Source organism: Manis javanica, chromosome 4 (genome assembly GCF_040802235.1).
Source record: "Manis javanica isolate MJ-LG chromosome 4, MJ_LKY, whole genome shotgun sequence".
Classification (NCBI taxonomy): domain Eukaryota; kingdom Metazoa; phylum Chordata; class Mammalia; order Pholidota; family Manidae; genus Manis; species Manis javanica.
In genome coordinates this window covers 144,821,190-144,892,896 of record NC_133159.1, presented here as the reverse complement: position 1 = coordinate 144,892,896, position 71,707 = coordinate 144,821,190, and the positions used below count along the sequence as shown (strand labels likewise).

The window sequence follows — 71,707 nt, the reverse complement described above, 5'->3', positions numbered from 1 at the left end:
GGGGACCTGGCAGCAGAAAGGGGAGCAGGGGAGAGAGATTGTTCCCTTGAAATCTCAGGGCTTTTTGCACTGCCAGGCAGGGCTGGGGAAGTGTTAGAACCCCTCTGGCCTTTTAAAATAAAGTGTTTGTTTTCCCTGGTGGGTGAAGAGGGTGCAGAGGGAAGGAGTAGAGAAGAGGCAGAAGGATTGGAAACTTGGAGAAACTGAGACAAGGAGACAGAAGCAAGGAGAGAAGGGAAGAGATGAGGAGACCCAGCTGCAGCCTGACCCAGAGTTGCAGACCTGCCCCAACAGGAGAGGCAGAGCTCGCGTCTCTGGACTGGTGGCAGGCGCCAGGGTGTTTCTGTTGGGGAAGAATTTGGACAGCTCTGCACAGAGAGAAGGGCCAGCTTCCTGTCGACTCCCTCTGGGGGCCAGAGGAAGCCAGGGGGTGCTCTCCAGGCCAGGACCCCTCCCCTTCTTTCACTAAGATCCAGGGGCTCTCACTCCTCACCCAGCCGCGTCCTCCCTCTGGCTCTGGACCTGGGAGAAGCAGCCAGTTCCTAGAACATGATTCCCAGGAACTAGGCTTCAGCCTCAGGACTCCCTCGTCTCACAGATGGAACCGTCGCCCTGGCCCGGGCTTGGCTCCAGTTGAGGAGATGAAGCTGGGCTCATAAGTGAGCCACATTCCAGAGCAGGGCACAGTCTGGAGTGCACTGATGCCCTGCTGAGTCTTGGCTGGGTTTTGGTATCCTCATTACCCTTCTGGGAAGATGGGGGACAAAAGCAGGCCCTCTTTTCACCCCCAAAACCACAAAGGTGATTTTCTGGGGGAAAGGGAGGAAGGCCTGGAGGCAATGGGCAAGCATTCTTCAGGGGCCTCCTGGGGAGCATTTTGTATACCTGCCCTTTTGTCTGTGGGGCAGAAATTATTACTCTCATTTCCCAAGTGAGGAAAGCCAGACTCAGAAAGGTGAATTAAATTGCTTGAGGGCGCTCAGCCGGGGAGTGACAGAAATCAGGATTTGAAGCCAGGTCTGGCCCCCAAATCTGTGTTCTTCCCTTGCTGTTGTGTGCATTGGGTTAGGAGGGGAAATGAGAGCAGCTGCCCTCAAACTGGGCCTGGAGAGAGGGGCACAGGCAAGGAGTGGGGGGTGCAGAAGGGCAGGGTGGGCAGGTACCCCATGTCCTCAGACCTGGAAAGCCTTGGTGACAGTTCTGGCTTTGTTATTCTTCACCTGTGCAAGGTTGGGTGAGTGTTTTCTCCTCTCAGAGTCACATAGAGATGGAGTGACTGTGAGGTGTTTCCTGGATGTTTGGTGAGGCGTCCCATGGGGAGGCTAGGCGACCTAGCTGATAGGCAGTGGGTGGGGGTGCACATACTGGTGGCCCTGATTCTCCTGGCTGCCTGTCACACTTTGGCATCTCTTTCCCTGTGATATCATCCTCAGATATCTCTTTCTGGCCTAGGTTAGTTGCTGTTAATTAAACCAATTGTTGGACTTAATGCCCATCCCATTAACATGTCTCATAGATCTATTAATCACCCACCAGTGGAGGAAGGGGATGGGAAGTTCAGGTGGGAGCAGAGGATCTTGAAAACCAAGCAGGCTGCCTCATGGAGAAAAGAAGGGGCCCGAGAGACTCAAGCCCACCCCTCATTTCTTCTTGGGAGTCTTGGAGACTTCCATTCCATCCTCAGAATCCCTGGAAGCCTGCTTCATCTGCATCCCACCAGGTCCAGTGAGGCCTTTTGGCCACCTGACCCCTGGGACCTCTTTCCCTGGAGCCTCTGAGGCAGGGCCAGCGAGAGTGGGAGGTGACTGCATGGTGTGAGGGGGGCCAAGAGCTCCTCCGTGAGGTCAGGAAGGATGCCAGACAGCAGGGAGGATTCAGTTGGAGAGCCAGGGTTGTGTCCACCCCACTAATGCATACCTCTCTGGGCCCTGTCCCCTCTGTGGCTCAGTGGGTTCAGGTGGGGCTCCCCAAACACCTCAGTCCTCTGCTCAGGCCTTCAGAGGGTGGGTGGACCTCCAGGCAGAGGCTGGGCCCATGAGGAGCTGCTGGTGGGCCTCCCCCACCCACCTTCTTCCTTCCTCCTTCCCTCCCAGCTGGACCCAGCCCCCTCCGGGAAGTCAGGGGCCAGCTGGGGCTGGGAGGGAGCTAGGGTGGGGCCAGCAGAAGGTGCATAAATCATTATTGGCGAAGACCTCAGCCCTGAGCCGCTGGGTGGAGGCTGCTGTTCAGGGTTCAGACCAGGGCATAAATCATAATTCCCCTACAATAGATCCTTTTGCAGCCGCCATCAGGAAAACTGTGTTGGTTTTATCGATTTTTTGACACGGGGGCCTAGGCAGCGGGCGGCTCCTGAATCATTATGAAATGAAACTGATTAGGAATTCATGGAATACTAAATAAACTTTACGAGCCCGTTGTAAGTTTTTTGATGCATGGGGAGCGGAAAATGAAAACTAATGATATAAAAATTACACAGCGTGCTGAGTATTATTATACCGCTATTGATTTGTTTCAAACTGTACATCAAAATCGAAGAGGGCTGGGGCAGCTCCTGCAGCGATGCTGGGGATGTCTGGGCTCACCAGGGCTGGAAGAGTTTTTTTTTTCTCCTTCTATTTGTATTTATTTTTTCTTTTTCTTTCCTCTGCCTCCCTGCTTTGTAATCTGACTCCTCTCTCCCCACCCCCACTCTTCCAGGGGAGGCCTGCAAGGGGCCACCTAGCCGCCTACCCGCAGGGCAGCCACATCCCCAGCTTGGAGCCAGACCCCAGCTCCACCTGAATTGCTGGCCTCCATGGTCTTTGTCTCCTGAGCTGCATCTTCAATCGCGAGTTTCCATTTTTCCTTTTGACTTCCCTCTATTTCTCTGGAGAAAGACAGTGTGCTTCAGGGAAAAAAAATCGAAGATCTGTTTCCTGTTAGCACTTTACTGTGTGACCTTGGGCATGTCACTGTGCCTCTCTGGATGGCAAAAAGATTGGACTCATTAGGTCAGGATTTCTCAAAGTCCACATGTCATCTTCAGAGCTTGTGAGAAACACTAATCCCTGGGCCTCTCCTTGGATGAAACGGCTCCAGACCTCAATGAGGGGATCTGGGACTGCATTTGATTAAGTATCCCAAGTGACTGTCATGCATGTTCAGTGTAAATCACTGTGTCTGTTGATCTGAGGTGACACATCTGAGCCACTTAGCCCATTAGGTTCTCAGAGGTGGCCTTAAAGCTGTAAATGTCACCCTTTGTGTTAGTCAGCTTTTGCTAGTTTATGATGCAACAACAAACAATCCTCAAATCTTAGTGGTTTATAGCAACACACATTTAAACATGGCTTAAATTTTGGCTCACGGTATATATCTGTGGTGGGTCATTTGTGGCTCAGCTTGTATCTTCATTCTGGGGTTCCAACTGAAAAAGCAGCCCCTATCAAAAACATGTTATTCCAGTGGCAGAGCAAAAAAGATGGTGGAAACATGTGATGCTCCTGAAGTTTTTGCTTGGACATGGCATATGTCACTTCTCCCATTCCATTTGCCAAAAGGAGTCATATCATTAAGTCCAATGTCAATGGAGTGGAAAGTTCATTCTTTCCACAGGAGGATGGGCTGCAGGGAGAGGCCCTGTAGGCGTGGGTTGGGGGAAAGGCAGTGAATAAGCTTTACCATACCCTCCTGGGCCTGGATTCAGGCAGGTCTTGTTTGGACGGACAAGGGGGTTTCGCCCAGTGCAATCAGGAATGGTGCAGCTGCTTTACACGGGCACCTCCTTTGTGCGATCATGTGTCTTCACGACAGTTGTCTGCGGCTCACTCTGAGATCCTGGCCTTTCTCTCAGGGCTCCTCAGTGGGCATGGCTTTGGCCTTTTGTCTCTAAGTGCTTTTGTTTCCCTTATTTCTGCCCTTCTGCTGGGGAGGCCTGTAAACACTCACCATGGCTCCTCAATGGAACTGCTGTAAGACTTAGAATCCTTTTATAAAACTGTCCTTAATCCTCTACATTCAGAAGGAAATTTTAGATTTTGGGTATTGGATTTTCTTAAAGCAGAACATTCTCAGTAGCTTTCTTTTTAGCAATTGCCTCACTTTTTCACAAGCAATAACTCAAGAGTGTTATCTTTTTTGCTAGTATTATTTATGTTCAACCTGGTATCAGCCTGAGTCTCAGAAGAGTTAAACTCTTCTCCTGGACACACAGCGTGTCAGTTCCAGAACCACATTATTTCCCAGCTGTGGGCATGCCAGCGTGACATCCTCAGGAAAACTATTTATACTTGATGTCCGTGGATCAAGTATAAATAAACTTGGGGGACCCATTGTATTGCCTTGGTGCTGGGAAATGTCAGGGAAATCCATGGCACTAGCCTGGCCCTTGGGGATCTCAGTAGCTCTCTGAGGACAGACACACACACACACACACACACACACACACACACACACACACACACACACACACACATACACACTCACTATGTATATGTTCTGCATACAATCATTTTCAGAGCTGGACAAAATGGATCACACAATGATCCAAAAAGGACACAGGAGTAAGAGTCTTAAGGTCTGAGTTCAGATCTCAGTTCTGCCCTAACTGCCTCTGAGACTTTAGATAAGTTACTTTAAAAAATAAATCTGGGATTCAGTTTCCTCCATGGTCAAAGATGAATTTAGACTCAGTGCATATGAGGTTCCTTCCAGAGGATTACAGTGGGCTGAGGTTGACACACTGGCACAAATCCCACAAGATGTTGATGCTTGTATCAGCCCCAACTATTCATTTTGGGGAAAGAGGCTGCTGGAAAGACTCAGCTAGCAACTTCCCAGCCTGGCGTCTGGCGGCATGCGGGCTCTGGGCCAACTTGTCCTCCTGCAGACACAGCAGATCGTGGGACCTGCTGTCAGCCCAGCATTGTGGGGTCTCAGGGTCTTGTCCAGAGATGCTCCTACTTCCTGCCCACTTCCGGAGTCAGGGTGGTGGTGTCTCTCAAGAACTCCAGGGTTACTTGTCTGGTCTGTTCCTAGCAAGTACCTCCATGTGCCTGTGAAGTCTCTCCTCCCCTAAGGCCTGGATTTATCCATCGTAGTCTCTGGGGCCTGCTCCCAGCTTGCTGAGGCCCGCATCAGCCAGACTGTAAAGGAGCTGCACGTGCCTCATCTACCTACTTTGTTCTCACCTCACTTGCCTGGCCTGGTGCTCTGGCCAGGATCCCAGTGCCTTTTGTACCCCCTCACCCTCTCTCTGAAAAACCTGTTCTCAGGAAATATCTGATAAACTCATTCACTCTCGAGGAAAAAAAAAAAAAAAAAGAGAAGCCAGAAACTCAAACTGGCTTACACAACAAGGAGGTTATTGACTATTGAACAGGCCCAGGGAGTCTTCAGGTGCAATGTGACCTGGAAGTTCAGACCACATTGTCAACGTCAGTCTTCTTCTCTCAGCTCTTCTTGTTTTTCTGCAGGTTGGCTTCTTTCTCAGGCACACTTTCGACTCACGGTGACAAAATGGCTGCCAGTAGCACCAGGCCCACATCCTAATGGTTCAACAAAGGGAGTATCTCCTCAACAGTAACAGTAAAATTCTCAAGACTGAATTTCACTGGCCCAGCTTAGATCACATGCCTACTCATGAAGCAGCCACTATAGCTGGGGGCAGAGGGAGGATTTCAGGTCCATAGCTATGCCTGGAGTCAGGGAGTGGGCTCTGCCCCTGTAGAGCCACATAGACTGATAGCAGGAGAGGGATGCAGGCTGTTTTCCTACAAATTTCCTCAAAGGAATTTGAGTTACAGTTTCAAAAGAAAGAGATTTGGGGTAGATGAAAGCCACAGATGTTCACTGGAAGCCCTGAGGTCAGGGGCAGGAGCAGTGGACAGGTGAAGGCAGAATAGGTGAGGCTGTTCTGGTCCTAAGTCATGTCTAGAACTTTGGAGGCAGGTGGGATAAAGCCCAAGGCTGGGGTGAGGGGTCCTTCAGATGTCAGGAGAGCTTGGAGACAGCAGTGTAGCACTGAGGCTGCTCTGGGAAAGGAAAAAGTACCCTGTTTTCACTGCCAGCATCCTCATTTCTGTGTAAGCATGCTTTGGTGAGTTGTGAGCAATACTGGTGTCAAAGTTACACACTTGGGTTTACATCCACCTTTACCTCTTCCCAGTTGTGTGACTCTGACCCAAGTTTCTGAGGAATTGAGTGAGAAAATGTAAGTGCTGGCCCCACCCTGGCTCCCAGAAGCTGCTCAGGTAAGGCTCCTTTGTCCTCTGGCCCTAGAACCCGGCCTTGCAAGCAGAATTCCTCCTAGGCTGTGAACTGATATGTCTGCTGTGTCCTCCCCTCTGGTCTTTGACTGAGGCCAGGCCCACATCATATTCAAGGCTGTTCCCAGCCATGGTGTGTGGTCCATGGACCACAAGTGGGGTCCTCCACATGCAGAACCCAAATGCAGCTGGGCCCCTTTAGCTCTGCCCTACCCGCACTCTCACTCTGTTGCACATATCACATAGATTTGTGATTCCCAAGGTGTAAGTGAGCAGAATGGATGTTTTCATGGGAAGAGGGGAGCAGATGACATCACACACCGCACTCCAAACAAATCATACCACCCGCTGGGCTTCTTTCTCCTCTCTTTCCAGACATCACACTCCCCCTCTCCATTCTCAGTTTCTTAAAAAAAAAAAAAAATTCAAACCCTTGTTTTGCATCTATGCAGCAAAATAAAAGCCTGACAGGACACAGACCACCTGGCCCCATTCGACCTGCTTTATCCCCTTCTTTGCACAGTGGCCAATCCAGGCCTCTGTGCCCCTTCGTGCCCAACAAGCCCCTGGAGCTGATCCCCCATTGATTCCCTGAGTCTGAGAGAGGGGACGAGACTTGGCCGCATCACCAGCCCCTATGCCCCAGCTGCGTGAGAGGGTCTAAGCTTGGCTGCTTGTTTGCCCCTATGGGTGGGAGGTGCTGGCTAGGGCAGGGTTTCTCCTGCCCGGCTGGCTCCCTTCATGGGGCTTGGGGTGCTACATACACTGAATTTAGATGTGGCTCCAAGCAGGCCGTTCATTCATTCCTAAACATATCGACTGCAGAATTGAGTGCTACAAGTAAGAGGGAGTTTAGCTATTATTCTCCTACTGATTTGATTTAATGTTTGGTTTATTCCTGTCCCTCTCCCCCCTCCTCTCCTCATCAGCTTGACATTTGCATAGTGTTTCCCTGCAGTTTTGTCTAATACATGGTTTTTCTGGTAACTCCTTGCTTTGGCTTTAGTGGTTTTATTTGGGGGAGTTTGGAGCCCACTGAGGCTTCTTCTTCCTTCCCCACCTTGAACTTGTTCACTCCACAGGAAGAGGCATGTACATAGCCAGATTTTCCTCCTGTCCCTTTGTGAGCCTACAAGGTGTCCTCTGACTAGTAGCATTCAAGGGTTCCTGAGGGTTCTGAGTGGGTGGGGAGGGATTCACTGTGATCCTGAGTAGGTCTCCCCCACCACGGGGCAACCTCTGCCCTTCTGCCAAGCCCCTGTGCCAACACCTTAAAACCCATAGGGTGCTAGAGTTGCCCAGTGTTAAGATGGTGTGTTCTGTCCCCTCTTCCCTTGGTGTTGTCCTTTGTTTGAGGGGTTCTGCAGCAGGACTGCTTGGGCCTCAGGGTTTGTGGAATATGTGGTTGTCTTAGTTTAATGTTGCCCAGAAGCAAAGCCTGAGGCAAGGATTCAATGGCAGTGTGTATTTGGGAGGTGAAAGGGATATCTGCGAGTGGGAAGGATGTGGGTCAGGAAAGGATACCTCCTTGGGTAGTTGGGCTTAATCCCACCCTAGTGCTCCCGATGGTCAATGTGCCTACACCCCTGGGGTGAGCACACCAGGGATGAGAGAGGATCAGTGGGGAGCTCTCTTCTCCCCAGAAGGCTGTGAGCCAACTGGGAAAGTGTCCAGGCAGGACAGGGAAGTCTTCTGCAGAGCTGCAGAACTCCTGAGTCTCAACTCCTGTGCCTGGACTTCTCTGTCCAGCTGGCCCTAGAACAGAGCTAGAACTAGGGAGATGAGCTCGTGGGGAGGCAGCTAGAAACTCAAGAGGAGGCAAATGCATTAACAGTGGGATGATTGAAAGTGATCAAGCAGAGACTGAATGATCTCCTGCCTAGGGATGCCATCAGAAGAAGGCAGGGAGCTGGCATATATTAAACACATACCCGGGATATATGGGACTAGAATGCAAGCTCCTTAGAGGCTGGGAGCCATGTTTTCTTTCCCTTTGGAGTCTTTGTGCCTAGCATTGTGCTCGGATCCTGGTTGTAAAACCGAGAATAACAGGAAAAAGAACTACCATTTACAGTCACCAAAAGGCATTGAGTACTTTATATTTATTTCATCCTTAAAGACTCCTTATGACAATCATTCATGGTAGACAATATTATCGCCATTTGACAGGTGGGAAAACTGAGGCATGGTGGAATTGACTTACCCAGGGGTCACACATGTAACTGGGAAAGTCAGGATTTGAATTCAGGTCCACCTGCCTTTCAAGTCTGCCTTTTCCTCAGTGACATGTCCCTGCACTGGGAGGGAAGTGGGGCCACAGATATTTTGGAAGGCCCTCCAACTTCTGAGGTTCTGTCTCCTTAGCTGCCACCCCCCTCTGTCTCCACCAACGGCAAAGAAAAGGAAAAGTCCTTTCCTCCTCCTCTGGTGGCTCATGGCGGATTACTTAGCGCTTGACACGGCATGTCTCTGTGCCACTGTTCCTGGGCGGAATTAAATCAGGACAGGAAAATATTAATTTGGAGTTGGGGATGGAAGCCGCTCCTTTCCAATTACTCTCCACCCCATCAGGCTTATCCTGGCGCAAACAAGGAAGGAGGCTGGATTAATTGCTTTGGACTCTTCCCCACTCCAGTCCCAATTACTGGGCCGGCTTGGCTCCCAGCATTATGAAGTGCACTGCTGTGCGGGAAATTGTGTGAAATTTTAACGGATTTTCAGATGCAATAATGGAGCACAGGATTCGGGGCCAGCATACACCCGGTGGCTGGGCCCTCTGTGCCTCTGCTGAGGTTAAGCTGTTTGGGCTTTCTTTGTGTAGTAAAGGATCATCTGGTTAACCCCAAAGCCCAGGGCCACCAGAATGGTTCAGACCCTGATGCTACAGGGGCAGGGTGGGCTCCTAGAGAACAGGAAGCCACTGCCTTGGTAATAATAATAGTAACACGATTTTCTGAGCCTCGACACACACCAGGTGCTTACCCACAACATCTGTAAGCCTTGTTCTTTCAAGTTCTTATTTCTTCTCCATCTTATAAAGGAGGAAAAGGGGACACAGAGAGGTTAAGTACAGTAAGTACAAGGTTACCTGGTTACTTGGTGGGGAAATCAAAATTTGGACCCAGGTCTCCCCAACTACCCTGTTTTCTGCACCACTCTGCCTTCTCCCTCCTCTTCAATCCCATCTTCTGAAGGTTGCATTATTAATGTGTCTTTCCACTCCACTTGAGCTTTCCACCTTTCTTGTTCCACCTCTGCATCTTCAGAGACACTGTCAAGGTGCCTGGCACAAACAGGTGCCCATGAAAGTTTGGTTGAACTGCACTGAGCTTGGCCCAGCACCTGGACTCCAGGATTTATTAATGGAATGAGAGGGGTGGAACTCAGAAGACATGTCTGGGTCCGTGAGAACAAGCCCCATAGGAGCCCATCTGGAGGGAGTGGAGAGGGAAATGTGTGCCCAGCCCTAACGTGTAACGGGTGCTGCCTGAGTGCCTCCCATGTAGTTTCTGTTCATCCTCACTGTGACCTGAAGAGATATGGGCATTACCTGCATGTGAGAGCTGTGGAAATGAGGCTCCGAGAGGTGAGCGGGCAGCTGGTAAAGGATGGTCTGATATGCTAAGTCCAGAGCCCCAGGATTTTTGGTTTGCTTAGTCAGCTGGAGCTGGAAAAAGGCCTGGGGGTGGAGGGGGCGCTTCTAGCTTCACAGTTCCAACACCTTTTAAAGCTGCAGCACCTGTGGTTTAAACAGTAAACAAAATTCTACTATAAGCTTAATATGTCAGGCTAGTAAAAGTGGAAATGGTCTGGTGAAAGAGAGATATTGGGGCCCTGTATGGCTGCAGAGGAGCTGGGGGACGAGGACAGAGTTGGCAAGAGTGGTGACTGACTTGGAGAAAGCGACAGTACTATGGAGCTTGGGGAAGTGAGTTCTGTGTATCTCACGGATCTCAGACTGGTGGGGCCCGCATGTGGACAGAGAATCAGACTTGAGTGGTGGGGCCCAAAGAGAGGGCCCCTGGGGGGACGAGGCTGGTGGAGGGATGAGGGTGGGGCGCTGGGTGCTCCTCATTAGCTGTCCAATTCTCCCCTGCCCCTCTTAGCAAAAGGAGAATTAATTATGCAAAGGGGATGCTCCTTTAATGGCCATCATTTAGTTTAATTTAAGGAGCAGGCCTCCCCAAGCACCCCCTCACTGCTACACGGGCTCCTTCTGGATACAGAAGAGCGGTGGTTCTCAGACTGGGCATTCCTCACAACCTCCTAGCAGGCTCATTAAAACACGGTATACTTTGTCGCTTCCCTGGGCAGGTCCAATAATTCGCATTTCTAACAAGTTCCCAGGTAATGTTGATGTTCCCAGCCTGGGCAACATGCTTTGGAAATCACTGTAAAGGAGAGAGGGCATCGTGTAGGCCATCACAGCATTTGAGAACTCTGCCTCTCACCCCCCAGGGGTCCTCTAATCTAATTGGGGCATAGCCCTCTCTGCCATTTTACACCCCAAGTGCACCATTCCCTCCAATGATGTGTTAAGAGTGCATTTTTCTCAGCATCTCCATGGGCCCTACCTTGAGCATTTTTCTTCCAGAGAGGAATGATTCCTCAAACCAATCCTCCTGGATGCAGCCCCTCATAAACTGGATTCTGGGGACACTCACTTGCTTCATCCTCAGCCCCAAGCCCAGAAGGGCCCAAGGGAAGCTGGGCTCTGTTCTGCAGGTCCTCTACTCCCCCCACCAGGTGAGAGGCCAGGCAGCAAGCCTCTTGGGAGGCCTGAGAGTGGCAGGAGGGGGCAGTATGGTCACAGGCCGAGTGTGAGCCGCTGGACATTCCCCTCCTGTCCCACTGATCAGGCTCTGCCAGGACTACTGTCCAGAGCGCCTGTTTGCACCCGTGTCAAGGCGAGCTCAGGAAACCTAATTAACTAGTTTGGTGTTTTATAATTATGTCCTTTAAAATAATTCATAGGTGGTGGTAATAAGCCCGTTTAGAAATCCATTAAGCTCCGGGGGCAGTTGAGGGAAACCTTGTGACTCCATGCACAAACCTTGTGACTTGCTCTCTTTCTCCTCAGGGGCCCTTCTTCCACTTTTCTTTAGTTCTCCCTTATTCTTCTGCCTGCCGTTCTTTCGCCATCTGCATCCTCAGAGTCACTCTGGCTGCCCCTCTAGGCTAATGCTAAGATCTAATGATTGCCACTGCACAGCAGGCGGTGGTGCACACCGATTCACTTAATGCTCCCCACGACCTTTGGAGTGGAGCATTTTCATTAGTCCCATTTCACAGACAAGAAGACTGGAGTGCGAAGAGGTCCAACAACCTTTCTGAAGCTACACGCGCTTTATTAGCTGAGCCAGAAGTTAAATCTGGAAGGTCTGGCTCTTAATCCTTCACTGAGCCTCACTTCCCTCAGACTATCACCCTATCCACCCACAGCCCCAGACGGACTTGCCCCAGTGCTCCCACCAAGCTGGTGGAGCTGAAATTTTACATATCACATTCCTTTTTTCTCAGAGAATTGGTGCCAGGGCTTCAGAGCTAACCTCAGATGGGTTTGTGATGGACAATGGCTGCTAATATGTTTGCTTTTCCAAAAAGTCTTCCACTTGGATTTCTGCCAAGGCAGTGTGCTATGGTAGAAGGAACTGGTTGAATGCTTCCATCTCTTCCTCCCTCCCTTCCTTCCATCCTCTTGCCTTCCTTCCCTGTGCTGGGGCTGAGGAGCTAGAGATGAAGTCAGCCAGTTTCTAGCTGAGGAGCCCAAGGGATCCCCTCCTGCTTCCCTATCTGTATTAGACACACCACCTCTCTCCTATCACCTGATGTGTTTCCTGCATAGCACTTATCATCATGTGATATCCTCTGGAAGATTTGTTCATGTATTCATTTACTTTTTATTACCAATCTCTCTCCGTCAGAATGCAAGTGCTCTGTGTGTGTGTGTGTGTGTGTGTGTGGTGGGGGTGGGGGGGCAAAGATGGGTCTGTATGTATCTGGTTCCCTGGGGCCTGCCCTGGTTTCTAGCACAGAGCAGGATTCGATGATGTTGAATGAATGAAGGTGTTGAATCTGATCCTCAGTTTCCTCATCTATAAAAAGGAGCTAAAAATATCTCCTCTGCAGGAAGTCAAGTGCCTGGCATACAGTGGGTGCTCCGCAAATGTCAGTGTCCTCACTCACCCTCCAGTACCCTTGAGGTAAACACTGCAGTGCCCAGAGAAGTTCTGGTACTTTTAAATCCATTGGATGACTCCTCTTTTTTATAGTGTGAAGAATTTTTCTGTACAGCAAATGAGCCCTCTTAGATTTATCTACTTCGGAAATTGGGTGTTTTCATTTGTGTTGGGCTCTCTTAAAGTGGGCTGACTGTATAACTATAGAACTGTATAAATGTATATATGAGTACCTTGTTACAATGGTTCATGATTATGCAGATTCTGAGAGCAGGCTCAAATTATGCCTCCTGGAAGCCGAACGATGCAGAGATAAAAGTGAGATGCAGAGCTGTGGCTCCCTAGCACAGCTGGCAGAGAGCTCACACTGGTGACAGGGCTGGATTTGCATCTAGGATCCTCCACTTACTAGTTGCATGACCGGTGGGCAAGTTACTGGCTCTCTCAAAGACTGAGTTTTCTCTTCTGTAAAATGAGAGGGGTAGTAAATTTAAATCTATCTTATAGCATAACAACCCTATTAAATGAGGCCATGAGATCACCCATTCATTCAATGAAAGCTTATTGAACACCTATGAGCCAATGCTGTTCTGAGCTCTGGGAAGTCAGACATTTGCTGCCCTGTGGAAGATAATGCATGTGAAGTTTTTCGAACAGTGCTTAGTGAGTGCTGGCCAGGAGGGTGACTGTGTACACAGTGACTCTACGGTAACATGGCTTATGGATTTAGGTCTGTGCCTCCATAGCTTCTTTTCTGGGAGAAAATGTACACATGGCTGGACACATCTCCACATAACATCCATGGCAGGTGTTGGACCTGCTCCTTTCTTTCATGAGGCTGGGATTCCTTGTGTGTATGTATTTGGGAATGGGCAGGTGTGGGGAAACCTGTGGCATTCAGAGGACAGATCTCAACTGCCTCTTTCCTTGCCTCCCTCCCCGCACAACATATTACCCTCTCTCATAGGCACAGCTTGCCTGCCACACTCTGCTTTGGCTCACCCTCTTCCCTACTCCCAGATTGCTTTCTTCCTGTCCCTGCAAAATCCATCCATCCTCCTTCTCAAAACTGTCCCTGAGCTCTCAGCTGGGAGGAATCCCTCCCAACTCTCCATCTTCTGTCTCTCTCTCTGCCTGTGTCCCTTTCCTCCCAATGCCCTTCTGCCTGTTTCTGCTCCCCTGGTGGACCACAAACTCCTTCAGGACTAGGCCCAGTTCTATTCATCTCTGTGTCCTCTGCACCATATTGCTTAACTGGAAATAGATTCCCAAAAAACATTTTTTAAGGCAATTAACAAATGTATGGCTTGGAAGTTTTATTTAAAATCATCAGACTTCACTTTTTCTGGGGGTGGGAGAGCTGAGGCAGGGGCCCTATATGGAGCAAAGCAGTCTTTTTTTTCCTGTGTGCAGAAGTTCCCATGTGTATGCTGCACCCTGGCTGTCTGTGCACTCTTGCACACGTCTATAGGGCACAGGCAGTTGTCTTGGGTACTTACGTGGTGGGGTATGGTGGCAGCCCTGTGCCCAGTGATGGATGAGGGGGGTGGAGGTGACTTTCCCAGGGGAAGATTAGCGCCTGGCAGCTATGATTTGTCTCGTGCCCTCCTGTCCTTTTGCTGGGCCCCACTGCAGAGTCATTCATTACAGAGACTGCTGTCACAAGGCTGGGGGCAGGGGCTGAGCAATCCGTGGGGGGTGGAAGGGTGGCAGGCTGAATCCCTCCCCCAGAGAGACTCTCATGCCAGAGCCCAGAGCCCACCCTGTGGCCACGCAGCAGTGCTCTGGAGTTGTGCAGAAGAGGACTGAGTTGCAACTCACCTTCTAGGACATATGCCTGGCCCCAGGAACAATGCTGAGTGATGGGGTGCGGAGGGGTGCTCATTCACTCATTCACTTGGAAAACAATTTCACTAAGTGCTCACCAGACCTGTTTTTTACCATCAAGGAACTCACCTTTGCTGGAGGAAGATGAGCCTGTAAACAGACAGTACAAGTAGGGTGACAGGCTGGTGTGAAAGGTGCCTCCAACCTGGGGGACCTGAGGGAAGTGAGAAGCCACACTGAACTTGGAGGCTGAAAACTGAGGCTTGAGTCTTGGCTTTATTATTTACCAGTGTTATGGCCTTGGACAAATTACTTCAAACCTGCTTCATCCTTAGTGCCCACATCTGTAAAATGGGGCTGATGATATGCCCTCTGTCCATTGGCTGTTCTAAAAGTGAAAAAGCTGTCAAAGTGGGTTTAAATTGGAGGGTGTGTGGGATGGATCCTTGCTTCCTCTATCCTGCTGCAGGGATGGGGGTGGGGTGGGCAGGGGTGAGGGCAGGGCAGCCAGATGTGACTCCAAAAAAAACATAATATAAGATGCCTCCCTCTCCTGGGTTTATACAGCCCTCTACAGTTTACAATACAGTTTTACACTCTTTTTATTTCTTGAACCTTACAGCAGCCTTGCAAGCCAGGTCAAGGCGGCATTATTAACTCCCATTTTGCAGGGCAGGAGGAAGCTCAGAGGATAAATGGCTTGCCCAAGGTCACTCAGGAGGTGGATGAGCTGGGACTGGAATCTGTTTCTTTCTGATATCAGACCTGTGTGCTCTCTTCCCGTTTATAGACACCAGAGTTCCTTCTCTTTGGTAAGACCCTCTATTCATCTTTGCTCCCGTCTGGGTGATATTACCCCCCACTCTCTGAGACCCCATCCCCATGAATGGATACAGCACCTCCGCCATTCCCCATACCTTCACTATGCCAACTCATGACTTCTTTTGGACACAATGTGTCAGGGGATGGAGGATGAGCAAAGAGGGATCTGTAGGTTTGAGAGTGTTAGAGGGAGAGAAGAGAAGAGGGCAAACTGAATTCCCCAAAGCCCTCCCCAGAATCTGGCACATCAACTGCTAAATGGGTTTGATAAGAGGAGAAGAACACTGAGGAGAAAGGGAGGAAGGAGACATAAAGGCAAGAAAGAAAAAAGGGAGAGAGAAATGGAAATTGGGGTGGAGAGCAGGGGAGGGAGAAAATACAAGAGAATGGGGAATGACTCAGGGAGGGATCTGGGAGAGGTGAGGAAGAAAGGGGAAGAAGGAGGCCTAGAGGCTGGGGAGAGTGTTGGGGGAGGGCCATCTCTGCTCTGGCAAGGGGTGGGAGATTGAAGGCTGAATCGCAGCAGGCAGTAGAGGAGAGGAATAAGTCATAAACGCCGTGGGAGCAAAGGTCAAATATAGACTGATGGCTCCATTGTTTCCCAGCCTGTGAGGAGGACCCTGTTGGGGGTTGCTGAGATGCTTAACCCTTTCCTGCCCAGCTTTTTGATGGTGAGGCCGTCATGAGCATGCAAAGTGAGAAAAGCACTTGCGTGTCAGGGGTGATGACTGGGGAGTTGGAATTAAGGTTAGACAGGAACCCCACAGGGTTGGGACCAGGTCTTGGGAGAAGGGACTCAAGCGTCCTCTCCAACTCAGAGGAGGTAAATAAAATAAAACCATACCACTTCTCTTTTTCTCCTGGTGGTGGTCCTCTTTTGCATCCCTGTGGGGAGAGATTTCCTAGGGGAGAAGAAGTTCCTGGGAAGTGGTTCTTGAGTAATAGCTATAAACAATAGCAATAATAATAAATAGTAGTAACACATAAAAATAAGTACTTACTGTATTATAAAAAACCAAAATTAGTATCAATTAATATTTATCATGAACACGTTAATGTATTATATGTGCAGAGTTATGGTTTGCAAATAACTTTAACAAACATAATATCATCTAAGTCTAACAATCCTATGTGATCAGTATTATCAGCTCCAAATTGTGCCAGGTAGCAGCTTTTAAAATCCTAATCCACAGATACTTCCACTTCTTCACAGCTTTCTTTGGGCAGTATTATACCACTGTAGAGAGAAAAAATAGGGATTTTCAGGAAACATTCGGTTATGAAATGACTCTTGCTAGTTGAGAAAGCCAAATGTAATTGATTAGAGGGGCAGAGGGATATTGTCCGTCTGCGGAACGGCGCTTCAGAACCACGGACAGTTCCTAGATTCCCGCCCTGGCCCTTTGGCCAGTCGGCTGTGCCTGGCGCCTTCTCCCCGGGAGGGTCTGGCACCACACCCCTTGGGCCCTTCCCAGGGGAGAGCTGGGTGCTGAACGTCGATTCCTCAGGCGCTGTAACCACTCCTACCCCCCAGCGCCGTACCAATGATGTATAGACTGACAAAGGACTTAATGCTGTGAATACGTAAAGCGGCCGAGGCTTGGGCGGTGGAGGGTGACAGCTGCCCTTTAATGCTTGGCTTTTTAAAGATCATGGTAGAGTTCAGAAAGTATAGTCATGAGGTTTAATGATTTAATGGGGACGACTGGGGAGCAAAAATAGTTACTGCGCCCTGGGGAAAAGTGACTCCTCATACATATTACTTTAGCCTAATGGCCTATAACGCCCTCCCCCCGCGCCCACAGGGGGAGTCACGCTACATAGCCGCTGTAATACCGAATGGCCTGATTAAATGCATATTAAACAATACTAAATTGGGAAAAAAGAAGGTGGAGGCGGTGCCTAATGTATTTATTCAGTACCGTGGGGGGAAGATGTAGCTCCTCCTCTGGCATTGTGTGGAAGAGGTCCACCTCCCTAACCTGTTTTCCCAAACGGTGTGGTGCCCCGATGGGACCTGGAGGGACACCTTTAAAAACAGGGGGAGAAACTAGGCATTAAGGGTTTGGAATGCCAGGAGTGGAGTAAGAGGAGTGAGTCAGACCCACTGTCCCAAAGGACACTGTGGGGTTCCCAGCTTGACACCTGTCCACAGAAACAAGAGGTTTGATCCTAATTAGTCATTCTTGAGAGACTACTTCTCTGTAAGCCCTGAGGCTACTTTGGGACTCTTGGGCCCACTGGGATGGTCTGTTTACCTGTCAAGACTTCTCCACAGCCCTCCAACCATGGCCTGGTCACCCGTCCCTAAGATGTCTGATTAGATGAGAATGAAAGCACAGCCTCCATTCTATGCACCTGGGTTCTAAAGACCATGAATGTGTATTAGAGTCACCTGGAAAGGTTTTTTAAAATGCCAGTGTCTTGGGTATATCTCCAGAGATTCTGATTCTATTGGTTCAGGTGGGGTCTGAGTGTCAGTGCTATTTTTTTAAAAAAGCTACCCAGATGGTTCCAGTGTGCTTCAAAGTTGAGAATCACTTCAGTAGCATGTCAGAGCTGGGAGGTACTTTGGAAAGCACCCGGTTTAAGTTCTTCATTTCACAGATGAAGAGTTGAGGCTCAGGCCACGACTTCTCCAAGATCCATAGGGATGAACTAGCTCTTGACTTCCAACACAGTGCTCTTCCCCACAGCACCCGTTGCTTTTTCATGGTAGCATCAACAGCGCCAGTGTCAGAACTATGATGAGTCAGCATCCTGGATGTGCAGCACTCTACTCCAGACAGGCCAAATGTAAACACGGAGCAGGGGCACCTAAGACAGCATCTCCTCCCCTGGACTTGGGAAAGAGGGATTCTTTTGGTCACTCAGCCCTGTCTGAGATGATAACACACGTTCCTAGAACCTTCCAGACTACTTTGCCGGCCCTGGATCCCCTAGGCCCTGGCTGACCTATTGGCATGAAGAGCATAGACTCTGGAACCAAGCCACTTAAATTTAAATCCTGGACGTGCCACTTTGGTATAACTTTGAGCAAGTTTACTCCTTTGTGCTTCAGTTTTCTCACCTACAAAATGGGGATAATAGTACTGGTCTTACAAGGTTGACGTAAGGATTAAATGAGTTAATATATATAAAAGTACTTAGAACAGTGTCTGGTGTATAGTAATTGCTATGTGAGTGACAGCCATTGTTGATATAACATGTTAAATGTGCTTCCCTTGAGGCCCCCATCATAGACTGTAGTGCATTAAGTGTATTTATATCTGATATTCAGCTTCCTTAAGGATGGATTCCAGGGTCTGTACCTCAGAGATTTTGCACCCTCAGGTCTTGAATGGCCTCAGGTCCTAGTCAGGATCCCAATAAGTTCAGATATTGTCTTCTCCAAAGAGAAGGAGAAAAAAGTCTTCTGAAGCTTGAATGAGGACAGAGTAAGGACAGGAACATAGTTATGTAAAAGCCAATTTCAGGCAGGATGCCAGGATGAAGGCTCTGCCTGGCCCCTTGGGATGTTTGAAACACGTGAGAGTATGTAAATAGGTGGTGATGGGTGCCGGACTCACAAAAGCCCACTAGTAAGTGAGTGTTAAGTAGAACCCTGCTTCTGGTTTCCTGTGGGAATAGTGGGATGCATGGGTGAACATTCATCTTTTGTTTGCTTACAGCCTAACTTTGTTGAGATGCAATTTTATTTCCAACCAGTCTATTGGTTTGACTGGGATTCAGTGGTATGGGCCCAGAAACCATTCAAAGTATGGGCTGCAGTTCACAGTGCCCTTCCCCTGCTCCTGGCAAGCACCTGCCCTTGTGTCTGAGAAACAGTGAGGTGGGAGTATGGACTACAGGGAAGGCACCATCTTATCAGACTCGCTTGTTTGGATGAATGATGTACAGGACTCTCTGAGAGTCCCAGCCTCATTGCTAATGATGACAGTTTCCAAGCCTTCTGTCCTGGACAATAGCCCATTGTCCCTCTTTTATGTTACCCTTAGATATCTTCACTCTTGGTCCCTTCATCCTGGTCCCTTCATCTGAATTGCCCTCCTTGTTATTCCATGTCCAAATTCTGCCCACCCTTTAAAGCCTAAGTTAAATGCCATCACCTCTAGCAAGTGTCCTCTAATAGAATGGGCTCTCATTGTCTTGAGCATTCTTCAGCTTTTTATTTCCCTCCCTCATTGCCCTTGTTACACACTGCATTGTGCCACAGTTACCTGGGCTCCTCCTGACTCAAGCACTGGACTCTAAGCTTCTGGAGAGTAAGGGGCCTTTCCAAACTAATCTGTGTGTGCCCAACTCTCTAAAATATAACACAGGGTTCATCCCAGAATTGGCATGTATTGTTAAATAGATGGGTGGACAGTTGAGTGAATGAGTGTTCTTACCTACCAAACCTCACATTAAGTAAGAATGCATGAGTTAACTTTCCCTAAGCTTGGTCAGAAAGGCTTGGAAGGGATGAAAAACATCCCCCTGGGAGAGTAAGTGGCAGAAAGCCCTCAGCCCCAACCCTAGACCAGCCTCTTGGAAGGGGAGAGTGAAAAATCCGTGATTGATTCCTCCTTCCTATTCCATGAGCCACTCCTCCACACACTCAACACACTGTCACACACACAGACCTCACTACCTGCCCTCCTACCTTCTTCCTCCCTCAACTGCATTTTAAATAAATGCCCATTAAAAAATCCTCCTTTTCCTGTCACTACATGGGCCAGACCCTCCCACCCCCAGGTCCCTGACGCTCTTAGATTTTCTTGCTGCCATGTTCCACCCTGAGCCATGTCTTCTAGTATTTTGCTTTCAAATTGTGTCTCCTGCCATTTGTGCCACATTTAAAATGCTAACAGTACAGAATGTCATTTACAGAACCGGGGCGTTTGCTCCGGAAAATTAATTTGACTTATTCCTTCTGCCTGTTCCTATCTCCAGGCCAATATTATGCTACTCATTCTACAAGAGTAATACTTAATGAATAGGACTATTAATAATGTCAAGGTCCGCGGGGGCCTGGCGGCTAACGGATAGGCGTAGACGGAAGGAACCCATCACCTGACTCCTGGTTTAATGTCCCATGAAAATATCAGGCACTGCAGTGTAATTATGGAGCAGGGAGAGGCGAGTGGATGACGACCCAGAGTTTCTTAAATATTTTTCAAATTAGTTGATGCTTTTCCTTTTTGGGAGTGCTTATCTCCCCCCTCTGTTTTTAGTTCTGGACTAGAAGAGGAGGTGGACCTGTTTTTATTAAACACATACACAGTAAACAATGTATAATACAGAAATGCTAATAGCTTCTCTCACTCCAACATGTTGAGACACTGTTGGGTATGAGAAAGAGGAGGAGGGCTTAGGTTTCCATTTAGAAAAAAAAAATAGGAAAAGCGGAATCAGAAAATCTGATTCACAAAGACTACCCCTGTGGCTCTCCCTTTCTCTCCTCACCTCCCCCTTTCTCAGTGCATGCAGAATTACAGCTAAGGGGGCTTCTAGAGAAAATGGGAGTCCCAGTTCCCTGGTTTACCTGAAGGCCTGTTCCCACCCCACTCGCCACTGCCCACAGCCCTAAATACTCAAGGAGAAGGAAGAATGTTGCTTGGTGTACAGCTTCTTTGCTTGAAGACTGATTTCTTTTCAACCCTGGGATTATGGCCCTGAGCTGGGCCACATGGCTGCTTTTATAGGAATGGATCAGCAGGGAAGGAGCATGCGGGAGGGGCAGGTGGGGGAGGCCAGGACTGCCGGCCGGGGGAGCTGGTGCTGGACTCCTGAGTGTCAGTATCCTCTCATGTGCAGAAAGGGGATAAAGAAATCTGCCATGCAGGATAGTGATGAGGCCATGAGACAGTGGGTGTGAAGGGCCTGGGGCCATGGCTGGTACATGGAGGGGGCTGATAATGTTAGTTTCTTTTGTCCCGTTTACAGATGATGCAGTCAAACTCAACCAGAGCAGGAACCAAGCACCTCTCCTTGGTACAGGGCTGACCAAAGGATACACACCTCTTGCCCTGGGGAAGCCTAATATGTCGGGATTTCCAGTGTAATGGGGGAACAACTGCCTTTGAGGGGCCCCCAGGCTCCTATGAAGAAGTCATAGTCCCTATTCTGGAGGCCTCTTGTCTTATGGGAGAAACTCAGCCTCTGATCTAAGGATTTCTGGTTTGTTGGTGGAACCCCTATACTTGAGGGGCTCTCAGTCTTAGGGATGAATCAGAGTGCCCATTGTGGGTGGGGGCCCAGTCTTTTTTTTTAAAATTATTTATTAAGGTATGATTGATATACACTCTTATGAAGATTTCACATGAAAAAACAAAGTGGTTACTACATTTACCCATATTATCAAGTCCCCACCCATACCCCAATGCAGTCACTGTCCATCAGTGCAGCAAGTTGGAGGCCCAGTCTTATGGGACAGTTTCAGCCCCTGGTCTGGGAAGCATGCCAGTCCAATGAGAGAAGCCCAGCTTCTGATCAGAGTGGAGGGCTTCTAATCTGGTTGGGGACTCTGGGTCCCTGCATTTGAGGAAAACCGTAGTCTGACAGAGGAGACATAGCCTTTGAGAGAGGGGGTGGGGAGGATGGGGTTGAGGTGGAGCTCCCAGTTTGATGGTGGAGACAATTCTTGCTCCAAATGTGGTGAGATATGTACAACCTGGGCATAGTAAAATCCCAGTCAAGTGGGGGAGACAAACTATGTCTTGGAGAAATTTCAGTCTGATGAGAATAACAGCTTAGAGAAAGCCCCTCTGTTGAGAGATACCAGAGACTGCTCTCAGGGTGTTCCCAGACTGCTGGGGGAGACAGACCCCTTAGCCTCATAGAATGCCAGTATAATCAGGAGGAGGCCTTTTCTGCAGTGACAGATCCCTCAGTCTTGTTGAAGAGACATAGTACCCATCCTGGGGCAGCTTCGATCCTGACAGGGGCAAGGCAAGTGAAGGCAGGCAGATTGCTGAAACCCCCTAAAAAGGGAGACATACATCGTCTACTTTAGTGGGGGAGAAATCAACCCAACCTAAGCTTATCAAAGTGGCAGATACCCAGGGAGGCTGGGCACGCCAAGCTGGACCTGCAAGGCCCTGTGGGAAGCCCTGCCACAGACCACTTTACCTCAGTGCCTGGGAATCTCCTGTTTCACCATCTCTCTCCACAGGGACCCCAGGCCTGAGGGGCAGGCAGCCAGAGTGTGTGAAAGGCGATGGGGCACCTCCCTCACATGTCTCTCCGTGAGTGTCTGTCTCCCCCATGCGTCCATAGCTCTCACAGAGGCTTTGGGAGTGCGTGTCAGCATCTCCCTCCAGCACAGTGGCTGGGCTGTGGACCTAATCCTGTGAAGAAGGGGGACACTTCCCCTACGTCCTCTCCCACTCTTGTGTTAGGAGGGTGGTCAGGGCTTCCTCTTGGGGTCAGCAGGGGTGGGTTAGGTCTCTCCAGGAGTGAGTGTGTGTGTGTGTTTGGGATTGTTGCTTCAAAGGGGTTGTCTTACTAATCATGTCTTTTTGGGACAGTGCAGGGCTGACTAGAAGAAGAACAATTTCATTCTGAGCTCTGGCTGCCCTGCTCATAAGGTTGGGGTCAGGCCTGGGTCTGTGACTGCTCGCAAGTGCTCCCTTTCCCAATCTAGAATTGTCTGCAGGAGTCTTACCAGAGTCTTGTGCAGGAACGCCTGGCTTCTGCCAGGCCCCTGAGGGGCTCATTCTGTGCCTGCTTAAGGTTAGGAGATCAGAGGCCCTGAAGTTACTCTGTGTCCAGGCTTTCTTGTCCAGGCTTTCTCCCTTCTCTCTCCATTACGTGATTTGGGGCCCTTATCATCTCCTAGCATAGCCCCTGCTCCTTTCTGCACCTGAACCTTAACAGATGCAAGTGGTCCAACCAGACCCCCATTATTTTGCTCTCATACCCCAGCCTCTGAAAAGAAAGGTAAAGGGGTTGAAGAACCTGGACAAAGAGATACTCCATCTCCACCCCTGCCTCCATCCTCATGAAAGGCAAATATGGAATCAGCAAAAAGGAAAAAAAAAGGCCAAATAAAAAGTAATAAAGTCATCCAATTAGTAAGTATTCTGATGGACTCATCAGGATTCACAGCTGGGCCAAGGAAGGGTGGCAGAAGGGGGTCAGAGAGGACAAATGTGGGGGGCGCCTCCTTGTCCCTCACCCTCAGGTGAGAGCAAAAGAGCCTCCTGCCAAGTTCTCGTTTTCTTGCTTGTTCCTTTTATTTTTTTTATTTTTTTTATGGGGCATCCTGAGTGTAAAAAATATGACTTGCCTTTATGGTGCTCCAACAGGAATGAAGCTATAAAATTATGAACAGTTTTTATGACGGCTATTCGGGGGATGCTTTTATATTGATGGTATACAGCCTGAATCTGTCTTTTTTGCATCCCACCCTCCTTTCCTGGGTGGGGAGGGGAAGTCTGTGTAACTATTTTTCATGCATTTAATATATTAATTATCCGGTAAATGCTCCCCAGGCTGTGCTCGGGACATTGGAGAGTGACAGGTTCTCAGCGAGCCTGCAAAGGCTGCGCATCAGCCTGCAGTGTATTATGTCGGCGAGGTCAGGGTGGGGTTAATGTAACTTTTTATTTGCTGATTTTTCATAGGCAGGAGCAAAGCTGGGATGGAGGGAGGGAGGGAGAGAAGGTGCCATGAGAGCAGAGATAATGGTGAGGCAGATCTCTCCACCCCCAATTCACCTCTGTCAATGCCAGAAGGTTTGATTAGGTAGGAAAAGAGCAGTGGCCTCTCCCGGCTAGCTGTTTCCCGACACACACCCCTCATGATGCTTCTGAGCTCCCCCTCGCTGCATCTTGCACACTTGAATACAGCAGTTTCACCATTTGACTCCTTCTTACTCTCTGAAACCCAAACCCTGGATGCTGGGCCTGGAAAAAACCTCTAAGGTTACATGGAGAGTGTCTGGCTAGCTTCTCTTTGCAGCTCTCACATGAGCGCTTCTACGCAGACGCTTGCACGCTACCGTGTGGACTTGGGCACACACATGGGCTGGCTCTTGACTCGGATCCTCATTGTCCCTCCTGTTCTCACACATCAAATTCTCACAGAGACCCTTTGCCTTTTCACAAAGCATATCTTCTGGTGATGAGATGAGGGGAGTATGGAAGGGGTCCCACTGGCCACAGTTTCTCATCTCTGTCATGACACCCAACTGCCCTCGTGTCTAGAGCTGAGACCCTGTCCACCTTGCAAGAAAGAAAAACCGTCAGACAACCAGTCAGACCATCACTGCCTGGGTGAGGGATGGTCCAAGGTGCCCCATGCCAGGGTGCTCCGGGCTTGAGAGGGTGGTGGCTGCTGCTTAGACCAGACTGGGACCTCTCCATCCCTGGCCTGCTGCCCCTGCCCCGCCACCTGCTGGCCCCAAGAGGGCAGCACAGCTGGGTCTTCCCTGCTTTTACTAGTCTCATGCTGAGCACCTGACTCCTGGCTCCCCAACCCTTTGGAGCCTCTTTTTTTCTTTTTGCATATTTTTTACCGTAAAGATATTTAATCCCTCAGAAGAGTATATATATTATTACTGGTGTAGATGCTTATGTGTGCAGGCACACAAGGGCTGCTCCAGCTGCTGAGTCAGGAGCCCAGACGCTGGGGTTCAGGGCCTCAGCTCTGCCTAGATGTGTTGTGTCATGCCCCTTTTTCCTCCACCAAAGAAGACAAAACAAGGGTGGATACCTCTGAGGCCTTAAAGACCCACCCATCCTTGCCCACAGGTGCCCTGAGGCTAGTTGTGTGTGTGCTCTATCCTTCTCCAAGGAAGCCGCTCAGAGTTTAAATCCTAGAACCAGATAGGCCTGGGTTCAGGTCCTTACTTTGCCCTTTACTGCTCTGTGACTTAGGTGAGTTTCTTCACTGCGTGCAGACTCAATTTCCCCATCTGTAAATTGGGGGTAATTATATTGGCATGAAACCTTCCAGGAATGTTGTAAAAAATAAAGAAGTTAATACATGTAAAGTGCCTAGCTCAATGCCTGCCACAGATACTATTTCTATTGTTATCATTCTTTTTATTAATATTCAGATTCTACCCACTGCTACCCTGCCCATTTTATAGAATCCTGCCTCTACGAAGTTATGACCCCTTCACGGGCTCTGCATTCCAAGTGGCTCTATCTTCTTAGGCACTTGGTCTGAGTTGTGGCATGCTGTCAAAAGGCATGTGGTGGTGTCTGATTATGGTCCAAACATCTAAGCAGGCTTGTACACATTCACCTTTGTCATCCCTATTAAGCATAGGGAGTAGCATTAAAGAGACAGCAGTACCAGGTGCCTACTGGGGCCCTGGGGTATCACATGTCTTTATTTTTCTCAATGATTGTATGAAGTATATAATATTATTAAACCATCTCACTGGTGAGGAGTCTGAGAACCAGGGAGATTCGGTCAATGGCATGCCAGTCTGAGGTCACCCAGGTGGTAAGAACCAGGATTGGGACTCAAGGCTGCCCTACTCTGTGTTTTTCCCATTCCCTCAGGCTGCCTTTGCTCTTCTGATTTTAAAATGATACATCAAACTAAAACAGTGACAGCAATCTTGCAAATATATAAGTGCCTACTATTTGTCAGACACTGGTGAGGGACTCACAAGAAAAAGGTGTTGCCAGTGCCCTGAAGGAGTCTAGAGGCCACTTGGGGGAGATAAGACATTTAGTAATAGTCGTAGTTGTGGTACCTCTACTACTACTGAACCAGTAATAATGCTGTCAATAACAACAACCAACCTACTTAACACTTATTCTGTGTCAGGCACTTTTGCAAGCCATTATCTGGTATAAACTCACTTCATCCTCTTAACCTCATAAGACAGGCACTGCTATTATTACCCACCGGTCTGTAGATGAGGAACCTGAGGAGTAGAGAAGTGAAGATGCAGAGACCTCGTGTAACTAGCAAGTGGAAGATTCTGGATTGGAACTGAGACAGGCTGACCACAAAAGTCAAGCTCTCAAGCATATAACCTGTTGTGTGCCAGGTGCCTTCATTTCCACAGCTCCCTTGCCAGTTTGGAATCCACATTCCCATTTAGTTATATATAAATTTTTTGACCTTTAACATTTTTTTATCTTGGTGCAAGTATTTAATGAAAGTAGTTTAAGTGCCATGTTTCTGATCATGACAGTTCTAAGACTGGTAGGTTATATTTGAGGGCCTACTGTGTTCCAGGCACTGGGTTAAGTGTTTTATCTGTCTCATTTTCTTTCTGAATAAACTTTTGAGGTGAGTACTATGATTATACCCATTTTACAGATGGAGAAACTGAGGTTTTTTGAGGAGGTTAAGCAGCCTGTCCAAAGTGTTTCAATAAGTGGTGGAGCCTTGGCAGTCTGTCTCCAGAGTTTGAGCTATTAATCCAAAACTGTTAATCCTGAGAGAAGATTGTGGAATCAAAAGGAGAAGTCCCCTGTTGCCTCCCTGCACCCCAACTACATACTCCTTCACCTCTTGTCTCCCCAAAGAGCTATGAGGTAGAATTTTCCCAGCACCATACACATATACACACACACATATATATTTTTTGGATTTTCCCTCATGAATGTGATCATTCTATTGTATTATTCTGTAGTTTGCTTTCTTTTCTCTTTCATTTACTGTTGGTGTATGTAGATCTATTTCTTTATTTTAACTTCTAGCTAATGTTCCACAGCATGGATTCACCATAATTCTCCCATTGGTGGATATACTGGTTGTTTCCAGTTCTTTGATATTGAATGCAAAGAGCAATTCTTCTCTGAACATTCTAATATATGCCCTTTTTGCACATGTGCTCAATACCTGGAAGTACAATTGCTAAGTGGAACAGAAAGTGCCTTTAAAATGTTTATAGCTGTTGCCAAACTGTCCTCAAAAAGGCTGTATGCACCAACCAAGCATACGAGAGGACCCCCATTACTTTATATCATCCTTGCCACTAGTGACTATTATACATATTTTTTCCATTTTTGCCTAGCTGATGTATAAAAAAAAAAACCTTCTGTTGTTTTAATTTCCCTGATTGCTACTGAGATTGGGGACCTTTATATTTATTTGCTATTTTTTTGTCTCCTTTGCCCTTTTTACATTTCATCTATGCATATGATTTGCCCATTTTTTGATTGGGTTTGCAAACTTAAGGTTTTTATAATATTATTTTTCTGCATATTAAAGTAATGCATTCTAAATGAAGGACATTGGAAAACACAGACAATAATGAAAAAAAGAAAATAAATATCACACATAATCCCAGGACCCTGCCAACACTTGACAACATACTGGTACATTTTTGCCACCTTTTTTTTCTACGCAAACATATGTGCTTCCTCTACCAATCGTAGCTGAGCATGGTATATATACTCTTGTACTCTTTTTCCACTTGACATCCTTATTAAGGGCACATTTCCTTGTGTTATTTAATATTTTAAACACAATTTTTATGTTTGCTCAGTATTGCTCAAATTGATATGTCAAAATTTATTTAACTATTATTTTAATTACTGGATATATAGGTTGCTTCCAGTTTTTCATTATTATAAATAATGCTACAGTGAACATCTTTGTACATAAATCTCTGCCCACATCTCAGATTATTTCCTTAAGATAGATTCCTTGAAGAGGAATTACTAGGTCAAAGAGTAAAAATTTTTAAAGGTTTTTTTTATCCATGTTGCCAAATTGCTTTCTAGAATGGTTATATTGATTTATATTCCCACTAACCATGTAGGAGATACACATTTAAGTGCACACTTTATAATTTCAAAAAACTTTTCAATTGGAAAGTAAATGTATCTCATTATTGTCTTAAGCATCATTGTCTCTTGAAATGAGGTTAAACATATTTTCTAAACCTCTCGGCCATTTATATTGGGCCATGAATTATCTACCTGTATTTTTTGCCTGCTTTCTATTGGGTTTATTATCTCCATTTTTCAGACAAAGAAACTGAGGCTCAGAGTAGTTAAGTAACCTACCCACAGTTACACAATTGGCAACAGGCAGAGCAGAATACAAACCTCTCTTATTCCAAAGCTGAGCTCTTGCACCATGCTGCTTCTCTTTTGCTCTGAGCAAGAGTCAGCAAATCACTGCTCAGCCTGCTGACTGTTTTTGTAAATGAAATTATTGGAGCCCAGCCACACCCACTTATTTGCTATCATCTAGGTTGTTTTCATACTATGACAGAATTATGTAGTTGCAATGAGACCATCTGGCCAATAAAGCCTAAAGTGTTTACAATCTGGTTTCACAGAAATATTTCACAAAAAGTGTTTGCTGACCCCTGATCTAGAGCAGCACTGTATGCCACGTTTCAAAAAGTAAAAAAGAAACATTAAATTTGAGTATATTTTATTTAAGTCAGTATTATCATTTCAACATGCATTCAGTGTAAATATTATTAATCAGATATTTTATACTTTTTGTACTGACATTGGAATCTGTTGTTTATTTTGCACTCAGAGCACATCTCAATTTGGACTAGTCAAATTTCAAGTGTTTAGTAGCTACATGTGGCTAGTGGCCTACCATGTGGGCCAGCACAGCTCAAGAGCTCCAATTTTTTTCATCTGGGAAATAGAGACAATTCTACCACCACCCATTTCCCAGAGCTGTTGCAAGAATTGAATGAGAGGTTGATGTGCGTGCAGTTTGTAAGGCACTGTGTACATGCAGTGAGTTACGATTATAATCATGGAAGCGGGGATCCAGGGTTGACTTGCCTTACATGCTGAAAGATGGGTAAGAATTTGACAGTGGGTAGTTGTTGCCAAGGATATTTCATATGATTAAGCGTGCACCACACATGCATGCACACACACACACACACACACACACACTCATGCCACACAGTTTTGTTTCTTGCTTTACTGACTCAGTGTCTCCTGAATAGTACTTAGGCTCTGAGAGCGCCAAAGTTATGCTTACTCAGTCTAGAAGAGACTGTTTCATTAATTCCTTACTAATTACTTAAATGCCCCGTCATTTCCTGTGGGATCCGTGCATGGCCATTGGAGGTATCTGCCTCTAAATCATCCTGCTTGGCTGCCCAGCAGAATCAAAATTTGGCTTTTTTATTTACACTTCATTCATCAAACACTTACTGAATACCTACTGTCAACTGGCCTCTGAGGTGAGAGTTCTTTTTTCATAAGGATTTTTTCAAAAGATACATTTGCAACAAAGCTACTGAAATTAAGATGGAAAGGCAATGAAGAGATAAAGGAGTTTACGCACAGAACTCAGGTAACATGAAATTATGCTCTGAGCTTCTTGGCAACCAGGGCAAAAAGGGTAATATATTAGATTACATCACTTCCACTATCTGGGAGAAAAAAATACGCCCCTTTTCTTCAAGAGAAACGAAGTGTTCCCTGGTACTACATTCAAACAGGCAGGCATCACCGAGGCATTGCTCAGGACTCAGAGCGGCATAATGAACAAAGCCTTCAGTAGCAGATTTACAGCAAGTGCAGCCCTGATCTTCATGTGGTTGTTTCTTGTATCTGCCCTCAATAAAAGCTGAGGGCACAGTGTGAAAGCTCAGACTCAGTGAAGGCGATCCTGCAGGGGGCTAACCTTATGTGGTCCAGGTGTGTGGCTTTCTAGGGATTTAGCTTGAAGAAGGCAAGGGTTTAGATGACCCACTGGAACGTGTGCCCCAGCAGTCTGTCAAATCCAGTTCATCCTCTTTCCCACTGCCACCACCTGGGTGGGTCCTTGTCACTTGCCTGGTCTGCCTCCAGACTCTCCTCCACCTAGCAGCCTGGAATCTTTCTAATACGCAGGCCTGTTGTTACCCCCACACTCTACAGCCTTAAAATTCATCAGTAACCCAAGCGGAAGGATTTGGTGTGAATTTGTTTGCTCTTAGCTTGGAATTTTTAGTCATTGTTTGAATTCTTTAGGAGGAGTGTGGATAATGCTTGCAAAAACAATGGAGTGATCTTACTTTAGAAAAAAAATCTGGATCAAGATGCCCAAATGTGTCAATATTATAATATTGGTTAATTCTGGGTGGTAGTACTATGGTTGACTGTTTTTTTTCTTTATATGTAAGCATATCTTACAGTAAAAAATACATATACTGAATGCCACCTCATTGCTTTCATGTCACTTGGCATGTACCCACTTCTCTGAGCTATCACAGCTTCTTTTGCATAGAGACTACATTTATTCGGTACCTACTGTATGCCAAGCACTGTATTAGGTACCTCCCCCCCCAGCTCTATTAGTTTCTTTTTATTCTTTTGGTAATCTCTTCCAGAGTTAACTACTTCCATTTGGAGGTGATGACATGCGTAGGGAATCCACTTCAAATGCTGGCACTTTTTTGAGCATGGTCTTGCCCTTTGTTTCACTCAGAATTAAGACTTTTGATTCTTGGTTTTCATATTCCGGTCCCAGAAGTAGTTTTCACTGCAGAATTTATCTGAAACGTCTTATGCTTTCTAGTAGTGGTCTACAACCAGGCTCTAGCTTCTCCAGGAACACTTTACAGGATGGATTTAAATATGTATTAAACTAAGAAGCAGTCTCTCAAATGAGTTTAAATGCATTTTATTTTCAGACAAACTACATGACATGTTTTTTTCTTTAAAATAATGCCTCTGCTCCAAATAAATCAAGGTCAAAATAAATGAAGAGCTGAGATGACAACAGTCCCATTTGTCTAAGTCCTGGTTTTGTGTAGATGAAAAGCACCAGCCAGTTAACGATGACCAGTCATAGATCCAAATTGTCAAATTTGCTAACATTTTCCCATTTCTAAGCCATCCTTAAAGAAACTCCTATATGGGGTCACACCATCCTCACGGCAGTCCAGCAGAGCAACCATGCCATCCGGGCTCACGTTTTCACCAATCAAGAATGGGGAGTTTCTGAAATTAGCAAGGATGTCCTTGTTTTGTTTAGCAGCTCCTGCCATAAAAGGTTTTACTCTTTCTGGTCTCTGTTCTTCACGTTTGCCTTTGATTTCATACAATCTTTGATGTACTTTCAGTAAGCTCCTCTTGTGAAGCTGCTTCCCAGCAAGTGCTGGTTCAGGACAGTATCAGCACCGGTGATTTCTGTGCTTCCAGGACCTTCGCCCTCGGGACCTCCAGCGGAGGCATTTCCACCAATGACGAGTCACAGTGTTACCCTCTGTCCTACTGACCACCTTTCCCTCCACTTTCAGGCGCAGCCGGTCCCCGATCTCCCGGACCTTGCAGATGTCAGAGAACGTGTCCTCATGGCTGATGAGGTCCCTGTAGATGATCACGATGGTGGCTGGAGGGAGAGGACTGCGGTGCTAGCTTAGCAGGAGCCCGGGGCTCGACTCAGAGCAAGTGTGGTGCATTGCAGGTGAGGGGGTGGAGGGAAAGTGGGCAGAAAAGTGTTAGGCACTTTTTAAGAATATGAATGTTACTGCATTTAGACCGTGGATTGCATCCATTTTATGGATAAATTAAAGTCAGAGAGGTTTTGGAACTTGCATGGGGGTCACGGGGCTGGAGTGACAGAATGGTGATTAGAACCCAGGCAGTGTGAAGCCAGAGTGTGAGTTCTCCTTTACATCACAGTCTCTAACTTAGCACACTGGATCGTTCTTTACCCTAACCTAGTACTTGGCATATTCTAGGTATTAATAGATATTTATTGTTGAATAAAGAGACTTCCTGAAGGTCACTCTGTGTGAGATATTTTTGAAATGTTTATTGAGTCCCCCCACCCCTGTGATGACTTTCCCTCCGTCTGGACTTCAGTACCTTTGCCTCAGTGGAGGATGGGGCAGGGTGGAAAGTGGAAATCATGAGGCTTTGGGGCTCGAGGCCTTAGGTCCTCAGGGGAATGGGCAGTATTTCCAGGTTGAGAGTATAGGCTTTGCTGGACCTCAGAAGATAAGGACTGAGCCCTGGCAGAGCTGTGAGCACCAAGAGAACATGGCTGAGAGGTGGTCCAGGCAACTGGCAGCTAAGTGGCTTCACAGAGAGTCCCAGGCCCAGGGAACTAGTATGCAGAACCACTAGTACACCTTTCACCATAGCCTGTGAGGGCACAACTGAAGATGCTACTAGAGCAAGAAAGAGGGTTCTCTTAGAGGGCCTGTGTGAATAGGTAACATGGTGGATCGTGTGCACTGCATAAGGCCCCATCACTAACAAGTAAGCCTAGTGAAAGGATACGAGCTGGAGAAAATCCAGAAATGCCTGAGGCTGAATTGTTTTCTATTGCCAGGAGCATGAGGACTCAGCATGGGAATTAAATTGCATTAAAGAAAAATGAAGAAAGTTTTGTCTTACACTTTGAATCTTTGGACAGAGACTTGCACTCACTGCCCTTAGCTGGGCATTTGCTCTGGGCTGCAGAAGTACGTCCCAAGGCTGCGCTATTCTCTGAGCCTGCAGAAGGAAACCTGAAATTTCACACCACCCAATGAGGGTGGGGAAGTTCTCAGGCTTTGGAACCCAGAAGAGTGAATAACATCCTAGACAGAAGTTAAGGAGATGGATTTGTATTCTTCCCACCTAGACGGTCACCCCAGCTGCAATACAGGTGGACTGGAAGACTGGAGTGCCCCTTTGTAAGCAAACTCAGGGTTTCCCCTCAGGATGTACCCATCATGCTTATAGGCAGGAACTTGATTTAGATCCACAATTTCACACCATTGACCACAATAAGAATGATCTGGGCCTAAAAAACTTTCAGAGCAGATATGACTGGTTGCCCATATTTGCATCATTAATGTCCCAGTGGACTCTCTCCTTTTGGGCCACACTGCTCCCTGGGGTACCTTCAAGAGGAGTGAGCCATGAAATGGCCCCCTGGGGGATAAAAAAACAGGGGAATCTGCTGAATGAGGTTACTTCCCAGTGACCCTTTGCATTTGAGCCTATGCCTGTTAAGGCCTGTGAACTTGGTTTGGCTATAGTTGATGCTGTCAGACCTTGGGCTGTGGGGGAAGGAGGGACAGCACCAATGGACCAGTGGGGTGACTGCTGTGTGGTGAGAACATCATTGAGTTGGAAAGGTCTGGTTCAAGTTCCAAGTTTCAGCTCTGCCCTTACCAGCCTGGGCTGGGCGACCCACTTCCCCTTCTCGAGCTTTTGTGGCCTCATCCGTTAGAAATGCCAGCTCGCCGGGATGTGGGGAGGGCACTTGGGAAGCTCATCCTATTTCACTAGCAGCAGCCTCATGATCCAGTCTCAGCTGCAAACCCATGTCATCTGTGAAAATCCCGTTATCCCATGAAAATGGTGTGATTCAGTGCAAACAGGCTAAGGAGGGACCTGGGGGCAGCCACTAGTGGTTATACTGCAGCTGGAAACCAAGTGGCCTTTTTACTACCAGGAAGCCTTGGCTGTCTCTCAGCCTAGTCAGTCCTCTGAATGGTGCTGGGTCTTCTGGTTGAATCTACACCTTCTAGAAAGCCAGATATTTCAGGCCAACACTTTTATTATACTCTTCCTCTGGGGTGTGGAGAGGTTGGTGTTAGTTGTGGGGCTGCTCAGAACAAATTAGCTCTGAGCCTGGAGTTCTGTTTTTTTTTAGTTGACATTTTCACAGCAAGAAAGCCACTGGGGTGACGACCTTTCCTGTACACTATCTCATTCAGTCCTCAGGACACTCTGGTGAGGCAAGCTAGGTAGGTATTATTTTACCTTTTAAATACCTATCGTGTCCACACCTCTTCATTGCCTCTGCCATCTTCTTAGCCCAAGCCACTGTTGATTCTTTTTATTAAGCTTTTTTGAGGTATAACATATTTAATAAAGTGCACAAACCCTAAATGTACAGTTTAATGAATTTTTACACCAGTTGAATCACCATCCAGATGGAGATACAGACCATTTCCAGTTTATAGCAGGTTCCCTTCTGCTTTCTCACAGTCATTATCCCTCCCAAGGGGTAACAAGTATTCTCACTGCAGTCATAGATTTCTTTTGCCTGTTTTTGAACTTCATATAAGTAGAAAAATACAATATGTCTCCTCTAATGTTGTGAGAGTCATCCACATGGTGGATGCCAATAGATTGTTCCTTTTCATTGCTGTATCAGTGTTCCATGGTGGCTACACCACAGTCCATTTGCACATTCTGCAGTTGTACATTTGGGCTGTTTCCAGCTTTTCTTTTACAAATAAAGCTCGTGTCTTTTAGTGGGCCTTATTCTGGGTCCTGGATATACTTATATTTAATATATATCACCAAATATTTTTTCCAAAGTGGTCATACTACAATCTACATTCCTATCAAGAGTGTAAGAGAGTCCCAGTTGCTTCATATCCTCACTAATCCTTGGTATTGTCAGACTTTCAAATTTTAGCTGTTCTGATAGACATGCAGTAGACCCTCAGGGTGGTTGTACTTTGTGTTTTTTCTGATGATTAATGATGCTAAGCATCCGTTTAGTTGTTAACTGCAAGCCACTGTTGATGCTCTCACTAACTACTGGGAATGACTCCTAACGACTTTCTTGTTTCTGCTTTGTGTCTCTCCAATCCCATCTTTCCAGTACATCTGCAGCAGGTGGTGGTCCTAACATATAAATTGGATCATGTCACTCTCCTGCTTAAGACCCATTTGTGGCTTTCTCTTGCCCTTTGGATCTAGGGTCAATCACTGACCTGTCTTCAGCTGCCCAGAGCCCCTGCCCACCTCTCTAGCTTCATTTGGACCATCCTCCCCCTTACACTCCAGTCACTCTAAGCCTCCTTTGGGCGTTCTAGTTGATCCCGCTTGGGGCTATTAACAAAGCTCAGTCTTTCTCCTTCCCAGAATTCATCACATTCTGTAATTATATACTGATGTGACTATTTGATTGATGTCTGTCTCTGCTACTAGACTGTGAGCTTCATAGGAACAAGCCTTACACTTATGTGCTCATTATTATATCTCCAGTACCTAATGCAGTACCCAAGATATAGTAAGTCCTCAATAAATACTTGCTGACTGAATGAATGTGCCCTCAGTTTACAAATGAAGAAACTGATGCTCTGAGAGGAAAGATGCCTGTGGTTGCAGACATGGGGCTGGAAGCCAGTTTCCTGTCTATTCAGCACTCCTGCTCCTACCATACCCCACTGCCTCCGAGGAGACATAGCCTTCTTCTGCCACTTTTGCACAATTCTAATATAAGGATTATATGTTAAGACTATTGCTGTTGCTTTTGTTTCTAACTCTTCACTAGACCATCAGCACCCAGAGGGCCGTGAAGGTGTCTAAATCATTCACTGCTGGGTCCCCAGCATTCACTACAGTGCCTGGAATAGCAAAGACAGTTACCATTGGTTGGATTGAAGCCTTGTTAGTAAAGACCAGTATGAAGAAAAATGTCAGCTCTTGCTAAAAGGGGCTGCTATGGGACTGTCTACACGTTTTCATTTGGCTGGGGTTTTATGGGACTCATTATTGCTCAAACTAGGAAACATGGTGCCAGATGCCTGGAACTCTGTCACAGGCGAAAGGACATTCCTCAAACCTCAATAATCTAAAGCTTCCTCTCCAGTTGCACCTACGCCAATTGGCTTTTATTTGCCCTCTTGGGAAAAAACGTAGCTTGAACCACGAAGGATTGAAACAAGAGGGCACTCCAAAGGCCACAAGGCATCTACCAAAGAGAATTAGGACTTTGCTCATTGTTGGCAAGCAAACTGGTGCTGCTCATTGCAAATGGATCTTATTTGCTCACCATCAAGTCTTATCTGCTCATCCGAGCAGGTCTTGCTGCCGTATTGCTCAGCAGCAGATGGGTTCCAGGCATGGCAGCTCTGTGAAAGTAATAAAGTGGCATTTCATTTCCAATTGTCTCTCATTGAGACTTCTCAGTAATTCAGACTGATTGTCCTGTAGCCCAATGCAGGAATGGAGTGAGGTTTTCTGGGCCAGGATTTTTATCACTGTGTCAGGAACTGAATGATACACACGACAAGATCGGTCCCTAGCTGCCCATGGACACTGTCCTTTCCAGCCAGGGGCCAAGGCCAGAATGTTGGGGAAATGAGGAGGTACATTCAGACTTGGAATTAGGCTTCTGGTCTCGTGATTAATCTCCAGGAACAGGCCTGTGACAATTTCCATCTCCCTGCCTCTGCCATGATCACCACCCCTTAGATTTCCTGGTGGCTTCAGGCTTTGTCTGCCATGGGAGCGGCTCATCCATCCTCCAAGACTCATTCATCTGGAGTCCCAGGGTGCTCCTTGGGGTGCAGCTCCTACACTCTTCCCACAGCCTGGCTTAAGCTCCAGGTGCTTGTCTCTGCCCAGGCAGAGAAGGTGGGTGAGGTGTAGGGAGAACCAAGAGCTTCTTAGTTCTGAGCTGTTTTAACAGTTTTGTTTTTATGGACAGGGAGAGGCAGAGGTTCTGGGGTGCTGAGGGTGAAGCCTGGGTCTAGCAGGTTTGGGCTCTGGCAATTGCACACCCCTTCACACCAATAGCTAAGTTACTAGGCAGAGTCTCTTCTCAGCTCAGACCCCTCTGGCAAGTCCTGTTTTTAAAGGACCATACTCCTCCTGCGAACGAAGTCAGCCTTGTACTCCTCATTCCCTTTCCTTCTGATTTCTGTGAAGGTTTAGTTCTCCTCCTGGCCCTGTCGCCTCTCTACTTCCCTTCCTCAGTCCCCTCAACCCCATCCGACTGCCAATTGAAAAGGCCTGAAAATAATGTGAAATAATATAGTTTATCACCCAGAGGCTGCTGACAGGCAGCGCGGCCACCTCTGACAACAGGCAGGGAAGCTGGGAAGGAGAGGAAATTATAGGCTGCACAAAGGAGAAAAAGTTAAAGTGAGAGCTCCATAAAAGAAAGTGGAACTATTATGCTGCAAAATGCCAACTCATTACAAAGCGGCCAAATAAGAGAGAAATACGGCGCTGCCTGTAATAGCAGTTTACAAGGGAACATTGTACAGCAACAGAAGAGACGCTGCTATAATTTGCTCTAACAACTCCAATTATCCCTTTTATTGATTTGGCAACACATTTAATAGGAGTAGCCACACCTCTTCTGTTACAAATCATTAAAGGTGTTGAACGGTGTAATTTTAAAATTGTCCTCCTACAGTTGTCAGTATGACAGCATAATTCCCCCTGATTTCGGCTATGTAAACACCGAGGCACGGTCATTTCCCCTTTACAAGGCCAGAGATGTTGTCAGCCTGGGGTTTTTGTGCAGAAACATCCATTTAATACACATCTTTTTTCCCCAGCCATCTCTCTTAATTGCAGTGAGGTTTGGTACAGTATTTTTGTTGATGTTTCCCTTTCTCTCCCCCTCTTTTCTTCCAACTAGCTGTGTGTGAAGGGGACAGTAGGGAGAGGGAAATAAACAGGCTGTTGGCTTTCTCTTTCTCCTCGCGCCCCTCAACCTTAATTACTACTTAAGTCTGGGCCCGGCACTTAACATCCGGGAAGGAGGCCCTGCGCGCCGTCCACAGCCTCGGGAAACCCTGGCGCGCGCCCCCGTCCGCGCGCCCCCGGGATTGGCTGGCGCGCGCGCGCTCCCGGCAGGGCCTGAGCGCCCGAGGCCGCTGAGCCGAGCAGCCCGCGGAGGGAGGGAGTACTGGCAGTTCCAGCGGCGTCCACGTGGGCGAGGGCGCAGGGTCGGGATCAGGGTCAAGGTGGGGTGGGAGAGGCCCGCGGTGCGCGGGCAATTGGAGCGTCTCAAGGGCTGGGGCGCACGGGGAATGAGGTCTGCCCAGGCCAGGTGGCACCAGGTAGGAGAGGCCCGAGCAGAGGGGTCCAGGGACAGGTCAGGTGGAGAGGCCTGGGGCAAGGGCAGCGGGAGGGGGAGCCCTCTTCCTTGTTCCAAGCCCTGTTTGTCCTGATGAAGCCTTTTGTGGGGTTATTTACCTTGGGTTGGCCTCCCTCGCCCCGTTCCAGTTCCTTAAGGGAGTTTTGTCGTTTTGTCACCTCGGCATCCCAGTGCTTAGCCCTGTGAGGAGGCCCTCAACAGACTTCTGGTGAGTGGATGGAAGCATGGTGTGAGAAAGGAGTCTGAGGAAATGAGGTGACCAAGGGCTCAGGTGATGGGACTGGGTGACTTGGGTGTCTGATCCCATGCTGTTAGGTGGGGGTGCAGGACTCCCGTGGGGCAGGAGTGGCTGGGGCAGGCTTCTGTCCTCCTGTTCTCCACAACCACACCCAAACCCTCTCCAGGCCCCGTGTGTGGGCTGTGTGCTCTTGGGTTCAAATCTCTTGGGTTCAAGTCCACCAGGGGCCAGACCCTGCTCCTACTAGGAACCAGTAGCCAGGTGCTGTGGGGGAAAGGCATGTGTTTTGAGGAGTCAGGAACCCTTTCTAAATCCATATGTGCAAAATCTTGGGCAAGCTCTGCCACTCCAACTCTTTTCCTTTGTGTGATGGAGGTGGGCCTGGAGCCTCCTGAGGGGCTGCTAGTTTAAACAGGCGACTTCCAGTGGGCCAGGCTCCTGAGCAGGTGATGAGCACAAAGCAGTCATCTTGGAGACACCCGTTCTGTGGCCTTGAGCTCCTGCACTCTACCACTGATACTGTGCCTAAGCTGCGGTAGGGATTTAAGTTAGACCCGACAAATATCTATGGACTGTATGGTTCCAGAGTAGGTGATGGGGGACTTTCTTAAGGTCTGAAGGACTTCCACTGGGCCAGCCAAGGGACTCAGGTTTGGGGAAGAGGGATCCAAGCATGGTCATCTCAGACAGCCCTTGGCTCCCAGGACAGTTGGAGGATTTGAAGCAGCCCTGGTAGCTGCCATCTCCCTGTCATCTGCCCACACATGTGCAGACTTCATTTGCCTTTATCAGGGCCCAGCTCTTCCCCTTCCTGAGCCTTTGTGCCCCTCAAGGAGAAAGCTTAGCCGTCCCTAAGCCCCACTCCCACATCCTTGGGGAGAAAGCTCTCGTCTGTTGAGAGGGAGTCCTGCGAAGGGGTCTCCTGTACGCCCGCAGAGGTGTGGTGTGAGTGTACACATGTGTACATGCCTCTCTCTTGCACTTTCTAAATACTTGTGTGTATCTCTGCTTCTTGTTTTCTTTCTCATCACCTATGGGCTTTTCTTTGTCTTTTTCTCTCTGATTCTCTTTTTGTGCTCCTCTGGGCCTCTTCCTTTAATCTTTGTGTTTTTTGCTTACAATATTGTAATTGCCATTTCCGTGCTTGCTCTCTCCCACCAGACCATGAGCTCTATGAGGGTAAAGACCACTTTCATCTCTCTGTGCCTGCACACAGTAGTGCCTAATACATTTCTGTGGAGTAAGTGAGTGGCTCTCGGACTCTGCTCAAAAATATTTTTGTGTCTGCCTGTGCCTTTCTGGGTCTCCCAATCTCTCAGAAGCAAGTTCTGTGGCTGTGTACAGCAATACCGGGTTTGTTCTCTGTTATGTGTGTATTTCTTGGGTTTTTTCCCAGTCCTTGTCTGTCTGCGGTTTGCTGGTCTGCCTGGACGTCTGTGTGTAGCCCACATTTCTCCCATAGCTGCTGGTTTCTGATGTGTGGCATAAAGGGTGCTGTGTGCAAAGCAGGTGTCTTCCCAGGCATTCATGTTGGGGGAACTAGACGTCCAAGTCTGCCCCTCTCGCCATGGGGGTGAGCTTCTCCCAAACTCTTCATGTCTTCTCAGCCTCATCACAAGAGGCTGCAAGTATCCAAACTGATCACCTCCTTCTCAGCCTTGGGTGGGGGTGCTCTGGGGTCCTCTTCATCTCCTCTCACCATGACCCCAATCACAGCACCTGCCCTTCTCTAATTGGCTGATGTCAGTGGAAGCTGGGAGAAAAGGCTGATGTCCAAGGAGGAAATCCCATTAGGGGAGCTGGAGCCAAGTTATTAGTGGTTAAGATGTAATTGGAGTTAGTGAATAATCTCATTCCATTCATCACATATTTATGGTGTAACCAGCTGTGTGAACTTGGGTGAGGTGCTTCACCTCTCTGATGAAATAAGACCTCAGTGCTTGCCAAGACCTTTGGATTTCTGACATTCTGAGTCCCTGAAGCTAGAAGGAATCTCTCTCCACTGAACTCTGACTGCACCCATACCTTGTCTCTGAATTATTTGTGCAGTCACCCAAGGTCCCTCCACAACTCTGCACTCTCCTGTGTGCCTTATCCCCCCACAGTTGAGTTCCATGCACACAGTGGGTGGTTTACCGGTTTTCTGAATGGATTACTGAATGATTGAATGCTGGACGCTGACTAGTAACTAAGAAAAAGAATTCCAAAACCCTGCACTTAAACAGCACACAATTTGGGGAAGGGAAGGGAGATGACCCTGCCCCTTGCTAGCTTTGTGAACTTAAGAGAGTTCCTCAGCCTCTTTGTGCCTCTATTTCCTCATTAATAACATGCAGTAATAATGGCGACCACACAGGGGTTTTGCTGGGATTACATGTGATCATGTGTGCAGTTAAATCCCTAATGTGGTGCTTGGCACTGATCCTTACTTTATGTGTACCTACTACTTAATGTCTATCCACTATTCCTAGGTAGACAAGGTGTGCCGGACCGTACAGATATCAGAAGGGGAGAAATCAGTGTTGGGTGAGATTTTTGGATTGAGGCTAGGAAGTGGGGAGTCCACACTGGCAGGTTAGATACTGTTTTCTTGTGCCCTATGGGCTTTTCATCTTTTTATCCTCCTTCCTATCCCAGCACACACACAAAGATAGCAGGTGCTCAGAAAGTATTTGTTGAATTAATGAATAAAATGAAAACTATTTCTTTTCAGCTAATGGCAGCAGATCCAAATTAGGCTCCTCAACAGAATCACCTGGGATCTTTAAAATATCCACTTTCCTACCTACAACATCCAAAATCCACCCCTACCCTTGCACCGCACATTGATTCAGAATCTCTAGGCTTGGGCTCAGAATCTAATATTTTGTAAAGCTCTCCAAGTGATACTGACATGTGGACAATTTGGGATACCCTGGCTTAGGACATGACCAAGATTCTATATATTTAATGTACACTTGAAAATAATTGTTTCTGGTTTTTAGATATAAACAACATTATAACTTGAACAATATTCATAAAAATCTACAGTCATACCCTATGTTCCATCCCATGCGTCCTCAGCTACCCTGGAGGTTATTCTCAGGGTAACAGTGGAGTCAGGGTTAGGAAGGAGGAATATTTAAGTGGGGCTTAGAGTTGGGATGAGAGGGAGAGTTTACCGCAGGTCACAGATGTGAAGAGACCAAAAGGGAAAGTGAGCAGGCTGGTGGCTATCTGCAAACCTGTAGACCCTGGGCTAGGTTATAGCCCACACCTGCTTCTCCTAAACAACCCACTCCTAGCCTTGGGAGGGGACACAGGAGCTGCGGAAGCAGCTTTATCCCCTACATCACAGCTCAGCCCAGTCTCAATTTTCTAAGGAGTGGAGGGCAGAGGTAGGATGAGTAATTTTTTAAAATAAATAAATGAAAGCTGCTCTGTGGAGCTTTGAGATTTTTTTGTGTTTTGGGCATCCTTGGTGTATTGTGTCTGCTATGCTTGTCATTATAAGGTATTGCTTCTCCTTAGATAGGACCAAACATGCTGGGTCCCTACTGTGTGCTGGAAGGTAGAGGTCATTATTATTTCTATTTTTATTTCCATTGACCTACTCAAGTTAACACAGACAGGAAAGAGGTAGAGCTGGGAGGTGATCTAGGTGCCTTGACCCCAGGGCCCAGGCTTTTTGCCGTTGCCTTCCTAGGAAGGGCCCCAAGTCAAGGGGTTGGGGAATTCACTCAGTGTGGCTGAGCACCAGCAGGGATGCAGCTGGCTGAGTTCTGATCACTGCTTCGGTTCACTCCATTCATCGACTGGCTTCAGCTGGTGCAGCCTGGGGAGAGGGGACCAGCTCTCTGGACCACACCCCCCATCCTTTCCTTGAGTGGCCCCTGTTCAAGTGTGGCTGCTGCCCAAAGATGCTCCCTTCTCCCTGCACCCTCTCCCCTCTGCCCGTTCACTCATCTCTTCATCCCACAGCTTGCTTAGCAAGCATCCACCCAGTTTGAGCAGGTATTGTGCTGGGCTTATGTGTTCAGGGGTGAGGAAGACCTGGCCCTGGCTCTTTGGGAGCGCTCAGTAAATGCAATGCCAATACACTGGGATCTGCCCTCAGACAAGGACAGAGAAGGAGAAACCAGCTTCCAACCTCACCCTATGAAAGCTGGGCTTTTCATGTTGCATGTGACAAGGGTCCGGCTAGAATGGCTAAAAGTGGCCACACTGTGGAGGTACAGTGAGCATTTGGGGGAACTGGCTATTTGGATTGCCTTGAGGATGCCTAGCTGGTCACTCACATAGGGGGTCCCACCTCCTCTAACTTATTGCTAGGGTGCCTCTGAAGGCTTCTTTATTCTGGCTTATTTTCAGATTCCTCAACATATTCTGTCCTTTCAGAAGGGCTTCTCTTTCAAGGCTGTGTTCTTCCCTAGAATTCTGTCCCCCCACTGTGTGCAGCACACATGTGAAAGAGCAGGAGGGAGGGAGAAGGAGCATGTCCTTACAGCCCATCTCAGCCTCTCTCCTCACTGATCTCAGGTAGTCCCATCCTTTCCCATGCAGGGAGCGCCACAGGGTGGTTGCCACAGCAGTCCCAGCCCTCAGGGGGCTGGCAGCCTGGCGGGAAGAGAAGTCAGGCTCACTTGGTGGGAACTGAGAGCTCAGTAGAGCCTAGAAGAAGGAGCCAGGAAGTGGAGGAGGAATAAGGAAAGGCCTTGACTGTGGGAAGAGGAAGGGAAGAAAACCTGGGATGAATGGCCAGGCAGACTGGGACTGGGCCCCCTAGGCAGGAGCTGCCACCCTGTGCCCACCGGTGGCTGAGCCTTCAGTCCTGAAAGCAGTCTGGACCAAACCAGGTCTAGGCTGTGTCCACAGCAGGGGCAGTACAGGTTTGGGGGGATTGTTTTGCGGTCTCAAAGCCAAGGGGCTAAGCTGGCAGCAGAAAAGTTTGTGGTGTCAGCCCTTTCCTATCTTTCTCTCCCTCATTCGGTGCTCCCCCCAACACCCCGCAGTCCTCCTCCTGCCCTGCTCCTCCTCCCTTTTCCATTTGGAAGAAGGAGGCTTGCTGTCTTTGTATTTTAACTGTAGCAAAAAGATTAAATTGTTTACGAGCCGGGAGCCTCGGCTGGCTGGATGAGCCGGAAGAGACAAAGATAGACATTCTAATTCTCCCCTGTTCTCCGGGCCTCTGTCCCCCTGGCTGCTGCTAATTCTTTTATCTGCCCCCAACACTCCAGGCATTATGTGCATTCATAAAAAAGGCGGGGTGGGGGGTGGAGTGGAGGGAGCCCTCGCCGAAGCAGCAAAATTACTGCTCTCTGCGCGGATTCTCCGATAGCAATCTCTTGAATGCTGATTACTTTTTCCCCCTCTGCGGTGTCCCCTCCCCCCTTCCCCAGCACCCAACATAAGTTGGTCTTTAACCCTTTATCTTTAGCAAGCAGAAAGACATGGAAAACATCTTACTCAGTGGGTGGAAAAAAAAAAAAGCAAGGAGAAGGGAGGGAGAGAAAAAAAAAACCCAGCACGGAGAAGAATTACTGTTATCTCCCCACCAGAAGAGGAACAGCAGAGATAAGGGAGGCCTGAAGAATTAACAGAAACGGAGCGTTGGGGGCTCTAAATTCACGCCGAAGCTGGTTGTATTTGTCTGTCACGGGGGTTCATAATTTTCCGAGGTTGTTTTGATAGACTTATTGTGCGGCCTGCATAGAAAACTCATCAGCATTTGTTGCCTCAGAGCATTATTGTCAGAGGTAACTGCGTGTCTATAGACGGGGAGAGATAATGGCTGAAGTAGAAAGCAGATAAAGCCCAGGCCCTTCTCATTAAGGACTATCTCTGCCTCCGCAGACCGGCTGGGACTGAGTGACTGGGGCGGCAGCACGGGGCATACATTATGCCAGCAACAGCGAAAGGCGGTGTCAGGCCTGCAGGCTGCGAGTATGAATGGCCGAGAGGGGCTTGCCAGGGCCCCCAGCCCGGGCACTTGGGCAGTGTCCTCAGCGTGGGGGGGGCCCCAAGGCCTGCTGAGCTGCAGGGGTTTGTGGCAGGGCAGTGGGGGGTTTGGGGGTGGAGGAGGTTCCTGGGTTCAAGGCCACGCCTCCCAGATGAGGTCCAGAGAAGGGGAGGGGTGTGCCTGAGGCCTCCGGGTAAGGGAGGCCAGGGCAGGTTCTGCTGATTCTGGTGTTTTCCACCTCAGGGCATGCCTCACATGTGGAGTCATTTAGAGAGGCAAGCCTCCCATAACCCAGACCATTGTCCACATGGAGATGTGGAGGGCTCATATCCTCCTAGCACCTAGGACCTGTGGGTCTCCCTCCCCACTCCCCCACTTCCTCTAACACATCCTTCTGGAGTGCCCATGAGGAGCCAGGTGCTCCAGTACATTTTGTGTGTAAACCCACTGATCATTTTCTTCCTACCTTCCTCCCCCTCCACTGAAAATCCTGCAAAGGGGAGTGAGCACATCTGGGCAGAGAGGCTCACAAATGCCCTCAAGCCAAGCTCTAAAGCCTGGCTGGGACCAAGCCATACAGTGAAAGCAGAGGCCAGGGTCAGCAGAAGTGGGCTCTGTGAAGCTTGGGACGAGGGCTCTTCTCTGGCCATTTTTCCCATCTGCAAAATGGGGATAATGCTGTAATCTGCTTCATCAGGTGGCTGTAAGGATGATGAGATCATTTGTTTAAGAAAGTTTGTTAGCACAATGCCTGGGCATTATAATACATACCTGTTATTTTATTTATAATTATTGTCCCTCCTGTGGCTCTAGGGGGCTTCTGTACATCTCAGTGCTTTCTCCTTCATCTGGCCCAGCGTGGCAGGACCCTGGAGAGAGCTGTCTGAGCTGTAAATGAATGCTTTCTCTTTATCTCCTGCTCCTATAAAGGCGGGGCCTTGGTGTTTCCTGAGTCCAACCCTCTCAGTTGTCTGATGAGAAACTGTGGCCCAGAGAAGGAAGGGAGGGGCCCAGGGCACACAGTTGGTCCCAGGCAGAGTGGCACAAGGACTGAGTCTCAGACATCTTGGGGAGTAGCTTTGCTTTGCAGCATTGTGACTTCTGGGCTGCTTCTACCTGGGGAGGAGAGAGCACTGGTACTTGCAGAGGGGACCCAAGGCTCTGCCACTGGCCCCAGGGGCCCTGAACTTGTATCTGAGGCTATTCTGGTCTGCAGCTTGCTCAGAATGACCTGGACCAGGCTCCAGAATGTGAACACTTTTAGCAGTTGATATATCTCCTACATTTGGGTTGACACAGGCTGCCTGAGAAGCAACAGCAGCAGCAGCCCAGGGATTTAGTGACAGGGGCAGGAGAAATGCAATCAGGGCAGGAAGAGGGGCCCCAGACAAACCTGGGGATGTATAGAGGGTCAGCTTCAGGACCACAGGCCCAGAGCCTACAGTGTGGCCACCAGACACAGTCTCTCCTGGTATATGATTGAGCCAAGTATTGCCCCCCTCCCCACTCCTGGGCACTTGGCCAGACTCCAAAACTGGGCAGGGGTAAGTTAAAGGACTCCGCATCTGTTAAGCTTCCTACATGTAATGAGCTTTACACTCCTTCTGTTATCCTTACAGCCACCTAGGAGGGGGACAAGACCATCCCCGGTTTACAGGTGAGAAACTGAGACCCAGAGAGATAAAGTGATCGACTTAAGATCACACAGCTATTAAGTCAGAACTGGGATTTGAGCCCAGGATTCTCTGACTCCCAAGTCCAGGATTTATCCACTTTATATCTTCTCTGTGTCTTCCTTCGAAGCCAGCTGGTCACAGTTCCTTTCTCCTTCCCTCCTTTTCTTTCCTTCCTTCTTCCTTCTATTATGCAACATCTATCAAGTTTCTATCATGCCTGGGCGCAGTGTTGGGTGGTTAATACACTCTGGCCCTCTAGGAATAGTGGGGAAAACTGATACTTACTATACATCCTGTTGAACAAGCAATGTAATAGATGTGAGTGAGAAAACAATGGGACTACAGAGGAGGGGGAGGCCAACCCTGTCCAGGGAAGGGAAGGGAGGGTTAAGGGGATGCCTGAGTCAAGTTTTAAACATCAGAAGGCAGACAGGGTGGGTAAGGGCATTGCAAGCAGAGGGAACAGCCTGTATAGAGACCTGGTGGCAGGGAGGGGCATAGAATGAACACTGAGTCGGGAGCTGGGTGTGTATGTGACAGGGCGATGTGGGGTGCAGGGGGTGTAAATGATAGGGGAAGGACTCAGGGCTGTATCCAGTGCAGCACTGGGAGCCCCCAAGTGTCCGAATAGCTTGAAACTCTCACCTTTTGGAGAGTTGGGCTCTGCCAGTGACCACTGTCCTGATCAACCCTACCCTCCTCTGGTGTTCAGTGATGGGCTGATTCCCGAAGGCAGAGTTTGGCAGGAGTGGCAAGATGGGAAGCAGAAGGAGCAGACTCTGGAATGCCTGAATCTTGTGGAATGAGATTCAAGTCTCTACTTCAAGCTGTGTGGCCTTGGGGGCCAGGCATGTAATCTCCTTGGACTCAGTTTTCTAATCTGTAAAGTGGGGACAACAATTATCTTCACAACATTACTGTAAAAATTAGCTGAAGATGATGTAAAGGGCTTGGTGTATTGCAGTCTTGAAACAAACGCCAGTTCTCCCTTCCCCTTCTCCCCTGTGTGCTGCTGTCATTCCTTTTGGGGCCAGTGTAGCCCAGTGCCTGTGTCCTTGTCCTCCTCTGGCAGAGATCACCCGCAGGGCTCAGCATCCTTGAGGCCGCAGGGAGCAACATGGGTTTAGTCAGCCACTATCTCCCTGTGTCCAAGTGCTCCTCCCGCCCTTTCTTGTCTTTGCTCACAAGACATCCTGGCGTCTGATCCCATCTGCCCTCCTTGGTGGGACACTGGTGTTTGCACCCCATCCCTACTCCCCACTGGTAGTACCCGTCAGCCTGGCCCTGCTTTGGTCCTCCCTGGACACAGCCTTCACCTGCCTAGACCCACAGACTGCTATTCCCTAGACCCTGTTGCCTCTCCAGGCCAGATCTGTCCTTTTCCATTTCAGTCTTGCTCCCTGAAGCAGAGCTAGCTCCTGAGAGGTCCTGGCCCCTAGAAGGTCTCAGAGTCACCCTACCCCTTAGTTTGGGTGGAGGGGTAGATTTAGGCCAACCTGGTGGCCAGTGGGCTCTGTAGGAGGAAGATGACAGGGGCAGCTCAGCCTGGTGGAGAGAATTCTGGCTGAGAATCAGGAGTCTTGACTGAGCCCTGGACAACTGGCTGTGTGTCTGTGTCAAGTCACTGGGCCTCTCTGGGCCTCAGAGTATTAACCTATAATTGGAGGTGATCCATCTCTAAAGCCTGATCTGGCTGTAAAAGGCCAGGGGTCCATAGCAAAGGTCTGAATGCCCCTTCGTTGGTGGCAGTGAAGGGGACAGCAAGGAAGCCACCTGCGAGCTCCATGCAGCCCCACCCCCGCCAGCTCCTAGACCGCTCTCTCTTTGGGATTTACAACAGCCTGAATTCATTTGCATGACAAAATTGGCTCGGGTATCCAAGTGTTGCGGGAAGACAAGTGTAACATTACGCAGAACAAGCAGCCGGGAGGAAGGTTACCGCTGCCGACAATGAGGGAACAAGCTGCCCGCCCACCCGCTGCCTCTGCCAACCCTTCATCCGCAGGCATCGCTGGGGGCTGCCCTTGGCGTTGTCAGGGCAGCGGGAGGAGAAATCACAGGCCTGGGAGATAGGATCTGGAGTGGGAGGACTCCTGTTCTCAGTTTTCTTTGTTATTTCTAAATGCCTCCACCCTTTAAATGGTTGCAAGATTTTTTCCCCATGTCAGGGCTTGATAACACCAGCACTTTCTGACACTATCCATCACTTGTCCACTCATCCACGCATGTACTCATTCATCCATCCACTCACTCATCCACACATCATCCAACCACCCATCCATCCATCCATCCATCCATCCACCCACCCATCCTTCCACTCATCCATTTATCCTTCCACATGCATACCAATCCTACACACGCATATACTCATCCATTTACCAATCCATCTGCCCACTTATATGTACCCATTTACACATTCTTTCATAAACCCACCTATCTACCCACCCACCAATCCACTCATTGACTCACCATTCTATCCTTCCATCTCTCTAACAGAAACAAGTATGTGCCAGGTACAGTGCTAGACATTTCTCTGTGCCTCACCTGCCTCATCTATAATGTAGGGATAATTATAGTATCTCCCTCACAGGGTTGATCCTGGCTCAGAGTAAGTGCTACATAAGTGTTTTCTACTATTAATCTTTTTAGGCACTGGGGTTACCTAAAGGTAAATAAAACACAGTTGTGGCCCCAGAAGAAATGACAGACTGGCAGGGAAGAGATACAAGAAAATTGGTGTGACAGTCCTATGTGGGATGTGCAGTGTTATAGGGAAGCGTGAGGGACCGTGTGGGCTCAGAGGTGGGGCATCCTATATCATTTGAGGCTCTGCTTGAGAGGTAGGTAGGGACAGGAAGTATTATTATTAGTCTCCCGATGATACAAAGAAAGAAACTGAGGCTTAGGAAAGCTAAAGGACCACACAACCATACAGAATTGCCAGGACTGAAAGGTGTGTCTTCTGATATGGGGACATGCCAGCAGCCTGGGCCATGCTCTCCCTGTCCCCTTCAGGCTGAAAGGTGAGGCTGCTCAGAAGCTAGCTACCTTACTCTCTGGTTGTGTGGTCAGTACCGTGCTGTCCAGATCCTGGAAGAAAAGGAAGGGCTGAGCTCCAAGGGCCACACCCGGAGCCCTGGGCCTCTCCTGAGCCCTTCCTTCACTTAAGGCAAGGAAGGACGAAGAGGTGGCAGATGAGATGGGCCAGCTTAGGGGACTGGGGTGTGGGGAGCTGGACATCTGTTTGGTCTTTGGAACTGGGGCCTGAGCAATGAGTTCTTGGCTATGGGAGGTGCCAAGGACACGTAACCTCAGCATAGAAGGTGGACTCTGTTTAATACACTCAAGAGCAGGCTGGAGCACAGGGTGGAGCCATGGTCTACGCATTCCCAAGGGTAGATGAGAATCAACCTGTGAAAGCAGCAGGAGAGCACATTTAGTCATTTATCATTATAACAATCAGTTCTTAACTAGCAGAACTGCTCCTGGTGAAGTGGACATTTCCTTGTCCTTAAAAAGTTCTAAAATAGAAGAGGGAGCTGAGTGTAGTAGAGGAGCAGCATGCCTTGGGAGTGTTTCAGGCTTGGGTTCAAATCCAGATGCCACCTAATTCTATCTATATGACCTTAGGCAAGTTGTTGACTTCTCTGAGGCTAGTCTGAAAAATGGGAACAATAAAACTCCATCACAATATTTTGTGTGAATTAAGTAATAATCATCAATACTTATAATGTGCTTTGTAAGTCTTCCTCACAACAAACTCATAAGACAGTCTTCTAATTTTTTAAAATAAAATTTTCACTTTGGAGTAATTTAAGGTTTACAGAAAAGTTGCAAAGATCGTACAGGGAGTTTCCCTAAATCCCTCACCCAGTCTCCCCTTGCGTCAACATGTTATGTAACCATGATACATTTGTCCAAACCAACATGGGTTCATTTGGTCCTATAATTTTTAATAATATCCACTTTACAAATGAGTCTAGGGAGGCACAGAAAAGCTGAGTATCCAGTCTAAGATCATACTGCATTATGATACAAAAAAATGAAATATATTTAAAGGTGTATTAGAATGCCTGGCATCCATCCCTTCCCCATTCCAGAAAAGCTGGGGTTGGGCCTGGGTTCCACTCTTACTAAATGGCCCCGGCAGGCCAGATTCCAGCTCTGTATTTGTGTCCTGCTTCCCTGCAGGGTCACAACAAGGAGCCACCAGAGAGACAACCCTTGGAGATCTATAACAAGCAGAGATTGATGGAGCAGTAGTAGATAACTGAGATTCTGTCCAGGCTGGCTATCTTATCAGTGCTTATCAGCAGGTACACAGTAGGTGTTCAATAAGGATTTGTTGCATAAATGAATGAACGAATGAAGTAGAGGGCATTCTGCTTTGTGCAGAGGATTGAATTCAGGCACTTTTAGCAGCTTTTCCAAATCTAAAACTCTGGAATTCTAAAATGACCAGTCTCCTCCCTGGCCAGGCCCCCTTTTCCCTTGAGAAATTGGAATCACCAGTCTGTGTCCTGCATACGGTAGGAACTCGATGATGCCGAGGCTGATATCTCTACCCACATTTTTCTTTGGTCTCAATTTCATCTCTACTTATTAAAATTTTATTTTATCCTATTGTGTGATTTTTGCAAGCTGCCTCAAATCCTTAAGGACTGCAGGAGGGGGTGGTGCACAGTGGTACATAAAGAGCCTCATGAGTCAATCACTGGTAGTAAAGGTGGCTTGTGTTGAAGGTGAGGTGCGTGGGTGGTCTCCCACCTCAGCATTCTCAGGGGCCCTCCCCTGAGAGATTCCTCTCTAAAGCAGTTCTTTGTCCATTTAGTTACTCAGCCAACAGTGTTTTGAGCACCCACTGTGTGCCAGCCCCTTCCTGGGGAGGCTCTGATAAAATGCCTGGCCTCTGCTCTCAGGAGCTCAGCACCTAGTAGAGAGGTCAGCAATTGCTAAGATGAGTCTTTCTAACTTTGAGAGTCCATGGATCTAAAAGTCAATCTTTTTTTTTAACCTTTCCTGTTTCCATACCTTGGTCATGATGGGGTAGAGTGGGTGGGCACCAGACCCTTCCCTAATGGTGGTTCTGTGCTCTGTCTCCTCTCCCTAACTCAGACTGTGACCAGGGATCCTAGAAACACTGTGGTCCATTCCAGCCCCATGGGCAACCCCATCGTGATGCCATTTCCGTGGCTATTTCATTAGGTGAGTGGGAATCAAAGACATGGGAGGAGTTGCCTCAGTGTCAGTAGACTGGAAGGGTGGGTGATATTGACACTGAAATTAACTCAAGGTCCTTGGCTCTACTGAGCCCCCACCTTTTCCCATCTCCCTGCCCCCCATGCCCTACACCCTCTGTACACACTCCCTACCATTCCTTCCTTTCCCGATTTTCTGCATGTGGGGGGTGAGAGACTACCAATGTCAGATTTTGTCCCCAGTGGTCTGTCCCACCATGGTCCTCCCTAGGAGCCCTGGACATCTCTGCTCATGCCTCTGGGGTGGCATATACTCCAGCAGCGATTCTCAATCCCCTGATACACATTAGACTCTCCTGGGGATTTAAAATAAAATTCTGGGTTAATTGCCAGGGTACATCCTGGGCATGGGAACCCCAGGAGATTCTCATGTGTACCCCGTGATGAGAACCACCAGAGTGGGCTGTCTCCATGCTCCTCTGTTGGGGGTGGGGGGTGGTCTCCCTCACTTGCTTGAGTGCTCGCTCCTCTCTTCTGCCAAGTGTGGGGTCCTTGAGGACAGAGCCTTACTGAAAGTTATAATCAGACCTGGCATGGGGCCCGGCTCCCTGTAGGCTCTCAGCACCTGATCATTGTAGGAGGAAAGAAATGTATAAGCCCAGGACCCAGGGGATGAGCCTTCAGGGAAGGAGTGCAAGATGGCCCAGTCATCATTAAAGAGCAGGGGGCACTGTCAGCTCTCTATGCAGGCAGTGTTTGCTGTCATCAACACTGTGGTTTTGTTATTGCTGTAGCTATTATTACTACTAGTACTGGTACTACCCTGGCCATGTCCGAAGCACTGTACTAGATGAATTATTAACTCATTTCATCCTCAGCTACCCAGAAACGAGAAGACTGAGGTTCTGAGAGATTTCATAATTGCTTAGGTCAGGCAGGGGGTTGGTGGCAGAGCCCAGAGTCACCTGCCAGGTTGGCTGGCTCCCAAAACTAACCAAATCTAATCTACTAGAACCCAGCACAGCTTTCCGAAGACAGAGCCTGCCCCACATTCAATGCAAGGAAGGAGGAAGCATTAATTGAATGCCCACTGTGTTCGTGTGATCAAATTTAATCTTTATAACTGGCATAGGTGGTTGGTCTAATTATTCCCATTGTAGAGATGAGGAAACTGAGGCTCAAAAAGGCTCATCAGAGCAGGTCTGCTGAGGGGAGCAGACAGGCTGTGTGTGTATGTAGGGTGTGTAGGGTGTATAGGGTGCATTTGGCCAGGGGTGGGGGGTCTTTGTCTCCTGGGCTCTGTACACCATGGAGATTTTTGTGGGGGGTTCACCTTAGAAGGCCTGAGAGCTGGGAGTGAGGAGGAGGACTGATAGCCCATTAATGCTGCCCTCCTGGGGGCGGGGCTGATAAGTGGCCCCAGGAGGCCTTGCTGAGGACCCTCTAACTAGCTTGTTGCCATGGGGACACTGGCAGTGAATACAGGCCTGAAGTCCAGCCTGAGCCTTCCAACCCCTCCCCTTCCTGGCAGGTAGAGACCCCCAGCTGGGATATGTTTGGGAAGGGGACTGAAGGGCTCTCCCATCTACCCTCTCTATTATTTACAGAAAAGGCCTCCATTCCTTCCACTGCCCATCAGGAGGGTGTTCCTGGGTCAAGAGAGGAAATAACTGTCTCTGGCTTCCTGGGGAGCCGTAAGTCTCAGGATTGGAGATTCCTGCCTCCTTGAGTCCTTGCTGGAAGGTGCCCAGGGAAAGAAGAGGAACACATGAGTTTCAGATGACACGGTCAACTCCACCAAGAGACCAGCTCCTCAGCTGGCCCCAGGAATGCTGAGGGGTATGGGATTTGTCCCGGTTTACCTGAGAACCACTAACCCTCCTATGGTGGAGTCTACCTGGAGTCAGAACCCTTGAGGGGTTTTGTTAATGGTTTATTATGAAAAATCAAACATTAAAAAACTAGAACAGTTTAATGAACAGTTTCATCCCTCAGTTATAACAATGATCAGTTTTGCCCATGCTGTTGCATCTGTCCCATCTTCCTTTTCTTTTGCTGGAGTAGTTGAAAGCCAGTCCCAGACAGCAGGCCATTTCATTTGGAAATACTTCAGTATGGATCCCTCAGTGATAACTGACTGCACTGTGATTGCACCTAACCAATGAGCAGTGATTCCAGTGAAGAGTATCTGATTCTCAGTCTAGATGATATTGCCATTAAATATGTTTGTTTATGTGGCTCTCCTATGGCTCCAAGGGTGAATGGAGGCCATCTGGCAGGAGTGGCTCTCTGTGCTGTAGCTGTGGAGCCACAGAGGGTGGTGGTTGAATGGCTTTGCAGGAGTTACTTTGCTTTATGGGGCCTCGGTTTCCTCCAACTGCAAAGATACTTACCTCTTCCAAGGCTGACGGGAAGGTTGAATGAGCTTGTATGGATACAGTACTGGGTGCACAATGGGGACTCAGGAAATGATGGCAGTGATCATGATGCTTTTAGAGACAAGGGAAGTTCAGAGAGTGACGTGGCCAAGGTCACATAGCTCGAAGTAGTGAGGCTGGGATGAAAGCGTATATCTTCTAAGTGTGCGGGGATGCCCATTCAACACAGATCTTCTCAACCCCTCCAGTCCTGCCCCTGCCCACTGCCACCCTGCACTACAAAAGGAAATGACGCGGGGTGACTTTACCAGGTCCCTTTTTTCTTGACAACTAGTGGGTCAGTCACAGTGTTGTGGGATGAGCTGGTGATGGGACACTAGCAGGCCTGGCTCTGAGAGACCTCGAACAAGATTCTTCCCCTCTTTGGGCCTCAGTTTCTCCATCTGTACCAGCAGGGCACTGACCTCTATGTGACCTCCAAGACTTTCAGTTCTGCTTTGCTCTGCCAGGATTAGTAACCCTGGGAATGTGGGAGATCTTTGAGGCAGATGGGGGCTTTTACAGCAACCCAAGATCCCAGCCTGCAGAAAATTGTGGGATAACAGTGAATATCCCTTATTGGGGAGCAGGGATGGGGTGACTCAGCTCAGTAGAACTGATGCTTCCATCTCTTCTTGGATTGTGGGCCTCTGAGACTGGGTCTGTGACTTGTGCATTTTAAGTACCACATAGGTAAGATACAAAATTCCACTGAAGTAATGGATTGAACAACTAGATAGAAGATCAGCAAGGAAATAGAAGACTTGGAAAATGCCATAAACCAACTAGGCCTGGTAGAATTTATTTTCAAACAATGATCTAATGGAATATTCTACCCAACAATTGCAGAGTACACATTCTCAAGTGTTCATGGAATGTTCTCCAGATGAGACCATATCTTAGGCTACAAAACAAGTTTTAATAAGTTTAAAAAGATTGGAATCATACAAAGTATATTCTTTGACAATGGTGGAATGAAACTGGGAATCAAGAACAGAAGGAAATTTGGAGAATTCATAAATATATGGAAATTAACTCCTAAAAAACCATTGGGTCAAAGAAGAAATTGAGTGGGAAATTAGAAAATACTTTGAAATGAATGGAAATAAAAATACAACATGCCAAAATTTATGAGATGCAGTAAAAGCAGTGCTCAGAGGGAAATTTATAGCTGTAAACACCTATTTTAAAATAGAAGAAAGATCTCAAATCAATGACCTAACTTTTCACCTTACAAGGAAAAGAAATGCAAACAAATTCCAAAGCAAGCAGAAGGAAGGAAATAACAAAGAGTGGCAATAAACAAAATAGGGAATTTAAAAAACAAAAAAGAAAATCAACAAAACCAAAAGTTGGTTTTCTGAAAAGATCAACAAAATTGACAGATCTCTAGCTAGACTGACCAAGAAAAAAAGAAGACTCAAATGACTAAAATCAGGAAGTGGAGACACTACCACTGACCTTACAGAAATAAAAAAGATTGCAAAACTTCATTGATATAGAGGTTTGAAAGAAGCTCCACAACCTTTCTAGAGATGTGGAGAGAACAACCAGAAATACTTACCAGTAGTTGCCTTCAGGGAGCAGGAGGGGAGAGGTGGGGTATTTACTTTCCATTATAAGTATTTATGGGTTGTTTTATAAATGCTTTTGTTGGAAAATATACTTGTACAGAAAAGTGAATAAAAAGGGAAGTACTCAGCTCAGAAATGTGTCACCAATGGAACATCCATGGAACCACCACCCAGTCAAGAATTAGAACATTGCCAGCAGCCCAGATGCACCCTCATACCGTCACCCAAACCCCCTTCCCTCAATGACAGCCACCATGCTGACTTTTATAGAAAGTACTTCCTTGCTTTCATGGTAGTTTAGCATCTCTCTACACTATAGTTTGGTTCAGATTGTGCTTTGGGCTTTATAGAAATCAAACCATATAGCAGGTCCCCCTTGGCGTCTGCCTGCTTGCATTAACATTATGTGTGTGAGATTCACCCACATTGTTGCATGCAGCAGTTTACTTATTTTCTTTGCTGTGTTGTATTCCATTTTATGAGTCCACCACAATTAGTGTGTGAACTATTGATGGAAAGGGCTTTTTTTTTTAAGCCAGGTACATGAAGATAAATTGAAAAAAATATTTCCAATATAATATAAATTAAAAATGGAACTCCATGAATGTTAATTTAATTTTCACTTGTAAGACTCTCACTTTCTTGTTCTATTCTTGTCAATCATAAAAGGCAGTCTAGGTCCCAGAGAAAATAAGCCACTTAGGCAGGATCCCAGAGGGACCAGATCTGAGAGAAGCCATGCTCCCAGGGTGTCCTCTCATCAGCCCTTCTCCCCAAATTTTCAGCTTCAAATGGGCAGGTCACACAGATGGAGCAAAGAGAACTCTATCCCTTCCACCCAAAGTCTGCAGTTTCCCAACAAACCTACAAGTGCACATTCAGGCAGCTGGGCAAGAGCATGCCCTGCATGTGGGCATGCACCTGGGCATGCGCACACATCCTGAGGCAGCAGCGCCTTGGGGGCACCTGACCAGCAGGAGAGGTCTGTGCACAGAGAAGTTGGTAGAAGAGGAGGAGGAGGAGGAGGAGTGGGGAAAAATCCCCTCATTTCTGAAGAAATGTCCCAGATTAGATTTGTAAATCAAAAACCAATATATAACATGCAAGAATTGATCTGTTTTATATTCCTCAGTTACATTTTTGTGAAGCACATTTAGAAGATTTAGAACGTATTTGCGCCTGCTGGTTGGGCCATTATATGCTTGAGTTCATACATCTATTTGTGAGGCTATAAAACAGGCATCGACTACCATGTAAATTGTGTTCTCCACAATAAATTATATGCATACTTGCAAAAATACATAACTGCCGTGGCTGGGCCAACGCGGCCGGAATACTAATGAGGGCAAAAGTTGCTTTGTCCCTCTCCTCCGGCCTAATTTAGCCTCTACATCAAAAATTATGTAGGAAAAATCACTTTATCCTCTCACTGAGAAATAAAATAGCACTCACGGGCACCCTCATTTCCCTCCCCCCTTCATTTTAACTGAACACTACCATTTTCGTACTAATTTTAGCTGCTCCCAGGTTTACCAGGAAGAAACCTGGCTCAGCTGAAGCCAGGGAGTCACTGGACTGTCTACATGCCTGAAAGGGCAGTTGGAGCTGGCACATGCACACCCATACATATATGCACACACACATGTGCACACGCCCTCCTTGTGACCTGAATTCACAACATGCAGGCAGCCCCACATGCAAATGTGGAGACTTGCCCCAACAAGTCTGAATGCATCGACATTCCACGAATCTTCACCCATGTGCCACATATTCATTCTCCTTCCCCGATACAGACTCATATATGCATAAAGACTCACCAGGAAAATTCAGTGCAGTTTAGTTGAATTCATTCAATCCAGTTTGGTTCAGCAAATGTTGACTGAGCACTTACTCCATGCCATGGACTGTACTTGGCATTGGGAATACTGAAATTAAGAAAAAGACAAAATCTTAGGCCACAATTCAGGAGAGTAGGTAACCTTTCAAACAAGTGCAGCAAGTCAGTGTGCAGAAGATTAACACAGGTATACATGCTCACACTCACACCCTGATTATTGTAGGTACACATGTTCTCCAATACACTCATGTGCACATACACATGATCTCTGCACTCACACACACCTGTGTGGACATTCACACAGCCACCACCCATGCAGGTTTGTGTGTGCATGCATGCCACACACACACAGTCACAGAGGGGCACGTGCAAGCAAGCATCAGCAGAGCCACCTCCCACTCTTACTGCTACATGCTGATGCCTACCTGGCCCCTGTCTTCTCTGCAAGCCTGAGGTAACCTCATGCCTTGTCTGACTTGCCCAGTTCTTTGGGTTTTGTTGCAATCTGTACTGAAAACAGAGCCATTTCCAAAAATAGGCTGGCTGACATTGCTCCCACTTCTCCCAGTGGCCTTGCCCAAGTGTCCATGCTGGAGGAGTTCAGGGGGGCCCAAAAGAGGGAGGAGAAGTAGACCCAAGGGCAGATCTTGCTTCCATGATCTCACACCAATCTCTCTGTCCTGTCCTGAGCCTTAGTTTACCCATTTAAAAATTTTGAGAATTGGATAGTCTCTGAAGCCATCAAGCTCCAGATGCCCAGTTTGTTGTTGAAGGTTTGGCCTCTGTCGAGGTCAGAGAGTGTGAGACAACTGCAGAGATGGCCCCAAAATGGAAAAGGCTTGGCCGAGTTCTGAGATCCCATCATAAGAGGAGCACTAGGCCAGGGAGCAAGACCAGAGGTGACAGCCTCATGATGACACATCCTTGAAAAACGGTGATAATATGTGATCCTGGGGCTAGGATCCAGTGCCATCCAGCTCAGATATTTATAGGTGCCAGACATGGTTCCAATGGCATTTCATTCTATCTCTGAATACCTTAAGGGCTGCCATGGGCAGAGGGAAGGCACCGCTTTGTGACCCAGTTGGTAGAACTGGACTTGTAGGAAAGTGGGTAGAAGCTCCAGGAGACAGACACACTTTAGTTCAAATGATTGGTGTGATGTGTGTGTGTGTGTGTGTGTGTGTGTGAATTCTCCTACTGTATTTTAGTGCCTTTATTGTCTCAGCTATTCCCCTATATCTCATTCTATTTCATTTTCAGACCATACAATTTCCTCTTCATCTCAGCCTGTTCTTTGAGTAGAAAATACTTTTTAAAAAAAGTAAATAGTATATTTCTTGAGAAAAAGTACTACATGCACATGATGAAAAATTAAAATTGGTCAAAAGGTGTACAAATAGGCCTCTCTCCCTGCCCAGACTCCCCAGTTTCATAGCATCCAGTTTCTCTGTCCAGTCAGTCACTGCTACCCATTCCGTTTCTTTCATAATTATACTGTGCAAGCAAGCAACCTATCTCTCATCTATGTCTATTTATCTATCATCTATCTATCTATCTATCTATATCTATCTATCATCTATCTCTATTATCTATCATCTATCTATCATCTATATATATCTATCTATCATCTATTATCTATCATCTATCATCTATCTATATCTATCTATCATCTATCATTTATCTATATCTATCATCTATCTAATCTATCTATCATCTATCAATCTATCATCTATCACCTATCTATATCTATCTATCTATCTATCTATCTATCTATCTATCTATCTATCTATCTATCTATCTATCTATCATCTATATCTATCATCATCATCTAGATTCTTTATTGTCACCCAAATGCTCTATGACCTTATCCTTGCCTTTCTCTGCTCCCCACCTCCCAACATAACTATGCAGCTTGGAAACTATTTCTAAGAAAAAGTTTTCCATTAGTCAGTGTCCAGCAATGGAATGAATTCATAATGAGTTCCCCAACACTGGAAATGTGGAAGAACAGGCTAGATGACCCCTTGAAGACAGGAAATGGGAGAGTTGAGTCCTTTATTGGGGGAGGGAGGTTCGACTCACCTTTTAAGGCTCTATCCATCAACCAGTTTCTTAAATATAAAGAGGACAGTTCTTCATCTCACTCTACTCTTTCTTCCCACCCTTTCCAGCTCCCTGCAAGCCAGCCAGGGTCACCAATACCTAAAGCTGCCCAGCCATGGCTTCCAGCCCTCCTGTAATTGACAAGAACCCCCCGGAGACAGCCTCTCTCTGTGCCAACCACATGCCACTAAACTCCAAATTAAGAGGCCCAGCTGAAATTTCTGTCTTATTCCACCCATACCCCTGGGGCCAATCCTCTCTCATTTCAGGAGGGGAATGGAACTAGAAGTTTGGATTTGGGAAGGGGGAGGAAAGGGGGCTCACCACCAAAGCTGGTGCCTGTATGCTCCAGAGAGATGTGCGTGTCCTACCATGCAGCTTAAGTCTTCTCCAAAACACCATCCCCCCCAAATCCAATAAAATTGCAAATTTCACTGTATTTCACAATATCCTAAATAAACATGAACAGCATGCGTTTCTCTTCCTTGCATCAAATATTAATCTGCCCGTGGCCAGCACTCGCTCCCCCACATGTGTGCACACACTGGGTAAACACCAGGGAGATTGTGATGCCAGACCTTCCCTTCTCTTCCCCAAGTCGAGAGCATGACAAATTTTTCTCCTAATTACACCTGCCACTGTTTGCCTTCTAATACTGTAAATCCTCCATCACATAGTTTTTCAGATTCAGGATTAGGTTCTCTTCTTGTCGTACAAATGATTGGAGGGGGCAGGGATGGGGGAGTGGATGGGGGTGGGAAATGTGGGCTGTGTGGCATTGCTTTCCATGATTTCTCCATGGGGGTCCCTGAGTTGGGCGTGGGCAGTGTTCCCAGGCTCCTGATCCTCCTGTAGGGTGGGAAGGAGATTCAGGGGGGAGGGGAGAGGAAAGAATGGAGAAAAGACACCTGCTCAGTTGTGCAGAACATGCTAACTCCAGCTTTGTTAGCCCCCTAATTGTCCTTAAAATCCTGGGCATAATATAAAGCCCTACTCAAGGGAGAGGATGAACAAAAAGTGTCCGGTGCAGTGCACAGCACATAGTAGGTGGACAACCAACCTTAGCTTCCTTCCCCTTTGCTCTATGTTCTGGCCGATGCCTTCTTCACCTCTCTCCTGCACCTTGAGACCTGCCCCGTCACTGATTTCCCATCTCCCTTCCCTGCCCCTCAATGAACCCATTGTCCCCTAGCTGCTAGAGTCCTCTTTCTACAAGCCCAGAGCTCTCCAGTCCTGGCAGGCCTTGCCTTAAAACTCCCAATGACTTCCCACCATGTTTGAATCATGTCCAGTCTCCACATGTAAGGCCCTCTCCTGCCAGGCCTGCCCTGATTCTCTGGCCTCATTTCCAGCCCTCCCCATGTCCATCCAGTCCAGACAGCAGCCCCATTCCACTCTTTCCCAAGTGTGTTGTGCAAGTTGCCACCTCTGTGCCTTTGCTCAGGCCATTCCCTTTGCCTGTTGACATTTTGGCTTTCCAGGCGATCACCCCTGATGACAGCTTCTCCTTGAGTCCTTCCTGATCCCCAATCCGTGCAAATTGTGGCCTCCCTTGCGCTCACACGGGGCTTTGCAGCTGCCATGTTTTGGCTCAGACCCTTGTCGGTGTCAGTGCTGTAACAGGGCCTGTGGGTGACTTCGAGGTAGGGACTAGGTATTAATCATCTTGTCACCTCAAGGTCTGTTTAGCTCCCAAGTCTTGACACTGCAGAGGGTTATATTTGGTGTACAGTTGTGGGGGAGGGGCTTCCTGCTGTCCTTAATGTGCTCCATTTGTGGGTGATATTGGGCTCCCCAGGGCCAGCCAGCCCCTCCTTGCTTCTGGGAGCAGCCACCCAGCCTGACAGAGAGCACTGAACCTCAACCAGCACAAGAGGATCACCCTTCAAGGCCAGAGTGGCAGAGGAGGAGGGGAGCTAAAGAGCCCCCCCCTGCCCCCCACAATCTTGTGACAGACACTGCCCTTCCTGATTTCCCTCTCAGAGCCTGGTCTGGTCTGACAGAGTCCTCCCCCCCTCCCACCACCAGTTATCTGTGTGTCTGGAGCACCCAGGCTGTGCGAATGACACTCAAGTCATTCTTGTGGGGCTTTGGCATACAAAGTACCACTGGTTGCTTTTGTTTGGTTAGGTGGTTCAGGTAACAGCTGTGCCCTTCTTATTCTACTTGGTTCCTAAAGGCCCTTATGCCTCTAGGGATGCCCCAGCCCATTGGCTAAGGAGGGAGTCCCCACCCTCTGGGGTGGGAGGCCTAGAGCCAAGCTAAGGAGGGCATCCTTGGGCATGCTCAGAGATATACTGGTGAGGTCTCCACCTTCTAAAGCTCCTCTGGAGTTGCTCTGGGAGACTTCTCTCAGAGTCAGCTTGTTCAATTTGAATAATAACTGTCCCTGGACCTGTCCCCTCCCCACACATTTCACCTTCAAATGGCTGGGAGAAATTTTCCTAATTAATTAACTCCTCTGCAGCCTGCCCTCCATGTCACCAGGTGATTAATTGTCACTGTATCTTTAAATCCAGGGGCAGAGGGAAGGTGGGTGGAGTTGGCAGCAGTAGGCACCAGAAGCAGGCTTGCTGGGGTAAGGGTAGCCTGAGGGCCTTTCCTGGGGTTGGAGGACCCCAGCCTCCAATCCTGTTCCTGTCCTTGCCCAGGGCCTGACTGAGAGGCTGCAGAGCCAGACCACAGATGCATCTGTCAATAATCAACCGATGAGTCCCAAATATGAGACTGTGGGAACTGGGCCATTCTGGGAGAGGCAGGGTGGCTGGTGCCTATGCTAAAGGCTGCAGAACAGGCGAGCAGTTCAGGGCATGGGCTTTGAAGTCAGGAAGAACTGAGCTCTAATCCTGAAATTCCTTCTTTCCAGCCATGTGATCGTGGGCAGATCACTTTGCCTTCTGAGTCTCAGTGTTCTCACCTATAAAACGGTGTCTAGTAATAGGACCTATCACACAGGAGAGAAATGAGATTACTGTATGAAGCTCTTAACATGGTATCCAGGGCACATAGCAAGTGCTCAATAATGGTGACAACAATCGTGCTGCAACTGCTAAATCATGAAGAGGCGCTCAGACCACACTCTCCCTCATCCCCGATGCCTCGCTAGGACCTTTCCCTCTTCCCCCACGTGGACTCACACAGCCTGATCCCACTTACAGTACACACCTGCTGCATGACCAGAGCAAGGTACTTATTTCCTATGTTTTTATTTCTTGATTTAAAAATAGTTACCCTACCTATTTTTAGGTAGGCACAACACCCTGGACACAAACAGAGATAAGGTCCCACCTTTTGTCCAAAAAGTTCCACAGCAGGAAAGAGATAGGGAAATAAATAATTGCAAATATGGTGTGAGCCATGACAGGGTGCATGGGGCATTCAGCCGGAGGTGGGCAATGGCAACAAGGGCCCAGAGTGCAAAAGAAGACTCAACACCTAATAGTTGCTCAAACAACGTCTGTTCCCTTCTCCAGCCTTTCCCTTCCTCTCAGGCCCTTACTCTTTAGACTCAGCTGTTTCCACCTTAAAGCCACATTAATGTCTTTTCTGCTGAGCCTGTAAGGTTTGGGAGGAAGGCCTGAAGGTGGGTCCACGTGGGGAACCCTTTTCCCCTCAGCTTCACCCCATCACCCTTCCCCAATCACCAACGCTAGGTAACATTTATTGAGCGTTTATGGTTGCCAGGTACTCGGCAAGTGCTTTACAACTGTCCCATTTGACAATTAAGACAGAAACGGAACGTAAAGGAGACAGACTAGGGAATAAACCCGGAGAGCTTGGAGCTGAGGGACCCAAATTGGGAAATGGGTGTGGCCAAGGAGGGGTGGTCCAATCAGAAGAGGCAAATGACCGGCCCACAGACTTCAGGTGAAACCCGGCTGAAGCCTATGGTTTTCAGGTACGTTCACGTCCTTCGCCTGTTTGACGAAGCTTCGCTGACCTTGCACCGTGTAAAGTTCGGCAAGTCCAGCGCGCATCATTCTTCTCAGGGCTCCTCTTCCTCAGAGCTCAGGGGGCCGCGCCCAGTCCTCGAGGGCTACAGGTGCGCACAGCCAGCGGGAGGTGGGGGGTACGCCTACCTGGAGAGGACAGGTGTCTGGGACTCAGCGGGCCCAGAGGGGTCTACGAGATCTAATGCAGCCTCTGCACTTACCAATGAGAAAGTAAGTGTGCATTGAGGGGAGGTAGAGGAGGGCAGGAATTTGCGCATGGTCATATGGGTTCTTGGTAATAGAACTCAGTCCCATGCCAGAGGTCCCAGAACAGAATTCCCAGTTGCCTTCTGAGTCTCAGTGTTCTCACCTATAAAACGGTGTCTAGTAATAGGACCTATCACACAGGAGAGAAATGAGATTACTGTATGAAGCTCTTAACATGGTATCCAGGGCACATAGCAAGTGCTCAATAATGGTGAATTCCCAGTGGGAATTCTGTGGGTGGCAGCAGGGAGGAGTGCGATTTGTTGCCTTATATGGGGAGGGGAGGGTGCAACTGTACGACATTATTTCGGGGAACAAGCAGTGGGGGCAGCTGTATCCAGGAGGTCAGGGTGCCAAATTTTGGAGGCCGCACAGGGTAAATTAAACAGGTTTTGGAGCAAACACACCTCACTTTCCCCCCCTTTCCAAGCTTTGTGACCCTGGGCAAGTTAGTTCAGCTCTGAGCATCAGTCTCCTGAGTGTGAAGTGCTCAGCTCACAGAAAGGCCAAGACAAGTGTCAGTTTTGCTCCTTTTTCCTTCTGCTTGCTCCTTCCTTCCCCTTGTCCTGTTATAGTTCCTGGCAGATTCCTGGTTCCTGAGCAGTGGGGATAAAGAGTGAGCAAAGAAACAAAAACAACTGCGCCCCATGGAGCTTCCATTCTAGTCCAGGGAGATAGTCATTAAGCAGTGTCAGACAGTGATGAGTGCTACAGAGAAAAAGAGGGAGGAAAGGGAGCATAGAGGGTGTTGTGGGAGTGGATTCAGTTTTAAATAGGGTAGTCAAGGAAGGCTTCACTGAAGGGGTAACATCTAAACAAAAACATGAACTAGGTGATCCGTTCAGAATTCTGGGGAAGAGATTTCTGAGCAGAGTGACCACCTAGTGCAAGAGCCCTGAGGAAGGATTGGGCCTTGTGCATTCAAGAAGAGCAAGGAGGTCAGTGAAGCCGATGGCATGCGAGAGGGAGAATGTGGTAGGACGGGAGGTCAGAGAGGGAAAGGCAAGAGGGACAGGACAGACCTTGTGGTTCACTGCAAAGACTTTGTCTCTGAGGGAAGCGGGGAGCCATAGCAAATTTTGAGCAGGGGTGGGATGTGATCTGACTTAGCTTAATGAGGTCTTTCTGGCTGCTGGATTGACAGTAGATTGTAAGGGGGTAAGAGCAGGAGCCAGCAGCCCATGTGGAGGGTGATGAGGCCAAGAGAGCGTTGGGGTGAGGTGCTTCTGAGTATGTTGAAAGTGTACTTATTGGTAGTTTTCTTCTGTATAGAGCATGTTCAGGTCACTGCCCCCAGCAGCTTACATTCTCCAATCCCCTTCTCCTTTCTGTTTCACTGAGGTCCAGGGCAGGCATTTCTTTCGGAATGTGAACTTTGATAGGGACCTGTCTGGGGAGATGTGTACGTGCACACACAGACACACACACACATGCATACACACGCATACTCATGCAGATTGCTTCCTGGAGCTTCACGATACTGTCTTATGGAGTTAAACTCAGGCTTTCCTCCTCTTTCTGAAACAGAATAAGAAGCTTCAGGTAAAGGAGCTGGATCCCTTCTATATGTCTGTGCCTTAGTGTGCTCATCTGAGAAGTGGGGCAAAGATTGTGGAAGAATGCTGGCTCAGGGAGGGCTGTGTAGGTGGGAGCTACAATGTCTGAATGTTGTTGCAATGAAGCCAGGAGAGGGGTGGAGGCTCAGGAGAGCATTGAGGTACCTGGGGTGAGGGGGTTATATAGTGGGAGCCACATTTAGAGGTGTGAGGAGTGGGTCTATGGACATAAGAGGTAGATGAGGGATATGAGGAATGCATTTGGCAGTGGGAGAGGTGCTTGGTAGGTGCCGGGGTGTGGCAGGTCTCCACGGATATGTACTGGATGCATGATGAGCACTCTAGGTGTGCACAGCTCTATCTGATCTGGCCTGAGCACCTCTCTTTCCCTCTCCTCTCTGCTCATTCCACACTGCCCCTTTGCTGGGCCACATGGGCACCAGACCTGCTCCCCACAGCCTTTGCCTTCTCCCTCACTTCCTTCACAACTTTGTTGGAAGGTGCCTGCTCAGTGAGGTCCTCCTGACCACCTTATTTAATATTGTAGCCCTGTTCCCTTCTCTGACTTCATTTTTTTTCATAGCACTTGTCACCATCTTTCATATATTTTACTTGCTTTGTTTGTTATCTATCTCCTTCCATTGGAATCTGAGCTCCATTAGAGTTGGGGCTTCTGTTGTATTATTATTATTTTCACTGTGGTAAAATATACATAACATACTTATCATTTCAATCATCTGTAAGTCAGTAATATTAGATACATTTGCAATGTTCTGTAGCCATCACTACTCTCTATATCCTATTCTTTTTCATCATCCCCAACATAAACTCTATACCCATTCAACAGTAACTCCTCCTTGCCTCCTCCCTCAATTCCTGGTAACCCCTATTCTACTTTCTGTCTCTGAATTTGTAGTTTTAGGTAACCCATATAAGTGGAATCATACAATACTTATCCTTCTGTGTCTGGCTCACTCAGCAGAATGTTTTCAAGGTGCATGTATGTTGTCACATGTATTGGAAGCTCATCCCTTTTTATGGCTGAATAATATTCCGTGGTATCTAACAATACCACATTTTGGTTACAGCAGTATGCTCAGTGACTGGCATAGTGCCTGACTCATGTCAGTGCTCGATAAATGTTGAATGAATGAGTGAATCAATGAATGGCAGGATTGATGAATCTCTGCAGGTTTGCTTTTGTTTTAGAACCATCAAGTTTAAGATTATAGAGGAGCATTCAAATAGAGATGACAGTGGGCCTTAGTGTGCTCATCTGAAAAGTGGAGGCAAAGATTGTGGCAACTTCAAGGGAGCTTAGTAGCAAATGAACCACTGGGGAGATGAGCAGGGGTACAAAGAAGGGACCCAGCTGTCCACCTACTGAATGGCCTTCTTCCTGCCCTGGGCAAAGCATCCCCACCCTCCCTTCCTCACCCAGAAGAGACTAGGGGTGAGAGGGTCTGGTGGGGATGCAGTTTAGGGCTCCCTGATTCTGGCCTAATTTGGCTTCTTTTCCCATTTTGGAGAACTGACTCTGTGTGGGGTTCTCTGTGCCTGTGGAGGGGGCCCAGGTTTGGCAGGCTGGAGACGGTGTACTTGCTGGGCAGCTATGCTCAGCCTGAGTGTGCTGAGGGTCTGAACTCACCGTGACAGGGTCCAGATGTCCAGCCTCATCCTTGCTAATTAGTGCAATTAATTAGCAAATGGCTCTGTGACTCTGGGAGTCCTGCGCTCCTATGGCCTGCTGGATTGGGGAAGGGGAGGTGGCAGGACTGTAAATAGGTGTTGTGCGCCCCTGAGTGAGGCACTGAAGAAGATGGGACTCCAGGCTGACCCTGCCCTGGGCAGAGAGCTCCTCCTCTCTGAGCAATTGCAGTGGCCTCTCTCTTTTCTGTTCAGCTGGACCAAGGACAGTCACGGCTGGAAAAGGTGGGATCCAGGTTGCCTAGATAAAAGGGGGCTTCAGCCAAGCCCCACCAAAGGAGACCCAAGTTCCACAGACAGAGCTGTAGAAGAACAGGAAACATGGCATTTCCTTTTCTGGGCTGATGGAGGGGACATGGGTTCTGCCAAGAGGACCCCCTGGGTTGATGCAGGGAGAGGCAGCCTCTGAGCAGGAAGTCTCCCTGATCTGGTGTGGGAGATGGACCCTGTCCTAGGAGATCTCCCAAATCTGATGGTGGACTCACAGCTGCTGCCCTTAGGGAGCTACTCATCTGATGGGGGAGACACAGTGCCTGTCCCAGGGAAAGCCCCTGGTCTAGTGGGGGAATGAAATAGAGCCCTTTGATGATGCAGAGTTAAGTGCTGAAAGAGCACATTCAGAGAAGGGAGGGCAGGGTCCTTGGGGAAGTAGCTGCCCTGCTGCCCTTGAAGAAGTAGAGAGGGTTGAGGACACCTGGGCAGATTCTCAGCCGCAATGCCCTTGGCACCTCCTTGGAAATAGTGAACTACAACACTGAATTGAGACATGGACAGGTTGGCCTAAAACAGAGGACTCCTTTGAGGAAGAAGATGGTTAAGGCTGGGTAGAGACCTGGCAGGCAGCAGCCTTGGGACATTAAGCTAGAGAGGGTGGGGACCCAAGCAAGGTTGGGTGGCCACCTGCTACCTGGCCTGGGAATGGGGATGGGCAAGTTGTAGGCTAGTTCAAGTGGTGGAATCAGAGGAGCAGAGAATGTTCCAGGTGAATGTCATTATGACCAGCTTGTCCTGAGCAAGAGAGAGAGGGTCGCTAAGGAGAGTGACAAACCTAGAGGGAGGCATTTGGAATTAAGTGATGAATCTTTTCAGTTTAGCTTTTGTTTTTTTAACTTTTGTTTTAGAACCACTGAATTTGCAGTCCAAAAGGAGCATTCAAATAAAGATGATGTGTCATTAGGAGGGGACTGAGGCTGAGGAAAGAGGTCAGATCAGAGGTCAAAGATTCAAGGCAGCTGCCACCTCGGCCTGGTACTAATTCAGTATTAATACAGTTGACCCTTGAGCAACATGAATTTGAACTACACAGGTCCACTTACATATGGATTTTTTTCAATAACATTGGAAAACTTCCTGGAAATTTGTGGCAATTTAAAAGAACATTTTCTTTTCTCTAGCTTACTTTATTGTAAAAATGCAGTATACATATATAAAGTAAGTGTTAATCAACTGTTTGTTGTCAAGAGAGGCTTCTAGTTAACGGTAGGCTCTTAGTAGTTCAGTTTTGCGAGAGTCAAAAGTTATACTGAGGTTCTCTTTTTTTTTCCTTTTATTGAAGTGTAGTTGATGTACAATATTTTATTGGTTTCAAATGTACAATATAGTTACTTGACAGTTGCCTACATTACTAAATGCTCAGCCCAACAAATGTTACTATCTGTCAACTACCAGTAAGTATATTGCAATATTATTGATTATATTCCCTATGCTATACTTACATCCCATGGCTAATTTATACCATACTTGGGATTTTGTGCCTCTTTAGCCCCCTAACCTATTTGACCGACTCCCTTACTCCCTACCCCATGGCAACCACCCGTCTCTTCTCTGTGTCCATGAGTCTATTTCTGTTTTTTTTTTTGGGATTCCAAATACAAGTGAAATTATACAGTATTTGTCTTTCTCTGCCTGGCTTATTTCATTTAGCATAATACCCTCTAGGTCCATCATCCATGTTGTTACAAATGGCACAGCTTCATCCTTTTTTATGGCTGAGTAATATTCCATTATATCTATATGTATGTGTGTATATATACCACATCTTCCTTATCCATTTATCTATTGATGGTTCCATATCTTGCTACTATAAATAATGAAGCAATAAAAATAGAAGTGCATATATCTTTTCAAATCAGTGATTTTTTTCTTTGGGTAAACTTCCATAAGTGCAATTGCTGAGTTATATGGTATTTCTTTATTTAGTCTTTTGAGGAACTTCCATATTGCCTTCCGTAGTGGCTGGACCAATCTAAATTCCCACTAACAGAGTAGGAGGATTCTCTTTTCCCACATTCTCACCAGCACTTATTATTTCTTGTCTTTTGGATAAAAGCCATTCTGGCTGTTATGAGGTGATAACTCACTGTGGTTTGGATCTGCATTTCCCTGATGATTAGTGATGTTGAACATCTTTTCATGTGTGTGTTGAGCATCTGTATGTCTTCTTTGGAAAATGTCTATTCAGGTCCTCTGCCCATTTTTTAATTGAATTGTTTTCTGGTGTATGAGTTCTTTATATATTTCGGATGTTAATCCCATATCAAATATAACATTTGCAAATATATTCTCCCATTCTGTAGGTTGACTTTTTGTTTTGTTGTTGGTTTCCCTTGCTGTGCAAATGCTTTTCAGTTTGATGTAGTCCCCCTTGTTCATTGCTGCTTTATTTCCCTTGCCCAGAAAGATGTATCAGAAAGAAATTACTACTGCTGATATTCAGTAGATTCCTGCCTGTATTTTCTCATAAGTGTTTTATGGTTTCATGTCTTTAATCCATTTTTAGTGTATTTTTGTGTATGTTGTAAGACAGTTGTTTAGATTCATTTTCTTGCATGTAGCTGCCCAGTTTTTCCAACACTGTTTATTAAACAGTTTTTATAAAACTGTTTTATAAAACTTTTATATAAACTGTTTATTAAACACTAATTTTATAAAATACTGTTAATTTTTTCCTCATTGTATATTCTTGCCCCCTTTGTCATATGTTAATTGGCCATATATCTTGAGGTTATTTCTGAGCTCTCTATTCTTGTGCCAGTACCATACCACTTTAATCACTGTAGTTTTATACTATATATAGCTTGAAATCAAGAAGCATGATACCCCCAGCTTTGTTCTTCTTTCTCAAGAGCGCTTTGGCTATTTGGGATCTTTTGTGGTTCTGTATAAATTTTAGGATTATTTGTTTCAGTGAAAAATGCCATGGTATTTTGATAGGGATTGCATTGAGTGTATATTGCTTTGAGCAGTATGGCCATTTCGACAATATTAATTCTTCTTATCCATGAGTATGGAATATCTTTCCATTTATTTGTGTCTTCTTCAGTTTCTTTCAACAGTGTTTTATAGTTTTCAGAGTACAGGTCTTTCACCTCCTTGGTTAGATTTATTCCTGGGCATTGTATTCTTTTTGTTGCAGTTGTAAATGGGATTGCTTTCTTGATTTCTCTTTCATATACTGGGATTTTCAACTGCCAAGGGATTGGTACCCCTAACCCCCCCACCCCCTGTGTTGTTTAAGGGTCAATTGTAAATAAGCCCCTATTCCTCAAGTGTGGGCCAAGACCAGCAGCAGTACCACTTGAAAGATGATCAGAGCTCCAGTCTCCCAGGCCCTCCCACAGGACTCATAATGAAGATCCACATCTAAACAGGATCCTCCAGTGATCCATGTGCCCACTGAAGCTCCAGCAGCTCTGATCAGCTTAGTTGAGGAAACTAAGGCACAGAAAGAGGTGGGAGTAGGTGGTGAGGCATTGCCTGGTGTAGGAGTTCAGGTACTTAAGGAACCTGGGCTTAAGGTACTCACAGGGCAAAAGATTTCTAGGGGGAGCAGGAAACGTGTGTGGTGGGGTGCTGATAAATGTTTAACAATTGGCTCTCTGGGGAAAAAAGTCCTGACTTGTAGCATTCGCCCAGTCTCTGATGTCACTGAACATGGACTTGGAAAGAGATGTGCATCATTGGCTCTTGTGAGGTAGGAGCTGACTCCCAGCATGTACACATTTCTTTTCTTGGCCTGGAAAAATATCCAGTGAAACAGAAACAACCCCTGCCCCACCAACTTTAACCTCTGTCTGCTCCCTCTAAGCCCCAAGTGTGGACATGTGACCAGAAAGACTTGTGGGTAGACAGACCAATGATGCTGTGCTAGTGTGTCTGTGTGGTTAGCCTTAGGTGCTGTACGTGTGCATGTCCCCTCCTTGGGGACAGGATTAGGGACATGGTGGCCTCTGCTCTGTATCCTACCCTCACCCAGCCTGCACTTTTCAGTGAGCTTTCTGGGGAGTGAGCTCTGGGAGCTTAGAGCCTGGGCCTGGGGAGCTATCAGTAGGCAGACCTGCCTGGTTTACACTTTACACCTAAAAATCCTGACTTCTCTTAAGAGATCATTGTGTGTGAGCAGCCTGTTTATCCCATACCTCCCAAATCCCTGGGTCTGAACTGGCACTCCCTGTCTCCTAAAAAATCATGGGCAGTGGAGAGCCTAGGCCAAGAGTCCAAAGCTCTGGGTCCTAGTCTCCCCATTGCTGCTTCTTTGTAGATGACCCTAGAAACCCATTTGTGACATTAACATGCTTATGTAGGGTGCTTTGCAGTCACAATGCACTTGGACATACATTGTCTCATTTTATCCTAAAAACAGTCTTGCAGGCAGGTGCTGTTACACCTTTTTTAGTTAGACCAGGAAGCAGGGGCTCTGTGGCTTTAAGAAAATTGCCCAGAGTCTACCAGCTAGGGAGGGCAGAGCTGCTCACTGCAGGGCTCATGGCTCCTCCCATGCTGCCACCTGCCTGTCAGGCCCCTTTACTGTGATGTGCCTCAGTCTACCCACCTGTAAGTGAGATGGATAAACTCAGTGCTTTAAAGTCCCATCCAACTCTAGCATCCTGGGCATTGGAGAGGTCAGGGGGAAAAATGCCAGGGGCTCTGTTTTTTTTTAAACAAAGCTGGAAGATTCCATAGAGTGGACCAGGTATATATGAGTGTGTGGGTATGTGTTGGGGGGGCATCTGTGAATGTGTGGGTGTACTGAGTGTGATGTGTCTGGGTGTGTGAGGTATGGATGTGTGTGTAGGTGCATAGGTATGCCACCTGGTGTTGGCTATTGTGAGTGTGTGGATAGTATGTGAGTGTGTACAGGTGTGGTTGTGTCTGGGTACATGAGTGTGCAGATGCACAGGTGTACCACTGGCTGCTAGGTGTTGTGAGCATGTGGACATGTTGCATGGCAGTGAGTGTGCAGGTATGTGCTAGAGTGTAGATGTGCAAATATGTGCATATATGTGAGTATGCATTCATACTGGGTGTATATGTGAGTGAGTGAAACATAAAAGGACAGATTGACGTCCATCTGTCTTTCCTTCCACGTCTCCTAGGACTCCCACCTCTTTCTCCCCACACTGTTCCCTGCAATCCAGTCCACAAGGATTTGGGGGGATTTTGGAACTGGACCAGACCTGACTT

At 47.6% G+C, this 71,707-nt stretch overlaps 1 long non-coding RNA gene and 1 pseudogene across 1 annotated transcript; both read right to left on the bottom strand.

Moving 5' to 3' along the window:
• Positions 1 to 30,815: 30,815 nt before the first annotated feature.
• Positions 30,816 to 33,165, bottom strand: LOC108406737 (translationally-controlled tumor protein-like; annotated as a pseudogene).
• Positions 33,166 to 48,427: 15,262 nt separating this feature from the next.
• On the bottom strand, positions 48,428 to 59,178 carry LOC108406741 (uncharacterized). Its single transcript, XR_001855536.3, has 3 exons — positions 59,107 to 59,178; positions 56,657 to 56,764; positions 48,428 to 49,061 (listed from the first exon to the last, which is right to left on the bottom strand). It is a non-coding gene; the product is annotated as an uncharacterized lncRNA (long non-coding RNA).
• Between the last annotated feature and the right edge of the window lie 12,529 nt (positions 59,179 to 71,707).